A 72089-nucleotide genomic window follows, 5' to 3' on the forward strand; every position below is an offset into this window, starting at 1 on the left:
AAGGTTCCATTATATATTTCCTAGCGCATCAATCATCCACATTTATTGCCGGCGTTATCGCGCTAACAACCTTTTATCGCTGGGTGTGCAAACGGTGATGATCATTGTTCTATGGCATCATGATCGTTCCTCATTCGTTTCGGCCGCAAAGCTTTTCTGAACTGCACCTGCTCTCAGCGAGCAGCCACCGCCGCACAGCGATGACCTTTGCGTTTCTCAAACTCATCAGCAGCGAGCTACTTCCTTGGGTAATGATGCGTTCATCAAACTTCATCAAGCAATAACAAACAAGAAACGCATACAGAAAATCAACAAAGGTCGCATACGACATTGAGTATAAAAAGAAGTTCAAGAGTACTATGACCCTAGTTTGGGGGAACACGTGTTGCACTAGTGCGCCTAAGTATTTAGGTAAAATTGAAAATAAATAATGGGGATTTACGTGTCAGAACCACGAACTGATTATGAGGTACGCCCTAGTGGGGTACTCCGGAAATTGGGATCACGCGGGGTCCCTTAAATTTTACCTAAATCTGAGTACACGGGCTTTTTCGCATTTTGCCGCCATTCAAATGCGGCCGCCTTGGCCGGAAGTCGAAGCCGCGACCTCGTGCTTAGCAGCATACGTATTTAGGTAAATAATCACTGTTTCATACTCAGATTTAGATGGCCTACTGTCTGCTTATAAGTGTGGTGCGACGTCGTGCGTAATTCTTAGTTCAATACGTTGAACGATAATACCGTTCATTGAAATTTTGCATTACGCTGCCACAATTCCAGCAATATAGATCACAATAGTAGGGGCTGAGCAGTTATACAGACCAATACTACCACATTGGTATGGGTCTAATATTTTGTTGGTTTCAAGATAGTGGAGCAAGCATTCATTCACCATCTTTTCAAAGTGTTTGCATTGGCAGCTTGTCAACGCCATCGGCCTATAACTGTTTGCAAAGCAAGGGTCCTTACCCTGTTTCTGAATGGGAATTTTTCCATTGGCCTCTTTCCAGTCAGAGGGAATCTGGCCGGAAGACCATATACCATTGTAAAGAAAAAGAAGGGTGTTTTGTGTTTCAGGTGGCAGGTGCTTTAACATTTCATATATTATGCGGTCAGAGCCTGGGGCAGATTCGTTGCAGCCCTTTGGTGCTGCTTGAAGCTCTGCTATACCAAATGGTCTATTGTATACCTCACATTTTGCACTTTTTCGTACTAATGGCTGCCGCTCAATTCGTGTTTTTTGCCTTTGAAATGTGTCAGAATAGTGCGACGAACTGGATATGCATTCAAAATGTGCGCCTAGATAGTTCGCCTGGTCTTCCATACTATCTCACTGTGTATTCACTAAGCGTAGCGAGTGAGGTTGTCGACCTGTTATTCTGCGCACTCTATTCCAGGCCTTTGTCTCATCCGTGTAAGAGTTAATTCCTGATATATATTTTTGCCAACTCTCTCTTCTAGCTTGTCGGCGCGTTCTCCTTCCCTGAGATTTGACATTCTTTAAAATAACAAGGTTTTCTGCAGTCGGGGAATCGCGGAGCAACCCCCATGCTTTGTTCTGTTTTTTCCGTGCGTTACGACACTCCTCGTTCCACCACGGAACACGGCGCTTGTTAGATGATCCCTTTGTTTCTGGGATACATTTGGTCGCGGCATCAATCAGAAAAAAGGTGAAGTATTAAACCCAGCTTCCAGGCTTACAGCAGAAACGTCAGCCCACGATATGAGAGTAATTTTTCGGAACTGTTCCCAGTCGGCCGAATCAGTTTTCCACTGAAGAAACTGTGGGGGACATTTATTCATCTTCGGTGTAGACAGAACTATCGGGAAATGATCGCTCCAGTATCGTTTTCTAATAACATTCCATTTAAGATTAGGCAAAAGGGTGGGAGATGCAATACTGAGGTCTATAGAGGAATAGGTCTCATGTGCAGTATTATAATATGTAGGTGCCTTACTATTCAAAAGACATGCACCAGATAAAAAGAGAAACTGTTCAATCAGTCGACTTCGCACATCGCAATGAGAGTCGCCCCATAGGTCACTGTGGGCATTTAAATCTCCTAGAACCAAATGGAGTTGGGGTAATTGATCTATTAATATGTGGAATTCATGTTTATGGAGCCGATAATGCGGGGGTATCTATAGAGAGCAGACGGTAATAAGTTTGTTTAGAAGTATGGCTCGAACGGCCACTGCCTCTAGGGGCGTTTGTAGTTGTAGATGTTGACACGCTATACCTTTGTCGATATACCACCCGACGATGCGATTGCATCATCGCGGTCTTTGCGAAAAGTAACATACTGTCGAAGAAAGTTTGTGTGTTTTGGTTTTAAGTGTGTTTCCTGTAAACGCAGCACTTTTGGATTGTGTTTGTGGATGAGTTCTTGAACATCATCAAGGTTTCTAAGGAGACCTCTGACGTTCCATTGAATAATTTGTGTATACATATTTAAAGAAAATTGGTGCTGTGTGTACGGAAACGCGAGTGATGCCATAGATTACAGAGCTCTTTCGAGGCCCTACAGTAGGGGTTTTGCCCTCTCTGAAGCGTTCGAGCGAGCCTCGCCGCTCCTTAGGCGCTTGGCGCGCCTTGAGGATAGGTGTAGTGTCCATTGCCTCCTGTGAGGCGCCGGACACGTGCTCTAGCGAACGAGAGGCTTTCCGAGGGAGTCCTGCCTCGGAAGGCACGACCCTTGCGCTCACCAGCCCGGAGGCCGATCGGGCTCCTTGAGGGATTTGGCTGCGCCGGCTGTTGCCAGCGCTGGAAGGGGCCGGGGAGGTTAGGGCAGCCTCGGCTGCACCCACCTTCGGGGTCGATGGTCCCTTCTGCTGAGTTGACGGAGCAGCGCTAGCTGCAACTGCCGCGGGGGCAAATGGCGTAACTGCCGACTCACTGCTTGTGGGTCGAACAGCCGCGGGAGGCCGTTGTGACGCTGCCCCCTGACGCGCCACTTCGGCAACGCTGGGCATTGGAAGGTATGCTGCGCGCCTGCGTGCCTCTTTGAATGATATGTTTTCCTTTACTTTGATTGTGACTTTCTTTTTCTTTCTTCCAAGACGGGCAAGACCGCGAGTATGCGGCATGCTCGCCATCACATTTCACGCAGTGTGGAACGTTTTAGCATGTTTCAGAGGCATGGTCACGGGACCTACATTTTGCACATGCCTGCCGGCCTCGGCAGTTATGGGCACTGTGGCCGAAACGCTGGCATTTGAAGCAGCGGAGAGGATTGGGATTTGGGATACATAGCCGACCTCCAGTGTCTCAGGCAGGAGAAAGTCAGTACAAGATGCTTGGTTTTTATCTCCTTCCCGTCGCGCCTTAGCATGATTCTTTTAACATTGATCACGTTTTGCTCACTCCAGCCTTCCGACAGTTCGGCTTCTGTTAGCTCCATCAAATCGTCGTCAGAAACAACACCACTGCTGGTGTTCATAGTTCTGTGTGGGCTTACTGTTACTGAGATTTCCCCAAATGACTTAGTTTTAGGAAGATTTTCAAACTGTTTCGGATCGCGGAATTCCAAAAGGAGATCGCCGCTAGCCATTTTTGATGCTTTATAGCCTTTACCTAGAGTTTCAGTGCGATACTTAGACACGAGAAAAGCAGAAATCATACTGATGGTCTTTTCAGGTTTGTTTGAATGAATTACATGGAACCGGGGAAAGTTTGGCGGTTTGTTTCCAAGAAATTGGAAAATATCTTCGGTGCGCCCTCGTTTCTCAGGGCGATTAGGTAGTCGGAGAAAAGAAGTGGCCATTAGAAGTATGGTGTTTTCGGCAGGGATAGCCGCCGCCCACCATGGAGCCCAACCAGGGGACGACACAAGACGGAAATATTGAGTTCTGCGCATGCCAGCGGTACAACCCCGCTATAACCGAATACATATACCCAAGACTGGATATGATGCACAAGGTTAACCCTCGCTGCCTACGAAGCCGGAAGTAACACGAAAATAAAGAGAGGACAGGAAAGATTGAAAGTGAGAGAAAGACGAAGGTTGGATGGAGAAAGAGAAAGGAAAAGGGAACTACCGATTGCCCCCGGGTGGGTCAGTCCGGGGGTGCCGTCTATGTGAAGCAGAGGCCGAAGAGGTGTGTTGCCTCCGCCGGGGGGCCTTAAAGGTCCAAACACCCGGCATCGGCTCAACCCCCAGGATCCCCCTTACACGGCTAAACCGCGCACGGTTAGACGCGGGAGGGTCCAACCCCCATGTGCTCGGGTACGTGGTGTCGCAACACACCAAACGCCTGCTGACGCAGATGCCCCTGCGGGGGAACATCGTCATATTAAAGTCTTCATTACAGCCCCCTCGTCACACCATAGTCATCAAACCATCGTCCTCTCTCCAGTATTGCCATTCTATGGCCGTCATGTAGCCGACCTCACACCATCGTTGCCACTTTTCGCACAGAATTGCGTCGTGAATATCCTTTCAGAAATTCTCCGCATAACATACATAACTATAAAAGACGATGAGCAAAACGTGAACAGCGTGAATGCAGGAGCCAACGTTTCGACAAGTAGACTTGTCTTCTTCAAGGCGACGTACGCTTTCCTCGCCACAGTATATTGACACAACTATATTTGGCAGAACCATAATTCAGCGGGTATGCGCCAGTGGGGACGACGCTGAAGTAGCGCGGGTTTTTAAGTGTAGCGGGGAAAAGGAAGAAGACGTTGTTGTTGTTCCCTTGGACGACTGATAAAGTCCGACTCCCCTTGAACTGGGAGTCGGTAGTTTTAACCACAAGTGAAAAAGCTGACTCCCTAAATGTAATCGCGCAAGGGTTAGAGACCCGCTTCGCTACCTCTCTTCCCTTCTCTCCTTACGCGCAGGGCACTTCAGAAAATTTCGAAGAGTTTTCCATGGCAGAATTGTCCCAAGCCGTTTCCTGTTTACCAGCTGCAGCCCCAGGTCCCGATGGAGTCACTACCAAGATGATTAAACTTCTCTTTGAAGTCGCTCCTAACGGCTTGTTAGAAACCATAAATTACTCAGTACAATATGCATGGTTCTCTCCTGTGTGGAGAATTGCGAAGGTGATTCCTCTGCTGAAAGACCAAACCAAAGGGTATGTCCTAGAAAATATTTGGCCTATTTCTCTAACATCAAATTTCGTAAAATTAATAGAAAGATTATTAAACGCACGTATGGTTCAGTTTGTGACCACAAGAGAATTATTGAGCCCCTGCCAAATTGGATTTAGACCAGGGATGTCCATTTGGTGCGCACATATCGACCTAGAAAGCCGAATTCAGTTCGCTCGTTACCAAAAACAATATGCTGCCCTAGTCACATTAGACATTTCTAAAGCATACGATAGTGTGGAATACCCTTTATTAATAAAGAGGATGCAGGATATTGGATTGCCAGACTACTTCGTGACGTGGACTACAGAGTTTTTGCAGGGCAGGGAGTTTTACTGTGCACAAAGCGGAATTTCATCGGGAAAATTCAGACAAACACGCGGGGTTCCTCAAGGGGCAGTTTTGTCCCCGCTGCTGTTTAACATCCTACTCAGCTCCATTCCTCATCATCAAAATGTAAGCACGTACGTTTACGCTGATGATATAGCGTTTTTTGCATCAGCAAGTGATATTCAGTCACTGTACGAATGCTTACAGGAATACTTATGCGAGCTAGAAGCATGGCTGGACAATATTCGCTTGTCCCTTAATGTGAATAAGAGTGCCGTTCTTGTCTTTCCCCTACAAGACCCAGTTACTATATCCCTTTCATACCGTCACTCCACTATCCCACAAGTGGAAAAAGTCAAGTACCTTGGAATTATTTATGATGGTAATCTTGATTGGCCTGAGCATATTGAACATATAACTTCAAAAGCTTCTCGTGCAATGGGGATATTACGAAGGATAAGTAATTATCGATGGGGCATGCGCAGAGACACACTCATAATGATTTACCGCATGTATATTCGACCTATACTAGAGTTCGGTTGTGTGTTATTCTCCGGCGCCGCGGCTTACAAGCTACGCCCACTAGTTTTGCTGGAACGGGAAGCGCTTCGCTTATGTCTGGGGCTACCAAAGTTTGTAGCCAACGCTGTGCTCTACAAGGAAGCACGATTACCTTCCCTTGAAATGAGATTTAAAATACTTACCGTTCAAACATTTCTAAGGCTCTATGAATCCCCACTAATAAGATCCCAGTCCATCTTCATCAAACAACGAGTCCAATTTTTTGGAGTCAGATGGCCACGGTTTCACACGCCACAAGTCATTGTATCGCAATCGTTATTGAATCCGTTAGACGTAAATATAAATGATATAATCACGGGAAACAGCATCTCAAATTCACTAGTTATAACCTATGATGACCTATACCCAAATAATGCAAAGTAGCTTCCCTCGCATATTCTTAACGGCTTTCCCCAGGATCACTTGAATCAACTCCGCACTAACGTAATTATAGCAACGGATGCTTCGCAGAGTGAAGAAAAGGCAGGAGTTGGAATCTTCTCATCATCATTGGACTGGTCTTTTTCTATTCGGCTTCCCGACTTCACTCCAATATACCTAGCGGAATTCCTAGCTGTTGTCCTAGCTTTACGAAAGCTACAATCTTTCAGGTCAACGGCGGTAATAATCACAGATTCTTTGTCGCCGTGCACCTCACTTACTGCTCCCGGTGAGACACACATATTGAAAACTTTGTACTCACTGGCTCCAAGTCATTTGAGAAGTTTACGAATAATATGGGTACCTGGGCACAAAGGCATATTTATGAATGAGGTGGCAGACAGCTTGGCCAAGGCTTCTATCAGCGGCCCAGTGCTTCCCCTTCTTCCAACGATGGGCTTTATCACGTCCGCCAGGTTCAGAAGATACATTCTTTTAACATCTCAATCGAATCTCAAATCATCCTTGGAACTATGCCACTTACAATTCCCTTGGAGCAGGAAGTTTTGCAAAACAAGACAAACGGAAGTTACATTAACGAGACTACGTTGTCGAGTCCCATCTCTAAATTTTTACATGCACCGATCTGGTCTGGCAATATCCCCATTGTGCCATTTTTGCAATGCATTAGAGACGATTGAGCACTACCTACTGGAATGCCGGCGTTTCTCCTCCATGAGAAAAATGACATTAGAAATTACAGTGCGACAGCTTGGCCTGCCATTGAACACTCCGGTACTACTGTCTTTCGGAGCGTCTGTGCTTGGGCACTCACACAGGAATGTGTGCTTCGCCTTAGAAAAATTTATTATTGAATCAAACCGATTTCATTGATGACCGTATTATTCTATTCATTCCTCCTCTATTGCCTCATTGATATATTATAGATAATTATTTTTTTTCCTCTACGTAGCATGACAATCTACTGAACCATTTCCATTTTCCCTCCCTAAATTCATGTACCAAAATTTTAGATTTTTACCTCCATTTTCTGAACAAATAAGCAAAGTCTGCCCGACTCTTGGCCAATCCCCGCGAGTGGGTAAGCGCCAATCACATCAAGGACATCATCATCATCATCAAGTGCGTTTCTTGGCGGTGCTGCTACGCATACTCGTCGATCCCACGTCGTCACACTGGTGGAGGTGCGGGGTATTCTTCATGCTTGGCACCCCTTCGCGGAGACGACGATCGAGCCCGGAATCACCATCGCGCATCGAAACACCGGTCCACCGGTTCAGTCGTCGCCTGCTAGGCTTAGCGCCCGAGTCCAGTCCCCTGCAAGAAACTTCGAGAAATCGTTTGCCTCCTACAATTAACATGGCCAGCGCAGCTCCATCGCAAGTAACACTACAGAATCCTATGGTCCCGGAGAGCTTTCATGGTGATGCCTTTGAAGACGTCCAAGATTGGCTAGACCAGTTCGAGTGCGTCGCCCAGTATAACCATAAGACCAGCTCGGCGGACAAACTCTCGAGTGTCTATTTCTATTGGAAGGACAATGCTCGTAAGTGGTACGTAAACCGGGAGAGGAGCTTTGCCGCGTGGGACGACTTCCGCGCACAGCTGCTGGATACCTTTTCAAGCATCGACAGGAGGGAAAACGCGCAGCGCCTCCTTGAAATCCGCGTTCAAAAGCCCAATGAGAGTGTTACCATGTTCTTGGAAGACATGGTCCGTCTTTTCCGTAGGGCAGACCCAGACATGCCAGAGCAAAGAAAGCTGCGATATCTCTTGCGAGGAGTGAAGGAGCAACTGTTTGCCGGCCTTGTGAGAAATCCACCCACAACAGTGGCACAGTTCACAAAAGAGGCTCCAGCCATTGAACGGGCCCTGCATCAACGATACCGCCAGCATGACATGAGCAACTCGGCGGCGAACACTTCCGTACTGGCTGCGAGTTACGACATGTCTCTGCGTGAAGTTGTCTGAGAAGTGGTGCGAGAAGAGCTTCGGCAGCTCGGTTTTGTGGTTGCGCCCACGGAACCGACGCCAGCGTTATCTTTTGTTGCTGATGTAGTCCGGGAGGAAGTCCGGCAAGCTTTTTCAGTGCCAGACTGTGGCAACGTTCTGCGGCGCCTCACTTATGCGGAGGCTGTTCGCCGTCCACTCAACTCAACTTCAACGCCGTTGACACCCATAACTACAAGACCAGCTACGCCACAAATAGAGCCGACATCGTCACCCTCGTCGACTCTACCGACCCCGCCGATCATGCCAGCACAAACAACGCCGTATTTTCGACATGCGCACGCCACTCCTTGGCTCCATGGAGAGTTAGCGCCGAACTATCAGCGTCGGAAAACCGATTTGTGGCGCGCCGTCGACCGTCGACCAGTGTGCTACCATTGTGGTGAAGCTGGACACGTCTATAGAACTATCGCGCCGCTCAACACCCAAGCTTTCCTGCCAACTATGCTTATTCTCCGTACGACGGTCGACGGGCTTACAACGACGCTCCTGTAAACAGTCAGCCACAAAATACGACGACGCCCCCACCACGTTCTCCTTCTCCATCTTCGGCGCGCTACAATTCGCCGGCTCGTCGCAGTTTTGCCGACGTCACTAGGGACAGATCGCCTAGCCCTCGACGGGGAAACTAGCCGCAGCGACCTCCGGGGGTGAGGTTGCAAATACTCTAACTGCTCCACATCCCCCGTTATCGGCGAACGACGACGTGAAGACTACATTGACGGAAAAGACGCCCAGCACAACGACGAATACGACGGATAGGAGTACGAAAGACGTAACTGACATCGTCAGCGCCGAGCTCATCGTTTGCATTGACGGCCACGAAATAGCCGCTCTGGTTGACACTGGCTCCCATTTTTCAATCCTTAGCTTACAGGTCGCTGACAAACTGAGGAAGGTGAAGACACCATGGCACGGGCCCAACGTAAGAACCGCCGGAGGTCAGTTGATGACACCTGTCGTGAAATGCACGGCCCGATGTTTAATCGCCGGTTCAACCTTCGTCGTCACCCTCGTCATCCTTACTGAGTGTTGTAAAGAACTTATATTGGGCATGGATTTCCTACGGGAGTACGGCGCCGTGATTAACACCCGTGACAGAAGCGTCACATTTGCCACGAGTTCGAATAATGTCACCCATGAGAAGCCACAACCTCGCTTACGTATTGCCGCGGACGACGTCATACTTTTGCCGCGGAGTTGCTCTCTCGTACAGGTGCGCTGTAACAGCCTGCAAAGTGGGACTGGAGTAGCTGAACACATCAGTGCGCTAGCACTGAATTGTGGTGTGTCCATTGCCAGAGCACTTATCAATGTAATCGACGGAAACGCCGAACTCTTGCTGACAAATTTTAGTAAGGAGCGCCGACACATCGTTAGAGGCACTGCTGTCGCCTATTTCGACGAAGTGACAGAAATACAAGACTGCCGCTTAGCGCAGGAGTCGGCCTCTACAATCCACACAGCTGCACCTATTGTAGACGTTAATCCGACGTTAACGGCCATTGAGCGGAACCGTCTTCTTGAGCTCATCAATCAGTACCAGGGCTGTTTCTCCTCTGCGTCAAGAGTTGGTCAAACGCCACTTACAAAACACCGCATCATTACTGATGTCGACGCCAGACCCATCCGACACAACCCTTATCCTGTGGCCTCAAAGGAACTCGAAGCAATACAAAAACAAGTGAAGACGATGCTGGAAGATGGCGCTATTCGACTATCTAATAGTCCGTGGGCATCACCTGTAGTTTTAGTGAAGAAGAAGGACGGTAGCCTGCGCTTCTGCGTCGACTATCGGAAGCTCAATCAGGTCACAAAGAAGAACGTTTATTCACTGCCACGTATTGATGATTCCTTGGATAGGTTGCGAAACTCGTGCTACCTTTCCTCAATGGACTTGAAAAGCGGTTATTGGCAGATCGAAGTGGATGAGAGAGACCGTGAGAAAACAGCCTTTGTGACGCTTGACGGACTTTATGAATTTCAGGTACTTCCTTTCTGTTTGTGTTCGGCGCCAGCAACATTTCAGCGTCTAATGGACACTGTGCTCTCCAGACTCAAATGGCAAACATGCCTGGTGTACTTGGATGACGTGATTGTCTTTTCCGCAACGTTCGACGAACACTTACAAAGGCTGAAAACTGTTTTTGAAGCGATACGCTCTGCCGGTCTCACTTTGAAGCCTGAGAAGTGCCATGTTGGTTTTCATGAGCTCCAGTTCCTCGGTCACGTCGTCAGTAGCCAAGGAGTCCGTCCTGATCCGGATAAAATTGCCGCCGTCGCTAATTTCCCGATTCCATCAGACAAAAAAGTCGTGCGACGTTTTCTGGGACTCTGTGCATATTACCGGCGATTTATTGCGACTTTCTCGCGCATTGCATTGCCGTTAGGATAGCTCACCAGAGAAGATATGCCTTTTGCTTGGAGCGAAGACCAGCAGCGGGCATTTCACGAGCTCCTGCAATGCATGCAAGCGCCTCCCGTGTTAGCACACTTCGATAAAGACGCCCCGACGATACTGCATACAGACGCTAGCAATGTTGGTCTAGGGGCGGTACTCGTATAATTGGAGGGTGACAGCGAAAACGTGATTGCTTGCACCAGTAGGACACTATCCCGAGCCGAAGCTAACTACTCCACCACTGAAAAAGAATGCCTCGCAATGGTATGGGCAGTTCTGAAATTTCGTCCGTATTTGTATGGTCGGTCTTTCACCGTCGTTAGTGATCACCATTCCCTCTGCTGGCTCATTAATTTGAAAGATCCTTCCAGCCGGCTCGCACGCTGGAGTCTTCGACTCCAAGCGTTCGACTTTGTTGTTACATACAAGTCGGGAAAACGGCACGCAGACGCAGACTGCCTTTCTCGGTCTCCTGTTGAGCCGGCAGCACAAGACGATGACGACACGGTTTTTCTGGGACTCGTGGATATTGCCGATCTTTCACGCCAGCAACGGGATGACATTGAATTGCTGCCGCTTATTGATTACCTCAACGACGAACCAACAGTGTGCCGAGGCTCTTTGCAAGAGGGGTGGCATCATACTGCTTGCGTCGCAACGTCCTCTACAAGAAGAACTTCTCGCCTAGCGGCAGCAACTACTTACTTGTTCTTCCATCACCGCTTCGACGTGAAATCTTACATGCCTGCCACAACGAGCCGACTGCTGGGCACTTGGGCTACACTCGCACATTGGCACGGACTCGGCACAATTACTACTGGCCGGGACTTACTGCGCTCATTAAACGTTACGTTCAGACATGTCTGGATTGCCAACGTCGTAAACCGCCATCACCCTCACACTGGTTCACCCTCACACTGGTTCTTTTAAGCCTGAGTAATTCGCGAGCGACTGTTCCCGAGCTATGGCCCCGAGGTCTAACTGCGCCTTTGCAAGGCCAAATGAAAATGTGTCAAACGTCTCAACGCATTCACTAGCCTGCCAGGAGTGCTGAAAACCCCTCAATAAACATCAAAAGAAGCCCCATTCTTTGAAGATTGCCGGCGTCCTTCATAGCTGCCCTTTCCCTCGACGCTCGGCCCTCTCATTCACCAAACAGCATCGCATGCTCTCGGGCGCTTTTTATCTTCGTTTTTTGCTTGTGCTGCCATCGCGGTGCCAAACATCTCGCGCGACGTAAGCATGTACCATGTTTCGCGACTCCTTGTCGCTTTTGTAGCGTAGTTATGTTTTCGCGATGCCATGTCGCTGTGCATTAGAGTGAAGCACAAGGGAATAGGCCGGCAAGCGAACATTTCGTATTCCATCTCACAAGCAAGACACCGCACAGCCGAAGGTCTCACTTCAAAGAATCAGTAGCACTGGATTCAAACCAACGCAATGGTCCCGGTTCTGTGAGGTGAGTGAGCGATTCTTTGCTCCTCACTAACTTCATATACTGCCACTTGTTGCAAGCGCCTTCGTTAGTTTTTCGCTCTGTTAAGTTCCGCATGCTGACACTGCATTTATTTGCAACTCTCATGCCCGACTTCAAACAGGGCGTCTTCAAGCGCACGTGCTTTTTGTACTCTCCATGGCATTCTCTTTGTTTGACCTGATTGTACGCAACCGACACCTTTAGAGTGTATCCGCGTACATTATGAAGCGGTGATCGTACGTAGGCAAACAGGTGCTCTGATGACGTTTCGACCGTTATATGACATTATCACTCTTTAGCGCCTTATCCATCCGCTTTGAACCGTTATGAATTTTGACCAAACGTCCTCGCGCAATAGCAACGCCGCGTGGACCGTGCTTTAAAGGCACGGTCCACGATGCCGACAAACAGTGCAGACTGCTGATATACCTTCGCGCTTTGTGCTCTCGCCGCTTACTTAACGGTGAAGAGAGACGCGCGGAGAGCGCCTTAGGAGAGCATCTGCTAGTTAAGAACCGCGTAGGGGGAGGTACGTTCGAGAGAAGAGAACGTGAACGCCTGCACACGAGGAAGACAGAGGAGATGGCGCTTGTTAGGATCGTTTAGGGGCTTTAGGAATGCACATCTCAAATCACCACTCAGCAGCATCAATTCAGCATTAGTGCTTTGGCATTTGCAACTAGCAAAAAGTGCAAAATTGTTGTCTGACTTTTACAACGAAGCTGTACACCTCTACCCTCCAAGGAAATTTTTGTGTCGTAAGCAAGAAACTCCCCATACTTGGGCCGGTCCTGTTAATAGCGCAATACCGGTCCGACCCGCGGCGGAGGAGAAGCAGGCGTTAAGCACTCCCCATGTGTGGGCTGATCGCGAACATATTGCAACGCTTGGTGGATCCGTAGTGGAGTTGAAGCAGGCGTTAATCACTCCCAATGCGTGGGCCCATCCCGAAGATTGAGGAATGCCGGGACGACCCGCGGAGGAGGTGCAGTTCATCAATAAGGGGCCCACACACACAGCTTCGCTGGCCATCCTTCATCATGGAGTGTAAGGCAACTGAGTTTTTTTTTACTTTATCTGAATCCACTACTTTCTGCAAGTCAACGACGTGAAAAGTATAAGCTACGATAAATATCATTCGCAGTATATAAGCAAATCGCAAAGCTCATTTGGTCGTTTTCACATTATATGTGCCGTCCGTAATACTCTGCAGTCGTCGATCGGACGATGTCAACATCAAGTACGCGTCACAGGAATTACGACAACCACGTTACCATCAACGTCTTCCGCTTAACGTTCTTTTGACGCACGTGACTACTAAGCCAGATAAAGGTCAATAATATCCAGTCGAGGCACATGTCAAATAGGAAAGTGCTAATGGTGGAGTGATGAATAAGTACTGTATTCCGGTTATTGCCCTCGCACTTGTTAAAGCGATCGTTTTTCAATTTCTCTATGTGTGTAGAAACAAAGAGAGTCAGAAAACATGTCTTCTGCCAATAACCGAAAGGTCAACACTAACTAGTGGGTACAGATGCCGAGAGTGAATGTTTATCGGGTTTTTTATGGCTCGTGAGGTTCAGTACTGAAGTGCCAATAACCGCGTGAGTCAGTGACAAAGTGTCGTGAAGTATGTTCCAGAGAAATTGCTCACAAGAATTTGCCCAATGTCCATTCTTTTTACTAGATCTTTCATGTTGTACCTCATATGAACATATTTTAGCTTAACCCAATACCAGTGTCAATCTCTGCGATAACATATAGGGCAAGGCAGCGTGAATGAAGCAGCACCAATGTTGGGGGGGGGGGAGGGTGACGCAGCAGACGCACAAGAAAGGAGATAGGAAGTGGCGGTTAAGGAAGCGCGGAAAATATTTCTGAAGAAAAAAAAAAAGCCTCAAGAACGTTCTTTAGAACTTGATGCCTTCATATAAAAGCAACATCATTTACGCGCCCGCCGTGAACAACTTAAAGCATTGTCGCACAGGTCAACCGTATTCTTTATTACTTAATCTTGCTTCCTGCCTTGCGCGTGATATAATGCTTTAAAATTTGAAGTTATGCAGGAAAGTATTGGGCATAGAATTTATTAGATAAGTACACTGCAATTTCTTTCAGATTTCGGGAGCCATCGATTAGCTTGACGTCCTTCGTCGCTCGAGTTCGATTTGTGTTTACTACCGGCACCGTATCTCCACTATTTGTAAAGTGCAGCCGAAGGCTAGCTTATCGTTTATGCGGCCTGTTGCATTATAAATGTGCGATTATTCGTAGGCAATGTAATGTTTGGGTGTATACTTGCAGAAATATTATTACACCGCCTTCACAAAGAGGACAACAGCCTAATTTCATTTCTGAGCACATCGCGTACTGCTTCTGCATTCTTGGACAAGTGACAATGAGTTATAATGAGAATAATATGATATTTAATGTAATCAGGAATAGAAAAAAATATATAGCGCTATTACCTAGCGCATACTCAGGCTTCCATAAAGCTTACCTCGCGATAATAAACGAAATCTTTTAAATATCTGGTGCTGTTACGGCGATTTGATTTTTAATGTCGATGTCAAAGTACAGGTCCTAGATAAAGTTTTAGCGCTTCGTGTCACTTTCTTTAATCGCAGGGGAAAGTCTTGGTGGATAAAGCGTTGGCATCGATGATACTCATCGTAAGATATTTTATGCTTGAGAATAATACAGTCTAGAAACTTGGAAAATGCGCATGCTTGTAAAACAGGCCACAAGCTATTTACGTCTTCCTTTCTTCCGACTTGCGCATAGGAGTGAATATGAATGTCTTTCATTCTTTTAAGCTTTTGCATGGGCGTCATAACCATGAGTGGTACTGGCTAACACTTCCCGGGTTCCATCTTGCACTGAAAGATAAGTACCCAAGAACGCCGACGCCGGGATTAGATCCCGCGACCTCATGCTTAGCCGCCCGGCACCATAGCCACTAAGGAACAACGGCGGTTCGGTTTGAAAGGTTTCATGATTGGAATAAATGCTAATGCAACAACAACAGTGCCGCTGCTTAGTGCTGCATATATGACAGTTTGAAAAGGTTGTTGATACAGGTATTTGCCCACTGCGTACTTGGAGTGAGTTCAAAAATCCTTTTCTCTTGAATGTCACGACAAGAATAATATGAGAACGTTAACCTTGAAGCGCAGCTTGAAGTTTAATGACTACTCCACGCTGTAGAATTAAGGAGGCGTGTTCACAATTGGCGTAATTTACATGAGTGGTTCAGCCAATCGGCGACGAGCAAGAGCTGGCTTATTTTCAGGCGGCGCGTATAAAAGAGTGCGCCAAGGAAATCCTTCCCAGTTTATTTCATAGTTCCGAGGATGTTTATTAATTTACTTTGCGCAAAAGCATATTGTTCGCTTGTACTGTTTTAGAGACGAATCAGATCGTCTACCAAAGTCAGGAAGTTGCGACATCGGAAGAAAAGGTAAGTTTCTTTCCTGGCACCAACCACAGAGAAAATTGCAGTGACATGGTTGTACAGACATTTGGTGTAAGTTGTATGAAAACTGAATCATAATCAATATTACTGTCACGTCTAACCGTGTCAAGAGTTGCAACTTGAGATAATTTTTTTGTTCATGGGGATATATCGATCACGAAAGCATGCTAAAGAAATTGTCTGACAGATGTACTAGAAACCGTAAGGATATTACAATTATCGAAGTTAGTAATTCCATAGTTTGCCTACGAACGCATTAAGAAAACGAAAAAAAAAAGATCCTCTGCATTGAAGCGTAGAAACACAGGTCGTTTTTAGCGACTCAGGACTCAGCACCTTTCTTTACGCATGAAGATCACAACTACTTATTTGTGCCCCTCTTAATAACGAAAAAGCCCTCTATGTCTCATCTTTCATTCGAGATTCAAAGTCCTCGAGCGAAAACGCTGCAACGTCATGAGCGGCACAAACACTATCCCCATCATTATTATTGGAACATACGCACGTAAGTATAAATCGCCCGATTGTTCGCCAATCCCCCATAGTGGGCATGAGTTAATCTAGAAGGCAAGCAAGCAAGTGAGATGCATGATAACCATGGCAGATAAAGCGAATTAGGAAGGACTATAAAGCAAATTAAGTGGACGACTCTGGCGAGTTGAAGGATATAGCATTAGAAGATGAGTAAGCGGATTAAGTAGAAGATAGCGGATTAAGCGGGATGGCTCAGGGAAGTGGACTAAGCGAACTCAGGTTATGCGTACGTCAGGTCTCCGGCTTTAATGCACCGGCACTCGGGCTTTGGCCTTCAAGTCGGCCTAGGGATAACATAAGAGACCCCGTCAATTTTTTTTTTCTCTGCTAAGGCGTCGACCTGGGCCTTACGGCTTTGCTTTTCACTGCCGATTTTTAGCGGCATGCTTATGGAATAAAAAAGTAATGTTTCTGCTGGAAGGCACCACTCCCTATTACCGCTCTTGATGCGACCATTTATTTAATTAATGTGAAGTTAGTGCTTCTATTGATGGTCGTTTGATTATCGCGAACACTAGCATTTGCTGGACACAGAAGGCGATGCTGCGTTATAAACAGAAACTTACCTCGTTTGAAACAGAAGGAACCTCGACAACTGCGGTTACGCGTTTCAAGAGTTTATTGGATTAGCCATTATATTTTGTGTGTGTCCTGGATCGAATGGTGCCGCCGTTCTTTTTTTCTTGCAATTATCGAACGTTTCCGGTGGTACATCGCGGGTATACCAATCTAATTGCTTTGCAACCGTTTTTTAAATTTTGTCAATTTTTTGATGCTTTTTAGTAATGCCTATCTAAAGAAGTTTCCATTATATATTTCCTAGCACATCAATCATCCACATTTATTGCCGGTGTAATGGCGCTAACAACCTTTTATCGCTGGGTGTGCAATTGGTGATAATCATTGTTCTATGGCATCATGATCGTTCCTCATCCGTTTCGGCGGCAAAGCTTTTATGAACTACATCTGCTCTCAGCGAGCAGCCACCTCCGCACAGCGATGACCTTTGCGTTTCTCAAGCTCATCAGCAGCGAGCTGCGTCCTCGCGTAATGATGCCTTCATCAAACTTCATGAAGCAATAACAAACAAGAAATGCATACAGAAAATTGACAAAGGTCGCATATGACATTGAGTATAAAAAGAAGTTCAAGAGTACTTATGACCCTAGTTTGGGGGAACAAGTGTTGCAACGGTAAGTGCCTAAGTATTTAGGTAAAATTGAAACTAAATTATCGGGATTTACGTGTCAGAACCACGAGCTGATTATGAGGTACGGCCTAGTGGGGTACTCCGAAAATTCGAATCACGCGGGGTTCCTTAAATTTTACCTAAATCTGAGTACACGGGCTTTATCGCATTTTGCCCCCATCCAAATGCGGCCGCCGTCGCCGGAATTCTAAGCCGCGACCTCGTGCTTAGCAGCACACGTATTTAGGTAAATAATCACGGTTTCGTACTCATTTTTCGGTGGCCTACTGTCTGCTTATAAGTGTGGTGCGACGTCGTACGTAATTGCTATTTCAACACGTTGAACGATATTACCGTTCATTGAAATTTTGCATTAGGCTGCCACAATTCCAGCAATATGGATCACAATAGTAGTGACTGAGCAGTTATACAGACCAATACTGCCTCTTTTTTACTAGTGACGAAAACAATTATTAGTTTCACTAGCCTCCGGATAGTACCAAACTATCATTAAGGCAGTAAAATTCTAACTAAGATCCCAAAGGAACTCATTAACTTAATATTTACGAACTTTAGTTTTACGAGTGTATGCCCTATCCGTCACATGGCCTGGCCAGCTGACGTTTTAAATTCGAAGCATTTTGTCTTATCGGAGCCAAGGTCAGAGCAAGGTCAGGCACAAGGACGTATCAATTTTTCCTCCAAAAAATATGGGCTGACTTCACAGATAATCCAGCCGCCACAAAAAGTGCAAACGAACACAAGATATAGTACAATTTAGGGTGGCCCGATTGCCTCATACCGGAAACAGGGCTAACACACGGCAACATGGTTACGATGGTGGTGAGCAACCACAGTAGAAGAACGAAAGCTACAAAACTATTTATTGGGCGAACATGTGTCGAAGACAGCAAGTGACGCTCACCACTATGATATCGGTGATTCCATTTCTCGATTTCAATTTTTGATCCGCAGAACAGACGTTTCAGTCATATATATATATATATATATGACACAATAAACGTTCGAGTGTAACCGCTGTCTTTTTTGGTTTACTGCGAATGCTTGCCCCTTAGGGAATATACCAAGGATGTTAAAAGTACACGAACCGATTCAACTCGTGCAAAAAATCTAGAAGTGAACGATGATGTGATCCATGAATCCAACATTCAAGTTCGGGTGGGCGGCCAGGCCCAAGGCCTGTTGGCCGGAGGTGGTGGAGACGGCTTAGATGAAGTCCTGGGCACGTCCATAGTAGTTTTGTCACTGTCACATTTTCGATTTCAGTGTTACAAAATGGGTACGATGAGCCGTAAGGACAATGATACTGTTGTTGCCAGAGAGCGGTCACAGACGGGGTGAGCGCGACCCCGACACGTAGCCTCCTTAACGTAACCTCATCTCGGCGGGTTAACCCACCAGGGAGGTCTGACCTACATGGAGGTATAAGAGCTCGTGTAGTACGTCGGAGGTTTTCTTTTTCCCTGATCAGTCGTCCACAGGCGTCTTCAGGAAAATGTAGAACTGGGTATGTTGTATTCTGTGGGTGCGTTGCCATATCAGCTTGAAGGATGCCCGGCAGGGCTGCTCGAGGCACCCACTTCACGCGTATGGGCATATTGGTATTGGCAGCAAGACGGTGAATGCTATCTGATAATAGAGTGGTCTGAGGTACGCAACGTATATCGTAGATGGCTTGACTAGGGTAGTTGCGAATTATGAGTTCAGAGTATCGAGCAGCTTGAACAGTTGGTAGCAACGCAGCCAATCCGTCTCGTAAGGCCGGGCCAGATAGGCTGGTGGTGCACGATCGGCAACATACGAGCGCATCTGGCCTGCCTCTGGTATCAATGGACACACGAGAGCTGTGTGAATGGTGGTGCCAATAACACTGGGACCAGTTTATGCTGCAAGAGTCGCATCGTCTTGATTATCATCGGCGCGATGAAGGCGGGAAACTTGGACATTCGTCTGGCGAGGAACCGAGCTATACAGGGGCTTATTGTCACTTAATTGCACCCTGTTCCACGGAGCTCCATCGGGTCTCGTAGATGCTGGGTTGTCTATTTCGTGTCCCATGTACCGGGCCAGTGAAGCAGCCGAGCAGAAATTTGATGGCTTGAGTGCACACGCATCGACGTTGGTGCACGAGTTCGTCGATAGTGTTGAGTTGGGACTCGGCCTGTAGGTTTGGCAACGGAGTGAGACGTTGTAGTCCCTTTATGGTCTGCATGACTTCGATATTAATGGCGTGAAGGCGAATCCATTGTGCCTTCGCGAGATTATGAGACTGGGCTCTGTAGAAGAGTTGTGGTTGCAATACAGAACGGACAAGGAAGGGAGCCATGTTGGTGCTCGCTCCACCAAATTTCTTTGCAATCCGACGTATCAACTGTATCGTTTCTGTGGCCTGTTGCTCTGCATTCTTGACATATGGTCCCCCAAATCCGGAGGAATCTATTTCAAGGCCGAGTACACGGAGAGTTGAAGCCTCGTGTAGTGGTTGGTGATCCAGAGGTAACTGAAGAGGCCGGAGTGCCATTAGACGGCGCCCATACTTCTTCGCTGCTGACATGTACGTCGTCTTGTCCTTGGAAATGTCAAGCCCTATCTGAGCACAGCAGTTGTGCATCCCGTTTAGGGCCTCTTGGATCGCTTGTTCTTGGTGGCAGATTTCAGGATCAACTGGCGAGACAGTGATGTCATCTGCGTACATTATGTACTGTGTGTTATCACACAGTACATTATCGCTAGCTTCCAAGCTAGTGGAAGGAGAGCAATATTGAAAAGGACTGGTGCCAGCACAGATTCTTGTGGGACACCCTGATGTGCGAGGAACATACCTGCTGCTTGGCCAGCCAGGCGAAGGGAAGAGGTGCGGCGCGCAGGGAGGCTTCGACGATTGTGCAGACACGGCTAGGGAACTGAAGCCAATGGAGAATTCCGACACTTGCTCCGTGACTCACATGGTCATACGCTCTACGAATATCCATTGCCACAATGGTGCGAATTCTTCAGGAGCAGCCTCCGATGAGAACCACAGAAGCTTGAAGCTTGATTAGGCACGTACGACCACTGCCTACGTAGTGAGCAGCCACGGCCTTGTGTGTGGGACGCAATAGTTCCTGCAGGAGCCTCTCGGGTTCTTTGTGAAATTCAACGCCATTAACCATGTAACGTCTGAAACCGGCACCACTGGTGAGGCACGCCTAGACTGGAAGGACACATTCTTTCCACACTTGTATTTGTTGCAGTTCTTCGAGTTTATAAACTCGTGCCATAGCAGACACCCATACTGAGACCCTATTGGTAGGTTTGTGTAGAGCGAAACCTTGAAATCGAGAAGTCTCGAGGCAGGCGTCCAGGGCCGCTTGAATGATACGGTAGTGCAGAGTGGACATGTCATATATAAAACGGGGTTTGATAACCAATTTGTACCACGATGTCATTGGCGACACCTGAGACGTACGGGTCGGTCACGCGGGCAGGCCTTGTGATGAGCGAGATCGTTTCGGGGCCGCTGGAGCTAAATTTTCATCCGATGGAAGGCCAGTTGCTTCCTTCGTTCTCTTGGCAGAGGTATGCGCCATGACAGCAGGGCTGCTCTGCTCCATGTTGGTGGTATCCATCCACAGGGTACCACCTTCGCACGTTGAACTTGTCCCCACGAAGGCGGCGCTCCTGACTTGGATGGCAGTTGCATCAGTAATCTTCCACTCCCTCGACGCAGCGGACAGTAGCTTAGATTCTCCGCGCCGACACGGCGAGTGCGCGGCTTCGCGAGTGGACCTCGCGAAGTGGCGCAAGAACTCGAACTGCACGACGCAGCAGGATGGTGTAGATACCGACGGGCCTTGTAGATATGCGCCAGTAGTAATTAGGACCCACAAAGCGGTCCATAAGCAACGGTGTTCCTGTAGCGTGCAAAAACCAGCAAACGGAACGAAAATCCGCAGCTACGGAAAAACACGTCCTGTGTAATTGCTGCATGCTCGAGTAAATTCTAGTACGTCCAAAGCTGTCATCTTCACGCGCGCAATTTCATTACACAAGGGTAGTCCCCAACGTAAAGAAGATGTAGAATCAGCGATAAAATTTGAGAGACTTGCGATAATAGAAGGGCATCTTGTGCTGGCCGATAACGTAGAACAGTTGCTAGACGGTGAATAACGGCCACCATGAAAGGTAAAAAGTACGCATGTCAATATCGCGTGAATTAGGGCACCCCTTGGCATGTGATACACGTGAGTGGACATGAGCTCCAGCAGTAGCATACCATCGCTGTCATGCTATCTTCTTTATTCCATCGTGGTGATTTTATTGCCTTCTCTATGTCGTAATCATTCTTTGGTTTTCATATCATCGGCATCTTTCGCTATTTTTAGCCCGTTGCTGCATTTCCTCTTCAGCAGTTTGCATAAGAGACGATTACAGTATTGGTGGAAGAAAAGCAGAAAAGATGTTCATATAGGCTGAGTCACTGCGATTTTAGGTAAATATACCTGTAGTGATAGAGGCTTTAAATGTGAAAGTTATGATTGATATTAGACTGCCAAGCTTTTGATAGCCATAGATGTACGAAAACCTGAATAAATCAAGCAGACTAGGTTAGGTGACCATGTGTCCTTGTCGCACAATTAAAGGGGTACTAATATACGTCGTCATCACCATTATCACAGTATTTATCATCGCCTCGCGCCCGTGCCGGCTAACGTAGAAGACAGACCACAGGAGATCTGAACGTGTGAATGTGTTACTGAGGATTTTCAGAGGATATAAGTTGGGCAATTTTTCAGCTCTGGCTGAAATATGTTTTTTCATGTCAACGATATGGTCCTCTCGTGCTTTTCTTTTCTCCTGCACATCTCTATACTCTTAACAATCAATTTAATATTATCTATAGTACCTAATTAAGGTATATTCATTCATTTACTATTCCAAAGAAATCCTCTGGTGGTTACCCCACTATCTATTGGCTGTTCACTGGTAGCTTATCGCCGATGGTAGAGCTATTTTTTTTTGCTCCCTGCTTGTTCTTTTGAAATTTGGGTTGTTATTACTTATCAATTTATACGGCAATTTTCGCGTTTGTATGCATACTTAGTAGTGCCATGATGTTCATGCAATCTCATAATCAGCAGCAGCAGCTGCCGCAGCAGCAGCAGCAGCCCATTTTATGTACACGGCAGGGCGAAGGCCTCTCCTTGCGATCTCCAATTACCCCTGTCCTGCGTCAACCGATTTCCACAAGCACCCGCCCGCGAATTTCCTCGCTTCCTCGTTCCACCTAGTTTGCTTCCGTCCTCGCCTGCGCTTCCCTTCTCTTGGTACCCATTCTGTAACCCTAATGGTAAGACGGTTATCTAACCTGTGCATTGCATGACCTGCCGATCTCCATTTTTGTCTCTTAATGACAATTAGAATATCGGTTATACCCTTTCGCTCTCTGATCCAAACCCCTATATTTCTGTCTCTTAACGTTATGCCTAGCAATCTCCGTTCCATCGCTCTTTGCGCAGTCCTTAACCGGTTCTCAAGCTTCTTTGTCAGTCTCAAAATCTCTGCCCCATATCTCAGCACTGGTAAAATGCACTGATGGCGCACCTTCCTTTTCAATGATAATGCTAAGCTTCCAGTCAGGAGCTGACAGTGTCTGCCGTATGCGATCCAACCTATTTTTATTCTTCTCTGAATTTTCTTCTCATGGTCAGGGTTCCCTGTGATTAATTGACCAAGGTAAACGTACCCCTTCGCAGATTCTAGAGGATGACTGGCAATTGTGAACTCTGATTCCCTTGCCCGGTTATTCATCATTATCTTTGTCTTCAGCATAATATTCTTCAATCCTAGTCTCCTGAATAATTTTTCATACCTCGCCTGCAGTACTGACGAATAGAACAATGTCATCGGCAAACCTAAGGTTGCTGAGGTATTCACCGTCGATCCCTACTTCAAAGCGTTGAGAGTTTAATAGCTGGAATATTTATTCCCAGCATGCAGTGAAAAGCATTGCCGAGATTGTGTCTCCTTGTCTGACCCCTTTCTTTATAGGTATCATCCTGCTTACGCAGACTTAAGGTAACTGTGGAATCTCTGTAAATATTTTCCAGGATATTTACGTAGGCAGTCTGTACTCCTTCATTACGTAATGCCTCTATGATGTGTGTTTGCGTGCTGGAGTTTTTACTGAATAAAATGCATTTTCGTAATTTATGCAAGCCAAATAGAGAGGCTGATTGTACTCTGTGATTTTCTCGATTACCTAATTGATGACATGCATGTTATCCATTGTAGGGTATCCCTTTCCATTATGGGTATACCATTGTAGGGTAACTCCATTATTACATTTGATAATTTCTAAAAACGATGTGTTGTGACGGGGCTGCTCTATCTGCATCCTGCCATTCAACAATTTTATTTATGTTTGGCAATCAAAGCCAACGCCTTTCTTACCAAATTCGCCGCCAGTTTTTCGTATCAGGAATGTTTCAAACCACTTTACTGGGCCGAATATAGAGTTAGTGCACTGCCACGCTAGTAAAATTACGTCAGAATCAGTTTAGCTTTGTTATTGTTTGCACAATTATTATGTAGGTCTCAGAAGGTTTAAGATGAAAGACCTGCGCTGTCGCCGTGTTGTTTCATTACACTTTCTTGTGGTCAGTCATTCTCAAAATTATGTGGAAAGAGTTTATCGCGAATATACTACCTCGTATGAGCAACCTCAGTGATCGAATGCTGCGGCAATATAACGCGCATTTATCGCATGTCAGATGGCATGGCACGGCATATAGGATACATATACCTAATTATATACGGAACCCAAAGACGACAGCGACCGCAAAAATTTGCTTGGGGTGTCCGTGTATTTGCTATCGAAGGAGAAGCTAATATAAAAATTCACGACGCAAGTAGATATGGATAAAATCAACTAGTATTTTGCTGCTCGATATAATAAAAGAGCTCAACACTACTGTTTTTGGTATGGTAATGTCTACTTCTGTGAGAATGGCATATTTATGCTAATAGACTAGTAAACTATAACATAACTTATCATTTCTTGCTTGATGCGCAATTTCATGCACTGACCAACTTGAGAATTTGAGATTCTCCACACACACAACACACACACACACAACACACTCACACAACACACACACACAACACACACAACACACATACACAACACACACAACACACACACACAACACACACACAACACACACACACACACACACACACACACACACACACACACACACACACACACACACACACACACACACACGCGCGCTCTAACGTTCATAGAGCGTCTTTTATGTCCTGGTGTAGCAGAAAGCCTACCATTACAAGTATCCAAATGTGCGTCAACTTCACCATCGCTCTCCCTCTTGAAAGCCAGCGCGGGTCCCGAGTTTGCGCCCCAGGTTGCTGCTGCGGCGGGCTCGGGCAACATGTACCACGATCGCCTGCCGCCCTTGGTGGGAGCTGTTTCGTCCTCGATCTCTCGACGCGCAAGATGTCCGTGGCACGTAGCGTTAGCACGTAGGCTACTGTTGCTTGCTGACTCTGGTAGACCTCACTGCCATGGTTCATTACTCACAGCGCAGAACCCGAAGGACGACTATGCGGCATCCAAGTGGACAATAATGCTTTCCCTCTGGCAGCTAATGGGATGTGCTTAGGTGTACTCCAATTTTTTCTAGGCTTAAAATGGAAACTTATCGGTCAGTGCCGCGGCAATTGTTTTTATATTTATTAACAGGATTAATAGAATTTAAGCGCATATGCGTAATGTCAGAAATCAAGCACGTCCGAACCATTAAAGCTATATTGAGGTATTGAACAATTGAAAAAAGACTAACAACCTTTGAGTTTCAGATAACTTGAAAGAAACCTCAGATATCGACACCACCAGCTACGACAAACAAGGGAGGCGGTCACATTGGCAATACCAACTGGGGCTCATCTTGTCATTTAAAATGTGTATTTGGGTGCATAGCTAAAGAGGGGAATTACTTGGGTTACTGAGCCACCACACAGTTGGCACGTGTGGTTTGGTGCAAACTCAAGAACGAATTCGAAACCAGACCACATACGAGACCTGCCCATCAGAGAATGGTTTGTCGGTCGCTTCGCTTCCTGCGTCGGCTTCGAACTTTTACTACTTCGCTAAATAAGAATGATTGCCGTTTACTCAAAAAGCAAGAAAGCGTCAACAACACCAAACGGGGATATTAAGCAGCATTGGAATGAAGAAAGGAACTCATAAAGTAACAAAAACGACCTGTGCAATCGAGATCGTATGAGTGCAACCATGAGATATGTTTTAATTGAAATTCGCACTTCCTCGTTCCTATGTCACCCTATTCAAAGGCCCCTAGCAATGCCATAATTTTGTATAGTAACAAAAACAAGCATCAAATAAAGAGATGAGTTGAGAATCATTAAACAATATATCTTTTTCCATCAGGAATTGCTAAAAACAAAATGCCCACATCAAGGAAACTGGTAGCGTATCTCATCATTTCTGTCCTGTGCGCAATGAGGTATGTATACAATCCGTGTATCCCATATTTCTATTCAAAGCATGCATGTGTGATAGAAGGTATCGTTTGATAGCGTGTAATTCTGCGTAAAATGTCGCGCAAGCATAGCATTTAAAAAAAATTGTCAAACTTTCCCCTCCCCAAAAATCGGGGTAAGTGATGCTTGTCCTGCGTGCACATGTCATGTGGCACCGTTACCTGTATGTTAAGTAACACACAAGTAAAAGTGCTGCATTGCTTAGGCCTCCTGCTCTCTTAGCTCGAGATGGTCATCTCGTTGCTGTTGGATAGCCTGGGTTCGGGCGGTTTCAACGGCTGGATCGCCGCGCCGATGGCAAGGCCTTTCACGGGCGAGTTCTCGCCGCTGCTCGTCAAACGCTGCCTGTTTCCCCGGGGAACGCACAACGCGGGGCCGTCCCTTCTGTTTTGCGAGACTGAACTGAACAGAAACGAAACCAGCGCAGGACGCGCGAATACCCATGCCGCTCTTTCTCTCCCCGGCGGATGCGAAACGGCTCTGATTGGTTGCGCGCATGACGCGAGCGCACGCCTATGCAGCTGCAATTCCTGCTAATGACACACGCTCCAGCGCCGGCGCAGCTGTAAACTCATCAAACCGCCCTTTCCCTCAGCTGCTCTGCGCTTATTATTGCGTCACAAGACGACCACCCAAATATTGTGAGCCAATACAAGCTTCGCTTGAAAAATACATACTCTAGTTACCACCGAGGCTCAATTTACTTCGACCAAGTTATCACAGACACCGGTGTAGGAATGTGCTTTTGTGCATATGCGATATGAAGACGTTGCTTATAGGGTGGATTGCGAAAAACTCCGTGAAAACCGTTCTTGCTACGCACGTCGGTGTGAGTGTCCGCATGGCGTAATGCCTGCGGAGAAACGCGTATGCAGCGGGGATCCTCTCTCGTGCTTGCTACTGCACCAACTGCGCCATCATTAGGACAACGCGGGGGGAAGCTTAGGTTCCAACGAGCGTTAAATAAGCTTAACGGATCATTCATCAAAGAGGTTCAGTTAGGAGAAGCACAGACAGAGTGTCACATACCCAGTGGTCAAAATCGGCCTCAAAGTTGTTCATGGAGGAGCGGCACATACCCAATGCGACATATCCAGTGACGCACGCACAGTTACCCATGACGGCGTAAAATAGGTTTGTTGACGAGCAGCACGTAAGTGCAGTGCCACATGCAGGTGGCCTAGGGATGTCCGATGCTTGGTTTCAATAACGTGCCCACAACATGTGAACACCACGGGTTTCCCATTCAACCCTGAACTACCCGTGATCCAGGTTCGCAGAAAAGTGTTAGACCAATAGAGAAATCTACAGTCAACCTACGAAAAGTTCATAAAGTACCCAAAGAATGCTAATTGCATCAGTAGTGCATTTTATTGTCATTAGCTTTATTAGGGCACTTCGCGCACTTTTAGGGGACTTTCCGGTGATCGGCATGGCCATCCACCATTTTCTTACAAAAAAATGTATTGCTTTCTAATATATAGTTTATGGTCAAATGGATAGAGCATGGAGCTGCTTCGACGAGAGATTTCGGTTTATAACCGACCGTGTGACAAACTTGCGTCACTCGGTGGGTGCCACAGATTAGACACCGTTTTCAGTGAACCTCGCGGACGGCACTTTCTCTTGCCGGGTATGTTTACGGAGTATGCATCTCTCTTTAACGAAAATCTGTGACGCCAAATTAGCTCGCATGGCCATGTAAAACCCTCGTCACACATATTCAGATACTGTCGTCCGAATATATGTTACACGGGCCCCATGCGCTGACATCATGGCGGTGGCATTACCTCGCTCAACGCGTTAAGAGGGGAAGTGTGACAGAGAATCCAGGCTGCATAAACACTGTATATAGGACGTCTTTTTGCGTTGGAAATATGTTCTGCAGCCACATTGCTTCAGTGCTCATAACATTAATGTCAACTTCACTGTGAGATAGGAGCTACCGGTATTTTCTTATTGCGCAACAATTTTAGGGTATTTCACGCTCTTTCCGCGGGATACGTATGTTAGTATGCTTGTATCTCCGCCTATCTGAGTCACTGAGTCGCGCATGGTAAAATAGATACCGCATCGGGCTGCTGTCCTGAGGGAACACGCTTCGGAACCAAGAGCCAGACCAACTTGGATAATTCAGTACTTGGCCACATGTAGATATGGGCCAATCTTCAACAAACCTTTTTAAAGCTGACATGAGCCACTGCATATCGAAGACTCGGTAGGTGCCGCTGTTTGGAAAAACTCTGACGCTGACTTGGAGCACTGAGAAGGTGCCAATCGGTCTGTGCTAGTCTTTATTGAGCCTCTCTGATGCCATCTTGGGTCGCTTCATATGAGAGAGCAGCTGCGAGGCGCTATTCAATGAACGTATTTGAGGCTGAGTTGCGTAACTAGGTATGTGCCATTGGGAATTAGCCGCCCTACAATGATAAAAAAGATCATTTAAATGTATCTGATGCAGAGCAGAATCTAATCCACCTGACAAGGGTTCCTTAGGGACTGTAACCTGATGATTTATCTGGCTGCACCAGGAATGCCCTGCGTGTAGACCGCTCTTCAACGAAGCTAGCTGTCCCATACTTGGGTCACTGAGCATGAGGAGCAGGTGAGCCCGTCTGCTCCGCTAGCGCAGCCTTGCCGCAGCCTTGCATTACACGTTGCTGAGCGCGTACCCGCCTCCACCATATTTAAGTGGTAATCTAAGACCGGGGAGAAGAATGCACGAGCAGAGGCAGCTGGTGTCTGCAGTCGCGCGTTTTCTCCCCTGCACCTAGGGCTGGATGTCAGGTAATTTTAAGTATCGGAGAAGCATCAAAGTGAGACGCAGCAGAAGCGTATCCTCCCGTCTCTTTGCGCTTGTCCTAACGCCAGCGCTTTCACAGGGAGTGTTCGCCACCATCGAGTAAGATGTACTGTGCTCTCGTGAGAGGAGCTTTTTAATTTAGTTATGAAATGAAAGAGTAACTGAATAGTTGTTGAACAAGAGGCAAGGTGCTGAAATGTCAAAATGTTGGTATTGAAAGCGGCGCATTGTGAAAAAGGGAGCGAACAGAATTGGACCAGATCCTGCATTCAACGAGGAGGAGTGAGCTGTCGAAAAGTGAATAAGGTATTGGCAACAGAAAGTCCAGGAACACCGCTGGGCACAGGTGATGAATTTAGCAATACGTTGTTGTGCTACATTCTTTCTACGCTAATCGCGTTGAAGTGAATATTCTTGGTGAGATAAGTTCTGCCGCTTCTTTTTTCGACCACATCACTGTGAAACGGTATATCCGTTTAACGGAAAGCGCAATATGACCGTATCAAGGGACGTTCTGTCCTCAGGAAACCTCAGATTTGCGCGACTGTGTCACGAGGTGCGAGGGTGTGAAGAGAAAATAACGGCCTAGGTTGCGGCACATGTGTTCTCTAATCTCAGCGTCTTACAACCGTATATTGGGGCTAGATGACACCGTGGGTCGACCGAGGCTCCTGGAAAGTAATTCACCACCCCTCCACATTTGATGCAAAAATGCCGGTGCGCTCAGTAGAACGGTAGCGTGCCTCGATAGCAGTGACGCTGTTTAGAGAGTATTGCAACTTCACGGACGCAAAGTTTCTTTTCCTTACCTGTTCAGTATCGCCAGTCTATCGAACGGCTACTGGTACAGCACGGTATAGGTGCTTTTGAGCATCTTCATTCCTTTGACACGTCTATATCTATGTACGCAAATTGTGTGCACCAATCAGTTCTCGTAGTCAGAATTAATTATCTGTGGTATTTCTTGTCCCATTTTTCTTGCACTGTTTTTCGCCATGAACCACATCAACAAACTCAAGAACAGACATTTTTAAAGAATAGGAAGTTGTTTAGTGATGGACGTCATCTGTTACTTTTAGTAGGCGGATTGGAAAAGGTGGAGCATGTAGAGGGAAATAGTTGTATGCTGTCTGTAACCTCAAGGCTGCCCAGTAAGTACCTGTGAGTCCCTGTGTGCAAGTTTTCACGACAAAAGTTGAGTGGCAATATTCAAGGAAGCTCATCTCCGAGGCCCTAATATGAAAGGCAGCATATGTTAGTGACAATATTTCTCCACAAAAGCAGACGGCCACGCATACGTATTAGTTTCCTCCGAATTATAATCTGTGTATCAAGGAAAGGGGCCAACGTAAAGAAAGTAGCAATAATGTTAGTTCCGAAATTGTTCGCAATTTCTCTGGAATATCAATCACTTCAGCGAGCTCACAAGGTCCGCAGCCGTCATCAGCTGTTTGTGAACGACGCTTCTAAGGAGTGTTCCCTCGCCATGATTTTAGCCATGTAGTTGTCAGAAAAGAATATCACGAGATATGCCACGCTTTTCATTATGCAGGGGGCTCACGCAAGATAATAAACGAAAAAATAAATTACTAAATATTTTTTGGAACCTTGTTTGTAATTCGCGTTGTGGATGGTGACGAATTATGAATAAAACCTCTGGTAGGAATGAAAATACAGGGAGGTGACTGAAACAAGGGCACTAATGAAGCCTGCGAAGCCTGCGCTTATTGCGACGATATTAAGGTTTGTATGACAGCGTTTGCAGGAACGTGAAAGCTTGTGTGTTATGCAAGTGTTGCTGGATCCATCATGCAAAAGGTTAGATGGCGGTTGCATACGGGTTCCTCAGAAAGAACACTTCGCTTTTTATCTATGGGAGCAGGTATTGCTCGTAAGAATTGAAATATGGAAATGCCTCTTATAGCCATTGCGGCAAATTACCAACCCAGATGAGAAATAGCAGTTTTACAGCACAGCTGTATATAGTTACCCTATGGCAGTGGTCGTAGTCGGTGCGTCTTAGCTTCGCGTAGACACACACACACACACCCATAAAAAACAAATATTTTCCAGTCTCTCGCGAATGCTTTGTAGCTCTCAGTCTAATGCAGTTATATTGTAAAAATCGCACTCAAATAGGCTTCTGAGACGACTCTATTATTATGCCCAGTTTCCTTTACTTGTCATAATTAGTTCAAAGTAAAGTTGTAAACGTTACATAATTTCCCTCTGCTGTCAATACATGCCATATTGCGGAGGGAGTATGCTTACAGCAAAGGCTTTTGTTCTATTAAAACTATTCCGGAACAAAATAAATGAGAGCTACCCGATTTGCTGGCCCAAGCTTTAGGCCGAGTCTAATCTGCTTTTCGCAAATACATAGTCCGCAGGGAAGTTGTAAATATTGTAGAATTCCCCGTCTGCCATGCGGGTGTACTTGTAGACGTCCCTACTTCATAAAAGAAACAAAAGAAATCACCCCACAATTGAAAGATGTATTCGTTGTCTCAGCCCTTGAATAACAATATTAGTGACACAGACAAAATAGTATTTATAACAATAACAACACGCATATGTACATATATGCCTCGATTGATGGAAAACGTTATGTAATATGTTGAAAAATTCAGCAGTCATTTTGCTCGGTGAAGAAGGACGATGAGCGAAGCCGGGGTGGCTTCGCTCATCGTCCTTCTTCACCGAGCAAAATGACTGATGAATTTTTCAACATATTACATAACGTTGGCTTCGCAAGCAAACAGCTAAATCTCATGCGACTACGGAGGTTGTGCTCCTGGGTCATCTATGTTCAAATACCGAAGTAAATCATTTCTGAAAGGATTGAAACATGCATAAAATAAAAGAAGTGCAAGTGCAAGTGGTGCAAGTGGTGGAGTGTGCTTTTTGGTCCTCCGTCCTCTGACTCCCCGCTCAACCTCCTGGAGCTTCGATCTGGTCGCCGATTGTGCCAGCTGTCCGCCAGCATGTCGCAGGACGAGCCAACAGGCACTTCTACTTCCACCATCTCGGCCTCGGCTACCCAGAACCTCCACCACTTGTGACGTAGCAGTTGTCACTACGTTTATTCCGAGTCGAAGATGCGGTAAACCGATCACGCCCACAGCACGGATCACACTCGAGAGCCAGTCCACAAGCGATGATGAAGAAGAACCCCATATGAACCCCACATGATGATGATCATGTACAGATGACAAAGAATAGCTTATAAATGGCCACACTATATTGTTACCAGCCATTTCCGTAAATTCGAGAAAGTGCAAGCAAGCGGATTAAGACGAAGATCGAAGGAGAGCTGGTGTGGTGGTTGGTCCGCCCTCTCGGCGTCTCTCTGCATATATTACCTTGATCGATTTTCTCTTTTGCTTTGCCTAGTCTTATCTCCGTCACAAAAATAAGGGAAGCTTCCTCCAAATAAGCCCGCATGCCGTAAGCGACAAGAAATCTGCCATAGGAATGTATCGTGGGAAATAAGCGGCTCGATTGGGTTTACGCATGTTCTTCAAGTTGTAGCTTCGCAGAAACCTTTGGCGGCTGCTAACTCTGACATTTTCTGTTGTCTCTGCCTGCTACAAAGTCCAGCTGTGGATGCATCTTCGGGAGCACGATGGTATAGGAGTGACTGCTGGAGATATGTAAGTACACGAAGTATGTGTTCAATGCCATAAATTTCCTTGGGGCAGCGCATTTACTTTCGGAAACCTTTCGCACAAATATTTTCTTTAGACAGCAAAATAGTACATCGCCTTATTTGCAGTTTTAGCACTGCTTTGTATGTTTTCCCTGAATAAGACTTTAGCACTATGAACCATCCTCATATGCAATAATTGTTAGACGCAAGAAAAATAAGCAGCGTGAGTGTTAGTTGTACCAACAGGCAACCAAGAATCGCAGAGAAATGAAAGAAGGTGCAAACTATGTAATGTACATGACAGCTTTATGGAGCGAAATAAGAACCGATTGCTAATAAACACGCGGCTAGCCCCATAAAAAGAACAAAAATATTTAAACAGGTCCTCAACCAGTCTTCCTTTAGGCTAAGAAAAAAACACATTCCGAGGATTGCATATGCTGCCATTGAACATCTCACCTTATTTTGCACTGTGGCACACAAACGGAGCGCGAAGTCACATTTTTCGGAAACGCTCCGTTTCTTAATATCAGGATATGTTTTCCGGGCTTTCATATTTCGTCACATATTTAGGCTCCCGTACACGGCTGCTATTTGTCAATAGCTGACATCAGTCAAGTAGCTTGAGCCGATTATCATCTGCTCACCTTGAGCCTCGCGCACCAACATTGGAACTACGCGAAAATCTCTGATCACACGTACGCTATGCCTGCAGCGCCTCGTGATTAAAAGCGGTTAGCATCTAAAAAGGACGCGCGCCAGTACGCGTTCAGTCCCAGTCACTCCTCTATCAACGGCAAGTTATTCGTTTTGAGCTGCGTATTCAGCACTACATAGTGACATAGTGCGCAATATGGATCTGCCTACTATCCGTTTAGAACAAAGCCTGTCCGCGTAGCACGGCAAGGATAGAGCACGCGAGCGCGCACTCCGGCCCTGATGCACAGTTACAGTCCCGCGCAGTCACACGTGGCTGCATCCTTTGCATGGCGTAAATACTGCGGCCGGCGTGGTGTGCGGCGTCAAGCCCGCTTGCGGTAGTGTCCCTCTATTTCCTCCCAAACAAGCTTCTCAGACGGCCCCCACAAAAAAATTGACGAAAGATCTCAAATTCTAGCCGAAAAATGTTTTCGTCAGCAAAAAGTAGCCAAAAACAGCCACAACGTGTGATGATCTACAGTTGTCTTATAAGCGGTGTAAATGGTGTCGAAGTATCAGTGCGTATTTTCGGCTTCAAAATTATTTCCGCCTCATGCAACCAGCACAGCACTGGCCTCCAGACCTGCATAAAGTATTCTATTGAGAGCTACCACTCAGATGTGGGTTTGGACGCCACCTATTTTTACCACTACAACACTAAGAAAATTATCTGCGAAACTACGGAGTAATTCACCAAAAGAATCTTGGCAGATGTCAGTTTGGGTCTCCACTTGTGCTGCAGAGCGTTTCACAGGGGTCGGGGCAACAATAGTCGCCTCCACCAAACGGAACAAAGCTCCGGGTATAAATATGGTGCAGAAACAGGCCAATATACGAAAAAATGGAGGCATTTAGGTAACTTGCTATGCAGTGAGTTGTCAAACTAAAAAAAGCACCTAGAGGTACAGGCTCCCAGCTAACGAGCGTGCCCGTCTTTATACCTTCTCATTAAGGTGCTCAGCTAAGCAGAGTGTGCGAACAGCCGAAGCAAAACAGTTCTTACGTTCACGCTTTCGCTTGCCTCGTTCTCGCAGGAGCGCCAGAGGAATGGGGTCACCGTTCACTCCACTATCGAGTTTCTTTTGGTGCTCGTTTCAGACTGCTTTCCTCACACTCAGCGCGCGTCTGTAAGTGTGAATGTTAGCACTGGCGCAGCAACACCGTCGCGCACTGACACGATGAATCATGCTTGCCTTTGGGAATGTCAGGCCTTCGTCATCTTGAAGCGTCACATTTTTATCAGCGTTAGGTGAATGCGTTTGAACCTAGATCAATCTCATCTTTTCGAACTTCACCAGCTTACGTGCAACACCAAGAACTCACACACGCAAATGACACTTGCCCATTGTCCATTGCGCAATTGCATATATATGTAGGTTTTGTGGGTGTTGGTATTGGTGGAATAGCTTTCCTTAAGTTTCATTTACTGTAGAGCGTAAGGGTTGAATGGAGGCCCAATTGCTTCGGCTCGGTTACCTGAATTCCCCCAAAAATCATGGAGCCCTTTTTTTTAAGGCAACATTCAAGCATTCTTGATATCCAGGTGCCTATGAAAAACGTTCACGGTCTAGTACAGATCATTTAGTGATCCTATTGTGATCATAGGCGTCAAAGGCTTCAAAAGCGTCAATCATAGGCGTCATAGGCGTCATAGGCTTCAAAAGGCGTGTCAATCAGCGGCATCCGTCCTAAAGGCACTTTGCCCAATTTGCCTTCATGTAAAGTCCTTTGACAGGCATCACAGGCGTCGCACTTTGGTATGCGTCACAGGATGTGACGTGTCTACATCCTTTTCTTTTGAACCAGGCCACTAGAATATCGCAAGGACATGATCCGTCGTCCTATTGATACCCTGGTGTCCAGACATTAGATTCTCACGAGCCAAATACAACGCCTGGCAACACATGGACTTTGGCACTACTGCTTGTTGAAAAGTTTTGCTAGGAGGTAGAAAGAAGGGACGTTATAGAATCCCTTTCTTGGTGAAAAAATCAAAAGTTAGTTTTCAATAGCAAACAAACTCCTTGCCCAATCTGGCTCTATGTACGTCGAGCGTCCCGTCTTTCTCTTCATCTTTTCAGAAATTCTGGCAAGACATCTGCCAAGAAAATTTAGTTGACGACAACCTTTGTAAGAGCTACGATCTCTCCGATGCTATTCACAGCGTGTTTACAGGAGGTATTCAGAGACCTGGATTGGGAAGAATTGGGGATAAGAGTTAATGGAGAATACCTTAGTAACTTGCGATTCGCTGATGATATTGCCTTGCTTAGTAACTCAGGGGACCAACTGCAATGCATGCTCACTGACCTGGAGAAGCAAAGCCGAAGGGTGGGTCTAAAAATTAATCTGCAGAAAACTAAAGTAATGTTTAACAGTCTCGGAAGGGAACAACAGTTTACAATAGGTAGTGAGGCACTGGAAGTGGTAAGGGAATACATCTACTTAGGGCAGGTAGTGACTGCGGATCCGGATCAGGAGACTGAAATAATCAGAAGAATAAGAATGGGCTGGGGAGCGTTTGGCAGGCATTCTCAGATCATGAACAGCAGGTTGCCATTATCCCTCAAGAGGAAAATTTATAACAGCTGTGTCTTACCAGTACTCACGTACGGAGCAGAAACCTGGAGGCTTACGAGAAGGGTTCTACTTAAATTGAGGACGACGCAACGAGCTATGGAAAGAAGAATGATAGGTGTAACGTTAAGGGATAAGAAAAGAGCAGATTGGGTGAGGGAACAAACGCGAGTTAATGATATCTTAGTTGAAATCAAGAAAAAGAAATGGGCATGGGCAGGACACGTAATGAGGCGGGAAGATAACCGATGGTCATTAAGAATTACGGAATGGATTCCAAGGGAAGGAAAGCGTAGCAGAGGACGGCAGAAAGTTAGGTGGGCGGATGAGATTAAGAAGTTTGCAGGGACAACGTGGCCACAATTAGTACATGACCGGGGTTGTTGGAGAAGTATGGGAGAGGCCTTTGCCCTGCAGTGGGCGTAACCAGGCTGATGATGATGATGATGATGATGAACGTTTGTAAGTTTTCGGGGCCGTTTATACCAACGACATGATAATTTGGCCGGTTACCTTCGTCCTCATACCGAACCTTCTTCTAATTAGATTCATCTCGAGAAGATAATTTCCAGTTGTCCGGGTCACTGGCTCCTCGCGACCAGGGTACAGATTCCACTATGACATCGCATAGCGGCGATCTCATAACCTTGACAATCGCTGTCCCAGGAAAGTTGGGAAACCTAATTTTCACCAAGTGCTCAAGGACCTCAATGCTATTTTCATCAGCCAACCACAAAGTATCCGTAGAGCCAATGAGGGCTTTATTAGGCAAGAGTGATCGGCGAACCATCAAAACATTGCATCGGGTGTCCCTCATGACGCGAACCCTCCGTGTGATTATTTCGCCTATCAAAACCGGCGCTTAACGTGTCTTACATAGCGGTTGCGTCTTCAGCGCACCAGTGATGTTTCCCTGTTGCTTCAAGGCGTCTCAATAATCTGTACTTTGTTGCGGACAACTCTCCTTGGATAACAGCAGATAAAAGGTGGTGTGGCTTTTATGCGCTGTTCTTATTGGTACAACTCTTGGGTCCATGTCCAGTTTTGCGACAGTATGGGCAAGATAGTTGCTTTAGCTAATTTCAGCGAGCAGTAGTCTTGTGTCTGGTCGAACGACAAACGAAGCATTCGATATCAGCTTTTGGACCGGTCTCATCTCCTTCTACGTTCATACCTGTGTTTTTTCTCTTATTCCGAACTATTAGTATGTTCCGTAGTATTTTTTCCTGCATGAAAATATCAGCCGCTTCTGCCATGGTTACAAGAGTTTTACAGTTGTTCTGCTCTAAGACGAGCGCCAGCAGACTGTGACAGTCGACCACGAATTGCTCGGCCACAATTAGGTCATGGACAGGATCAAAGTACCGTTTTGTCGGGGACATTTCCATCCAACGGTCGAAAAAACGCAGCAGCCTTGTGGCATGCTGCCTTCCAGTTTCGTCGTCTTGTGGCTTACCCTGTCAGAATATGTCCCTATATACTCCAGCCGTGAAACAAAAATGCTGGCGAGATGACAACTTAACCTTTTCGTACTCTAGAGACTGATCAGGTCACAATCGTCCAAATACTTTCAGAGCTTCGCGGTTTAGTCACAAAGAGCTGTCGCTCATCTTTCCCCATACCAATCATGGCCTGTCCCCACGCTCTCGAATCTCTTCAGATGCGATTCAATGTTGCCTCGGCCCCCATTGAAAACTGATAGAATATTGTGCGGATTCACCACTGAAGACAAACTTCTTTGGAGCCCAGGGTCAACGACCGTTGGCTCCACTACGCCACTCTCCGCTACTCTCAGGTGCAGTTCAAGCGCCTGCTCTTCCATGGTTTGCCTCTTCGCTATGACCCCGCATTTCTGCGACTTCAAGGCGCAACTGTAAATTCTGGCCCTCCCGTTCCAGCTGGTTCTTCGCCTCTCTCTCCGCAGCACATTCTTCGCGTGCTCGCGTATCTCGCTTAGCGAACCATGTTTGAAGTTGCGCTCCTTCCAACCTCTTGCGTTGTGCCAGTGCCACCAGGTCTCGCGTGCTCATTTTTATGTATTATTGCGTTAGCAATTATAGGGACACTTCAACCTCATTCCTGCCATTGGCGTCGCCATCGGCGTCGCTGTCGCCCTGACGTTCCGCCTGAGTGAAAGCTAGTGAACGTTGAACCGGCGAACGTGGTTCAATCTCGAGTGCGCGAGCGAGGAACGCGGCCAGGATGCGTGCCCTCTCCTCTGGTGCACGAGACAGGGCAGTCAGGCGAGGGAGGAGGGGCGTTATTCTCTGGCGGCTGCTACAGTGCCTTGATGTAATCCTCGCCCGCCGCTCCGTACAGAGTGAAGATCACCGCGGCGTCTAGTACGGCGTTGCCCACGCGAATCACGGGCGCCTTAGTCGACGCATTGGAGGGCGTCGCAGGGAGGCGGTGTCGGCGCTCGTGTGTCATGATATGCGACGTGGCCAAAGCGCGAGCCCGCTCGGGCCTGATCCTGAAAGCGATCTGTGATGTTCGCGCAGTGCGCGCAATGCCGGTAGCTTCGTATGCGCTGTGCTTTCTAGGTTTTGTACGCATTGAAGCGACAGATGCACGGAGGTCAATTGGCTCGCGGCTGCTGCCGCGATTCCTAACTGCCTTGTTTCCACAGACTGCTCCCGCTGTGATCGCGCAATGTTTATTCGTTTGGACGTTTGCGCGCATGACACCGTGCTGATTAATTTAGATAAAACATGCTGATGGGCTAATTGGTTTGAATCCATGATATAATGTGTAAGAACGCCTGAACAAGGACGTAGAAAGAAGAAGACCCACAAGGACAGCGCTTTCTACGTGTGTCTGTTCCTTTCTACGTCCTCGTTGAGTCATGCTTACACACTCTATCATTGTTAATTTAGTTAGTAACCGAACATTTACAATTTTCTACGGCCGATAAAGGTACTATCCGTGTTTAGTACAGCTTTGTACTAATTTGCTATTGCAATCGGTGCTTCGCCCTTCCGGCGTAACTGTGAATTTTTTTCTTCTTTTGAAAAACAACTGCGCATCAAACGCGCACTTCCTGTCACAGACGCCAATTGTCAAGGTTTGAGTAATGATAGCGACTTGAAATAATATCTATATCCATGTTTCCTTTGCAGAGGTAGGTTAAGAGCATTTGATTTCCGTAGTGAAGGAAGAATGTATACTTGCACAAATAACGCAGAACGCAGACGTACACACAAGGTTTTAAAAATTAAGCTTTATAGTTTTTCTGCAATTAGACACTGGGAGGCACGCAAAAAGCACCAGTGCAAATGGGTTCTGTAGCGCCGGGGACACAAAGTGAGGTGATCATTATCGCTGTTAGCAGCCCAACTAACTAAAATTGAATAAACAAACTTTTTGTTGACTGCAGTAAGTGGTTATGTTCGTACTGAAAATTTAGAGGCAGTTGTCTTTTCACATAGCATCAGCTGGAAAAAATTCAAGCGTGTCGGTGCTCTGAGATATCCAACTCCAAATTTTAATAGTCCTGCGCATGTTTACGTATTCAAGAGGGTTAGAATCGGTACAAAGCTCGTCCCTGATGTGACGCGGCTGTTGCGTACGGTGTTTAGTCTGAAAACGGGGCGTAGGCATTGACAAAGATAACTGTCACGCTTCCCCTCTAGGCTCGCAAAAAAAAAAAATTGAAGGACCCGGAACCATGTCACAACACGCGACGGCGAAGCCTCTAAGGGTGGAGGTAGCTGCCATGCCGAGATAATGGCGCCAGTGGAGAATCTGGAGGGCAGAAGGCGCGCGTAACGGAGGCTAGACTATAAAACTACCTCATGTTTAATTGAAATCAAGAGCAACAATTGCACGGCACATGGCGCTGTCATATCTTGATTTCGCCGCAGTTAAGGCGAACAGTTACCATCACTGCCTATGCCTCCGCCCAGTTGTCAGAGTAAGCGCCGCATGCAACAACCGCTTCACATCAGGAAGGAGCTCGGCGCCGAACCAAACTCTCTTTCATCCGCAGTCATGCGAACAACAATTACAATTTGAAGTGGGATATCTCGGAGCACAGACACGCTAGGAGATTTCTTCGAAGTGAGATAGTGTAGAAACACGACTGCTTCTAGCTTCTGAATACCAACTTACACACTTATTGCAATCAATAAAAAGTTAATTATTCCATTTTATTTAATTCGGCTGCCGATAGCGATAATTATCATCTCACTTTGTGTGCGCATGGCCACATAACTTCGTTGCACAGGTGGTCTTCACGTGCCTCTGCTTGACTAAGATTAAGAAAACCATAAAATTAAATTTTGAACACCCCTCTTAACAGACGGGAAAAGAACACTCTAAACACCGTGCAATAAACACAGTTCACATTAATAAAACAAGACGTCGAGTAACAAGGTAAATGGTCATTACACTTCAAACCCTATGGTGCTGAGTGCGTCCGGCTGCACAAGCACTGCGAGCGGGTGCGGCTGATCAACATTTGAGGCGCAGGGTCGCGCAACTGAACAACGCAGACAGGTCGTCGATGGAAGGTACTGGTCACTGCTTGAGCGAACGCAACGTTATCACGCGGCGGAACCTCGTACTGGCTTGTCCAGGTTGTGCCGATAGGAGTCTGGAAACTCGGGCCCACGGCCCGACGGCTCACTCCCGCTCCTGGCGCACGCTGATTTCTCCGGCGTTCATTGCGTTCGAGCACCACCGCGCCATTCAAGAGTCTCTGTCACCTGTTCTCCATTTCTTTTCTCCTTCGCCAACCATCGTGTACCGTCGGTAATGGTCGCTTCATTTGTGTTTTTTTTTCTCGACTGCGCGTGAAATTTTGCGCGAGTGGCTTTGCCGTCGTCTTCTTGCGCTCCTCCATTCGTTCTGGATGTTGGCTTCGCCGCACCGCCTTCTTTAGGTACAGCTCTGGCTTCGCGCAGTGTCATTCCCTGGTCACTTAACACACAGCAAGCCCTAAGCTTTAGCACGCTAGGTTATGCTTCGCGCGGGCTCGAAGGGAGTAATTTTCCTTGTCACGCATATCGCAGTTGCCAGGGGGTGTTTACAGCAAAAATGGTGCGCCCAGTCAAGAGGGACGCAATAAGTTGGAGCGCGGCTGCAATCTACGCTTCCTACATGATACGTTTCGATTGTAGCGATGCGGTGTGTCATCGCATGCTACTATGTTATTTGCAATGACGTGGATATGGCTCATGAAATGAGTCCTTGCGGAATATATTTTATTTTAGCCATATTTTTCTTGTGTATCTTAAAGGGCATACTATCGTGATATGTAGTGGTGAAAATAAAAATGATGACGATCATGATGATGGTGCCTTTAAGCAGCATTGGAAAATTTGACGCTAGGTTACTTACAGAAGCGAGTCAGTATAAAGTACTATCAGTCCGTCATGGTGGTTTTTCAGTGCCTATATATTGTTACGTGTAGAAAGACACAGACAAAAGAGGCTATTTACAGACTATTTACACTAGAATGGAGCCATAGCGCCAGGCCGACATTCACTCGCGCCAAGGGCACCGACCCACTTCGTCGTCGTTCTCACGGCGGCTCGTCTCTCGGGTATTTACCGATCATATCGTAATACTACCCCCCGGCGGCAAAAGCGCCGTCACGGTGCAGTTAAATATCCAAGGCACGTGGAGAGTTGTAGGGCTTGAGTCGGGCGACGTGGACAATGTCACTGGTTGTCACAGCAGAGGACGTAGTGGGCGTGGCGAGAACGATTTCGTAGGTGACATCTGTCACTTGGCGAAGCACGCGATATGGGCCCGTTGTTTTTCACAAAGGCCAACTTTACGCGATGGTGACCAAAGCAACACGAGGGTGCCGGGGACAAAAGTGACATCACGGTGACGGAGGTCGTAGCGCTGCTTTTGTTTGTCTTGAGACTTGTAGACGAGCGCGCGCAAGTTGGCGAGCATGGTCAGCATGGGCGATGGCATCACGGGCATAAGCGCTAGTTGATGCTGGGGTGGACGGAAGCACAGTGTCCAGTGGTAGCGTCGGTTCACGGCCATACAATAGGTAAAAAGGAGAAAAGCCAGCAGTGTCGAGACGGGAAGAGTTATACGCAAAGGTGATGTAAGGTAGAGCCTGGTCCCAGTCACGGTGGTCGTCTGAAACGTATTTGGATAGCATGTCTGTAAGGGTGCGGTTCAAACGCTCAGTGAGGCCGTTCGTTTGAGGGTGGTAGGAGGTGGTAGACTTATGCTGTATTGCACAGGCACGCATGATGTCGTCAATTACTTTGGCTAAGAATGTACGACCACGGTCTGTTAGCAATTGACGCGGAGCACCACGAATCAAAATGATATCATTCAGGAGGAAGTCCGCAACATCAGGTGCGCAACTGGTCGGAAGAGCGCGGGTTACGGCATAGCGTGTCGCGTAGTCCGCCGCGACTGCAACCCACTTGTTTCCTGATGTAGATTCCGGAAATGGGCCGAGAAGGTCTAAGCCGACACGATGGAAGGGCTCGGCAGGGATTTCGATCGGCTGCAGGTAACCAGCGGGGAGCTGGGAAGGCTTCTTGCGTCGTTGGCAAAGTGCACAGGCGGCGACGTAACGTCGCACGGAACGGGCAAGGCCCGGCCAGAAAAAAACGGCGACGTACACGGTCCTAGGTTCGAGATACGCCGAGGTGTCCTGCCGTTGGTGCGTCGTGAAGGTCTTCTAAAACGGTTGAGCGGAGGTGTTTAGGCACGACAAGTAGGAACTCAGAGCCGTCCGGATGAAGGTTACGACGGTACAGAGTACCATCGCGGAGGACGAAGAGGCGTAGTGTGGCGTCGGCCGGAGTGTGTTCAAAACGGTCGATGAGTGCTCTGATGTAGGCGTCACGACGTTGCTCGTCGGCGAAATGAAGCAGCTGCGACACAGAGAATATGCAAGCAGCACTGGTAATATTGGAGGAGTCAGGGTCGTCAACAGGGTAACGCGACAAGCTGTCAGCGTCTTGGTGCAGGCGGCCAGAATTGTACACCACGGAATACGAAAATTCTTCTAGCCTCAAAGCCCATCGACAAAGCCGGCCTGTAGGATCTCTGAGCGATGAGAGCCAGCAGAGAGCATGATGGTCAGTGACTACGGAAAAAGGGCGACCGTAAAGGTGAGGACGGAACTTCGCTACACTACAGCAAGGCATTCTCGTTCCGTAATGGAATAGTTGCGCTCCGGTGGTGTGAGGAGGCGGCTCGCATAAGCAATAACGCGATCCTGGCCACGCTGACGCTGAGCTAAGACGGCACCTACCTCATGACCGCTGGCATCTGTACGCAATTCTGTAGGGGCATCAGGGTCGAAGTGGGCTAGGATGGGTGGTGAGGAGAGAAGAGTAACGAGACGAGAGAAGGCGGCGGCTTCTGCAGTACCCCACGAGAACTGTACGCCTTTCTTCAAAATATTAGTGAGGGGTCTAGCAATTGCCGCAAAATCTTGAATAAAACGACGAAAGTACGAGCATAGGCCTACAAAACTTCGAACGTCGGCGGCTGTCTTCGGAACCGGATAGTCTCGGACAGCGCGAGTTTTGTCAGGATCAGGCTGTACTCCGGAAGCGTCAACGAGGTGGCCCAGAACGGTAATTTGGCGGCGGCCGACACGACATTTGGACGAGTTAAGTTGCAGCTTCGCCTTTCGAAATACATCAAGTATAGCTGTGAGACGCTCAAGGTGAGTGTCGAACGTGGGTGAGAAGACGATGACGTCGTCGAGGTAGCAGAGACATGTGGACCATCTGAAACCTCGGAGCAAGGAGTCCATCATACACTCAAAGGTGGCAGGGGCGTTGCATAATCGAAACGGCATTACTTTAAATTGGTATAGGCCATCAGGTGTGATGAACGCGGTTTTTTCTCTGTCCATATCGTCAACAGCAATCTGCCAGTATCCGACGAGGAGGGCCGGTGGAGAACTGGGGAACGCTGGGTTGAGATGTTGAACACACGGAGTTCAGACCCATGTTCTCAAATTCTTGTCGGATTACGGCCTGAATCATGGCAATCGTGGTTGCTGGCGGATCGGGAGGCGTCGTGGAGAAAGCTGGCGAACAGGCGGCCTCAAGCTCGCGGCGAACAATACGGGTGACGTCGTCACAGGTGGTGGCCTGACGCGATCGACCCTCACATGTCGACGTAGCAGCGGTGTTGGGTAGCCGCGTGATGTGGTGTGTGATACGACGGCTCTTGGCTTGTTCAAGGCGACGGCATTCTTTAATGATGTCGTCGATTGTCGAGACATTGCCGAAAACAAGCAAATTGAAAGCGTCGTCGGCGATGCCTTTTAGGACATGTGACACTTTATCTGATTCAGACATAGCATCGTCAGCTTTGCGGCATAGAGCCAAGACGTCGAAGATAGGAAACGTACGGCTCTGTAGATGTCTGAACGCGGGACGCAAGAGCCTTTCTCGCGGCAACCTTGCGGCCAATGGGGTCGCCGAACAGTTCCCGTAACTTTTCTTTGAAAGAGTCCCAACTGCAGATCTCTTCGTCATGCGTCTGGTACCACACGCGTGGCGTGCCGCCAAGATAAAAGATGACATTGGCGAGCATAATGGTTGGGTCCCACCTGTTATTAGCGCTGGCATGTTGATATAGCTTGAGCCATTCGTCAACGTCCTGTCCCTCCAGGCCAGAGAACACACCAGGGTCGCGATGTTTGGCAACCGTGACGACGGGAGCAGTCGGACCAGCCGAAGCCGTTGCAGAGGCGGGCTCGTCACCGGGAGGCATGATGACAAGCTCGACGTACCGACCACTCCGGAGTTCCGTGGCGAGGACGGGGATCGCTGACCTCCACCAGAATGTTACGTGTAGAAAGACACAAACAAAAGAGGCTATTTACAGACTATTTACACTAGAATGGAGCCAGAGCGCCAGGCCGACATTCACTCGCGCCAAGGGCACCGACCCACTTCGTCGTCGTTCTCACGGCGGCTCGTCTCTCGGGTATTTACCGATCATATCGTAATAATATATATATATATATATATCAGCAAAAACAGAAAAAGCACATGAGCAAATGAACTCAACATTTGCAGATTACGTAACCGACATCCGCTATGGCAGTTTATTGGCTGTGGCGTTGTGCTGCTGAACTCCAGCTCGTTGCTTCAAGTTCCGCCATGGCAGACACATTCCGACAGGAGTGGAATGCAAAAACGCTCTTGCCCCTTGCATTAGGCTAGAAATAACGAAGTCGGGTTGGGCAAAACTATTCGGAAACCGACATGTGGAGAAGTGTGGTGAACACGAGTGGAAGTAGAAACGAAAATGTGGGTTGGGTATCAAAAGCAATTTTCAAAATTGGAGCAGCGAGCCCGCAATGTCTCTGAGCAGGACCGGTGTTACCTAAGGACGTTCGGGTTGCCCAATCGTGAATGTCACCTATTTGGTTGGATTGACCTGAGGCATGAATTCCCGGAGCCGAGTACAACGATAATTGAATAATTGTCTGCGCATCTGCTTAACAATGTGCTTATGAACTTAGGAGAGGTTGAAACCCTTGTCGTGAAATTTCGTCTGGAAGGGGAAGTGGTCCAAGACAGAGAAGCACTTTACGGTGAGGTTGACAATTTTTGCTAATAAATGGCGCACTGGCTTAGCGGCTTTGGTGTTGCCCTGCTAAGCACGAGGTCACGATATCGAATCCCGTGCACGGCGGCCGCATTTCAATGGGGGCGAAACGAAAGAATGCCCGTATCGTGTGCAATGGGTGCACTTAAAATCCCCAGGCGGTCAAAATTGGTAGAGAGGCCCCCACTACCGCGTGCCTTATAATGAAATCGTGGTTTTAGCCCGCGGAACTCCACAATTCATTCATTTGAGAATTACGCTGGCGTGCATAAGCAGCTAATATCCTAGTTGAATTCTCAGTTAAAATGAAGGGAAATAAAAGCGTTCAGAGGAGAGTGAAAAAAATGAAAATAAACAAATATGATATCGAGTGAACCAAATAAACATAGCCTTAATAACTATATATTAGGCAATTTCTGTATTCCAGCTTTTCTCTCTTTTTTTATCGGGGGAGGGGGAACCTCTTTTACAGCCTATCGAGCAGGCCACTTTCTGAGAGATATCAAAGCAAGTGATCTAAGGCCCACCGCTGTTTTGGAGAGCAGACCATAAGACCTAATATGCCCCGTTACGTATCGGTAGCATGATAATCCATGTTCACTTGTCATTCAAAGCAGAATCTGTCGACACCGTACTACCGTCATAATGCTGGCAGTTTATACAGAGACAGTTGAAAACGTATTGAAACGATGGATGTTGTTGTTAGCTTTTCTTTTTTGGAAAAGGAGATTGCGAGTGGGAGGCCAAATCTGTCTAGCGCCCATGTTGATCGGTTCAAACTCGATAACCTCGGGTTCTTGCGCCCCGAAAACAATTTAACAAAATACTGACTCGCTATTTCGGCGCTGCGAAAGTGGTTGTCCTACAATGGTGTCGCAAAACGATGACTGCAACTGCTGTGGGGGGGGGGGGGGGGGGGGTATGCAATGCTTTATCGATGATTCGGATGCTTGTCTTGACGAGGGTTGTGATATCGTTTTGTTTAACGCTTGTCTTCGTCTTCGTTTTCCTATTGTCCGTGTTTTGCTGCGCCGTGCAGACAGCATTCCATACTTGTTTCTAGGTTGTTATTTATTCAATTTTATGCCGTTCTATGTGTTGGATGAGAGATTTTATTTAATGTATGCACTATTCGCTCCACTTTGCTTAGCGCTTGTAGCGTCTGCCTTACGGGCGTAAGAGCCATTGCATTTATTGCTTGCTTAGGGAGGTGTGAGCCATTGCTGATGATGATTGTCTTGTTCACAGAAGGACACAAAAATGTCGACCACCGAAAGGTTAGCAGCTTCGCTGTAGCATGGTTTGACGGCAATTTCTCACGAAGTGTGCTTTTTTAAGGGATGGTGATAAATAGTTACAAAACTAATCAGCGGTCCGTTCGGTATATGGACAACTGTTCAGGAAATATATTTTTAAAATATCAATTTATTTATTATATGTGAATATGGTATACGCCGCATTTTTGGTTAAAATGTGAATGAAAGCTTTCATGAGTGAAAAGGAGAATGAATACTTTTTTAACTTGGTGCATGACGCCAACACGAGACAATTTTTTTCGTTAGGCTGCGGTTTTATTTGTCCGTAACGTCTACACGTTTCAGTTAGCTGTAGTTATCTGGCGCGAACTAAATGAGCATTGACTTTTTCTGCACGACTTTTCTAATCTACAGCAAAACATTGCGTCTCGTAACAGACGATGTAAAGAAATATGGAAAGTGATAACCCCGAGAAGAAGGTATTCCAAACAAATTATCCTGTGCAGTGCCAACATCCCTTAATAGATACGTGAAAGCTGGCATAGATTCTCTGCAGTGTACACCGACCGGATTGCGAAAGCTGGATGCGTTAGGTTTCGACAGCGACGCTGGATGTGGCTAGGTTTCCCGGATTCTTTCGCGTCTGTCGACTAAAAGCTCTCGCCATCAATGGCTCATACACCCGTATGCACAAAGCAATTATCACCCGGTAAGCAAGAAAAAAATGTAATGGCTCGTAGCCCCCTAAAACACAGGCTAGAGACACTCAGCAAAATGAAGCGAACATACATTCTTTGGAATTACGCATACAACGTACAAAATAGCAGAATTTTAATGAAGAAAAAGGTCAAAACAAGCATCCAAACCATATAATTGTTGATAAGGCGCCCTTGATAACAATGCGAAGCACGTGGCGCTCACGCATACGACTACAATCATAACACACACACACACATTATATATATATATATATATATATATATATATATATATATATATATATATATATATATATATATATATATATATGTGTGTGTGTGTGTGTGTCCCCTCGCAGAGCAAAGAGTAAACAAGCATTACACCACAGACAATGCATTGGTTGCCATTTAAAAATCATGGTGGCCCTCCATATGACATGTTTATCTTTTGGAAGTCTTTGGCAAAGTCCAATTTGTGACTCTGATATAAAAGCTACCAACACAAGGAAATTCTTTGAAATTGAAACTCTGTGCTGTGTGCGTGGTGAATAAAGGAGCAAGATAATCAACATATACGGATTTCATTTTTGAATCATCTGTTTGTCTCCATGAATATTAGGTGCGTGTTTGCATAGTGCTTTACTTGCCTTTGCGTCCACTTTCGCCGCGTTGAAGAAACAAATGCGATGCAAAATCATAAGTAGATCATCGCGCTACTACTACAAGATACCTTAATTGCCCTCAAGTAATCGGGTTTAGAAGAATGCTATAGAGCCATAGCTTCTGTGACCCCCTTTCCCATACAACCACACTGTAACGTAGAACAATAAGAAAAGAAAGGTGGAAAAAGAATAAAAAAAGGGAGTTTACTTTTAAAATGCATACGCGACTTTTTCTACTTTTTATGTATAGACTGTCCAAATAGATAAATAACTTCCTGCAACCACCCTGTAACCTGTTTTTCAGGACTGCCAAGGAGGGAGCGAGTGTCCTGAAAATTGCAATTGCCCTGGATTCGTTCAACGCTTATTTGGACGCTACACTTGTTATTGATGGAGATCCCAAGCGTAGCTTATAAGGGAACAAATAAACGATGTTGCGAAAATTCTTGTACTGTTCTGGAAAGCCTGTGATCACAGCCATATCAATGGCTAGGAAAATGAGTAAACGAACCAAATTGGCCACGGACGACGTTCAAAAGGTGAGTTGTATATGGTGGTTTAAGACTATAAATACCAAGCCAGGAAAACTGCCAGCTGAATGTATTCTATGTACAATCGTCACATTTTCTTAAAATCACATTGTATTTCTTCTTTTCTATCTTATTTTGAACGGCCTGGTTCTTGGTCAACATTGAAAGGGAGTATTTGCCGCTGACACCTAGACTATGTATAAATGTACATCTATGCAAGAAGCGTAGCCTCAACGTACTGCAAACGAAGTACTTCATCAATTAAGAAAATAAATCATTGAGAAGCGCTGATGTTTTTAGGCCTGGTGGTCGGCTACCTATGGGAGTTCTCAGTTCGAAGGGCATCGTATAAATATTTCGAGGTCTCTGGTCACCGTTTGCCCAATTAAAGGGTAGCTCACGGAGCAACGGTGGATGGCTGATTCCCTGCCAATTACCCGGTGTAGGAGGCGGCTGTGCAAGGTACAATAAGATTGCCACTGTGTTACATACTTTGTGAGACAGGGCTAAGCGCACTCCTTTATCCTGTGGAAACGACACCTAAACATTTGGAAAACGTTCCCATCACATGGCTTTTCGCGCTCAATAGGTGGTGCTGCGCGGACGACAGCTGATGAACTATGCGCTGCGTTTCATCGTTATTGGAAGTTTTTGATGGATTGATCACTTCAGCATATTTCGCAAAACGTTTTCCTACTGATGCTTCCCTGAAGGAGTTGAAAAGAATGGCGGAGAAGAGTGCGTGTCCTTCTTATAAACAGGCAGACGTCAAATGTTGTGAATTAAAACACACCTACGAAAGCAAAATATATGGTTTATATTGTGATAGGGGTTTGTACTATTTGAATGTCGCGGCCGAATGCGCGTGACTGCTGTGCGGCGGCGACGGACGAAGAGGAAGAGAAGAGCCGGTGTCTGAGCGGAGACGGCAGCCATGCGAACTGCCTGAGCTGCCTGGACTGTCCTTCCGAACGAGCTGAGCAGTTCGTCTACCCAAGGCCGGTGTTCCTGGGTGTGCTGGCAGAACAGGCCGAGCTGTCCTTGGGCTTCAACCGGCCTGCTCCAGTGCTGGGCGAGCATCCGACGCCGACATGTACCGGTGCAGCTAAGCCTTCCGAACGGTCTACCCTGCGGCGGGCAGACGTCCGGACCCAGCAGTCGCGCGAGTGGCTCGTCGTGTGCCGGGCATCCGCCCCGGCCTCCAGCTCCTGCGCCACTCGCTGCTCCAGACTCATCTTTGCGCCTCTTCGTGCCCTGAGTGCGCGATACCGACGCACTATCGGACGCCTTCCTATATTGACGCTGAGCTTGACTATACCTAAGCGACAGACACTCATGAAGGGAACTGTGTGTGTGTTATCGTGTACGTTATCCTAGTCCCGTCCCCGTGTCATTAAAGCCGCTGTGTGTTCATTGTGCCATCCCTGTAAGTTTGAGGCCTGGGCCCTCATCTTCCTATCACAAATTTTGGCGAGCCTGCCACGAATTTGAAACGCACAGGAGGAGCGATGGAGATTGAGATGTTGTACGTCATAGGGAAGTAGCTAGTAATGACAGGAGCGGAGTTAAAACTTGATTGATAAATTGATTGATTGATACTTGATTAAAACTTGATGGATAAAAAATTGATACAGAAATCGTGAGGGAACGCGACGAGCGCACCCAACATCGGGAAGAAGTGAAAGCGCAGGCAGAACAAGAGCGTCCACGATTAGAAGCAGAAGAACAAGTGCTAAAGCTCAAGATCGAGCTCCAGGAAAAGACTGCTGGCGCACAAAGCGCACAGAGCGACATAACTACGGAACAATCGGTTACCAGGGCGGCTCCTGAGCTATTCAGTCCTCATAAGTTGATTCCCCCATTTAACGAAGCCCGTGATGATTTAGACGCCTACTTGCAACGTTTTGAGCGAGTGGCAACAAGTGAGGAATGGCCCCGCGCAAAATGGGCACTCTCCCTCAGCCTCTGCCTGACAGGAGAGGCGTTGAGGGTCATAGGACGGCTTGATTCGAATGCAGCCCTAGACTACGACCAGCTGACGGCTACTCTCCTTCAGCGATTTCGGTGCACCGCCGAGGGACACCGAGAAAAATTTCGAAACGCAAGGCCCGAAGACAATGAGACTGGCCTGCAAAATGCAGGTAGAATATCGGGCTACTTTGACCACTGGCTTGAAATGTCCCCATATTGAGAGGACCTTCGACTCCCTCAGGGACACCATGATTGCTGAACAGTTTTTGAGAAGATGTTCTGTGTCGCTACGAATATTCCTGAAAGAAAGGAATTGTGAGACCCTCGCTACGTTGTCGAAGAATGCCGATTGTTTTATAAAGGCACAAAACGTGACCAATCTAGGTAGAGAAAAGTTATCCAAGGAGGTCGTGTTAGACTCTGCTCGCAAGACTGAACCTCCAACAGCGATGCCGCGTGCAGCTAATCGGTGCTTGCTTTGTGATAAAGCAGGACATCGAGCTTCGGAGTGCTGGTCCCGGACTAAACAGAACTCTACAGGTCGCGGATGGTCCTGCAGAAAGGGACAAGGAGGTGAAGCCTCAAGAAGGGAAAATCAAGGACAAGCTTCGTGTATTGTGGCTCCGCCGCAAGCCGAAAAGCCCACAGAGGAGGGTGGGGGATACGTAGCGCTTCAAAGTGGCTAAACGTTTCCAATAGTCAACATGACGTTAATGCAGCAAGGCCCCAAATGTGACAGTGGAAACCGGCCAGTGGAAAGAGGCTTCCTCGAATCACAACCGCTGTCTGTCTTACGATACACGGGCTGCAATACCGTAGTCGTGCGTCTCTCTTTGGTACCTGAGGACAAAATGATAGGAACAAAAAGTCCAGTAATGTTGCTGGACCGCGCAATTCACTACTTACCGGAAGCGATAGTATACTTAGACAGTCCATTCTTTACAGGCGTCGCGTGAGGTAAATGTATGCGAGACCCCCTGTATGATGTGGTATTGGGAAACATTGAAGGTGCCCGTGCACCTGATGACCCGGCCAATTCATGGTCTACGCTGAAACATAACAGCGACAAGGCGAGTTATCTTGCCAACAGGATGTCATCCACCGCTCATGCAGAGCTACCAGAGGTAGAGGGCCAAACGTTGTCCACAGCTAAAAACGCAGCCGCCTCCTCGAGACATACAGAAGACTACGAATCTGGTACCGAGATCGTTTCTGTGACAAAGGAAACGAAGATACGGTCTCTGCCTACACGGCCTGTCCCGCAATACGCAGTCACTGGAATAGAGCAAGGCAAATTAAAAGCTTTACAGAGGGACGATGGGTCTCTGAGGAGATGCTTCGAAAAGGTCGGCAAGATGATGGTCGCGGATGGCCGCGCAAGCGAATATTACTTACAGGATGACATTTTATACAGGAAGCACACAGTGTCAGGTGGGAAAATACAAGATCAGCTAGTGGTGCCAAAAGACCTCATGGGGATGGTGATGAAGTTAGCTCAACCAAGTTCAGAACACAAGCGTCATTTTCTCGAATTAAACTATGGATTGGATCCGAACGGGCCATTCCGCAGTCGCCGGTTGAATCCAATCCACCAGACGCGCCATGCGAAGCCGGTCTCGTAACGAGCAGATGATCACTCCAAACTTCCCAACTACCGTCGGGTTCAGCGCTTAGCAGATGAAGTGCTTGGTTGCACAACGATTGACCGGAGTAATCGTCATTTTGGCGTCACTAAAAAGGTGGCCGCGCCCCGCGGCTGGCAGCGTCGGCGTGGAGTAGGCCAATCGCGCGCGCCGGTAACCGAACGAACGCGCCGAACAACGATCTCCGATCGCACCCCAGATTACACAAGGTTTGGTGACCGACAGCCAATGGAACCATCGATAATATTCCACAAGCTTCCGATACATGCAGGCGCATTCTGCACTGTGCCATAACATTTGTTAGGCGGTGACAAGCGGTCACCTGGAAAAGATAAACAAGTACACGCATCAATACCCCCCTCGTAAAAAGCATCGACCCAATGCTGCAAACAAAAGAAAGTAATAAACAAAAACACCCGTAGCAAAGAAACAACAAACTAAGGAAGTTCGTCAGCGTGTGTAAGAGGGCTTAAGACGCACCAAGTCGACCACTTCATAACGTGCGCGGCGCAGCTGTGAATGCGAAATGCCGTCTGGCAGGTCCTCATAGTCCAGTTCGCGAACACATCGGATGATCTTGTAGGGTCCGAAATAGCGTCACAATAGTTCCTCACTGAGTCTTCTTCAATGTATCGGGGCCCACACCCAAACACTGTCGCCGGGTAATCGACGCAGCGTCGTCGGAGGTTGTTGTGTCGGCTGCCGGTACGCTGCTTGTTCTTGATCCGTAGACGGTTGAGCTTTCGGGCTTCTTCGGTGCGCTGGAGATAGGTGGCTTCGGCGCGCTGGGATATCATGGCTTCTAGAGTCGTCACCAGGTTCCTGCCGTAAACCAGCTCGAACGACTTGATCTGTGTTGTTTCTTGCACCGCCATGTTGTAGGCAAAGGCTACGTATGACAGGATCGCGTCCCACGTCTTGTGCTCGACGTCGACGTACATTGCTAGCATGTCATCGAGGGTCTTCTTCAGGCGTTCTGTGAGACCATTCGTCTTCGGGTGGTAGGCAGTTGTCTTCCTGTGGCTTGTCTGGCTGTAATGCAGAATGGCTTGGGTGAGCTCTGCTGTAAAGTCCGTTCCTCTGTCGGTGATGAGTACTTCTGCAGCACCATGTCTCAGGAGGATGTTCTCGACGAAACATTTCGCCACTTCAGCTGCACTGCTTTTAGATAGAGCTTTAGTTTCAGTGAAGCGGGTGAGATAGTCCATCGCCACGACGATCCACTTATTTGTGTATGTTGACGTCGGAAACGGTCCCAACAAAACCATCCCGATCAGCTGAAATGGTCGGCAAGGAGGTTTGATCGACTTTAGTTATCCTGCTGGCCTTGTCAGTGGTATCTTGCGTCGCTGACAGTCTCCACGTGTCGTGACGTAACGGGCGACGTCGGCGGTCAGATGCGGCCAGCAATACCTTTCCTGTATACTCGACAGCGCCAAGCGATTGGATCGTCATGTAGTGCGTGCCTTCGGGACGCAGCGCTGAGGGAACAACAAGAAGGTAGCTAGCGTGGACTAGTGAGAAGTTCTTCTTCACGAGCAGGTTGTTTTGTGGCGTGAACGAAGACAATCCGCGCTGAAATGCTCTAGGGACAACGTCGGTTTTCCCTTCCAAATACTCGACGAGGTCATTTAGCTCCGGGTCTGCTTGTTGCTGTTAAGTGAAGTGTTACGCGCTTATTATTCCAAGGAAGGCATCATCGTTCTCGTGTTTCAATCGCCTGCCACATAGGTAAAGGCGGAATTTTTCTGTAGTCCAAATGATAGCGAGGCATTCTTTTTCAGTCGTAGAATAATTGCCTTCCGCTGTTGACAGCGACCGGCTAGCATAAGATATCACCCGTTGAAGTCAATATTTCCTCTGGACTGGGACGGCACCGAGGCGTAGGCTCCTGACGTCAGTGTGTATTTCGGTATGGGCGTCTTCGTCAATGTGTGCAAGTATCGGCGGCGACGGCATGCGTCGTTTGATTTCTTCAAATGCGTCGGCCTGCGGCGTTTCCCACTTGAACTCGAATTCACATTTGGGTAGATGTGTTAGCGGCTCAGCGATGCATGAACATTTCTTGACAAAGCGCCTGTAGAAGGCACACAAGCCAACGAATCTACGCACTACCTTCTTGGCGAAGGGCTGCGGCAACTTTGCGATGGGAGCTGTCTTCTGCGGGTCAGGCCGTACCCCAGATTTGCTGATGACGTGGCCTAGGAACCGAAGCTCATCGTAAGCAAAGCGGCACCTTTCTGGCTTCAGACTGAGCTCTCTGATACTGTCGCATGCCACCTAAGGTAATCGTCGAAATTTCTGGCGACGACAACGACGTCATTCAAGTAAACAAGACACGTCTGCACTTTAATCCTGTTAACACCGTGTCCATGACGCGCTGAAACGTTGCAGGCGCCTAACACAGTCCGAATGGCATTAACTTGAGCTCGTAGAGGCCGTCTGGCGTGATGAAGGCGGTCTTTTCGCGATCGCTCTCGTCGAGTTCTATTTGCCAGTAGCCAGACTTGAGGTCCATCGACGAGAAGTATTCAGCGTTGCCGAGCGGATCCAATGTGTCGTCTAATCGTGGTAGGGGGTATACGTCCTTCTTCGTGATCTTGTTCAGTCGACGATAATCGACGCAGAAACGTACGGTTCCGTCTTTTTCTTCACCAGGACTACACGAGTTGCCCACGGGCTTTTTGACGGCAGAATGATGTCGTCGCGCAGCATTTCGTCGACTTGTTTTCTAATGGCTTCACGTTTTCGCGTCGAAACTCGGTAAGGGCTCTGACGGAGTGGTCGACCGCACTCTTCGGTTAAATATGCAATGCTTTGCAACTGGTGCTTGTCGAATCCTCGATGAAGTCGAAAAGCAGTGTTTATATCGGCGGAGAAGAATTCTGAGCTGTTGCTGCTCACTCATTGGGAGATTTGGATTTACGTCGAAGTTTGGTTGGGAACTTCTGTCGTCGGGGTAGATGCAGCAGAATCCAAGAGGACAAAGGCATTGCTGGTCTCTACAATTTCCTGGATGTACGCGATTATCGTGCCCTTGCTTATATGTTTGAATACTTGGTTGAAGTTGGCAAACATCACTTCCGCTTTCCCTCCGTAGAGTCGAGCGATCCCTCTTGCGACGCAAATTTCACAGTCGAGGAGTAGATGTTGGTCGCCCTCGATGACGCCTTCTACGTCTGCGGGTCTTTCGGTGCCGACGAAAATAATAATGCTGGAGCGCGGCGGGATGCTGACTTGATCTTCGAGCACACTTAAGGCGTGGTGACTAGGAGCAATCTCTGGCGGTATCACTTGATCTTCCGACAGCGTTATTGATTTTGACATCAGGTCGATGATTGCGCCGTGTTGGTTCGGGAAGTCTATGCCGAGAATGACATCTCGTGAACCTTGTTGGAGGGTAACAAAGGTGGCAGGGTAACTCCGGTCATGAATGGCCATTCTTGCCGTGCAGATTCCAGTCGGCGCAATGAGGTGTCTTCCAGCGGTCCAAATTTGAGGGCCTTCCCATGCAGTTTTCGGTTTCTTCCACTCATTGGCAATGTGTCCACTCATTACGGAATAATCAGCTCCTTTGTCCACTAAGGCGGTGACTGCCTGGCCGTCGAGGTCGGTGGTTCTTTTCTTGCGTGACAGTTAGGTCTTGGCGTTGGATCGGGGCTACATCGCGTTCACCTTTGGCTGGTATGTGACGTAGTCAGGTTGTCTTTCGTCGGCGTATTATTTACCTCCAGACTTCGTCGGGACGGTGGCGTCTCGTTCTTATGTCATCAAGATGATCTCTTCAGCTTCTTCGTCGGCTGCGGAGAATCTTCGTCAGTGCGACGAACAGCAACCGCACCTCCACCGGCTGCTGCTTTTAGGACCTCCACCAACTGCTGCTCTACAGGATGCTGCTTTTAACCGGCCCCAGGCTGGACCGGTGTGTGGTCGGCGCTGCGGCGACAGGTAGCGGCCTAGTGACGGCGAACGGGACGGTCGTCAAGGGCTCCAATGAGTGGTGGCAAAGTAGTTGGCGATATCGGGACGTAGTTTGCCAATCTGTGGTCGCGGCGCGTTAACGGGGAACCCTTGCAGTCCCCTCCCATGGTATGGGCATCGGCGGTAGAAGTGACTCGCTTCTCCGTATGGTAACAGAGCAGGCGGCGGTCAGGGGCGCGCCAGACGTCTGTCTTCCTTGGGTACCTTCGCTGGACGACGGTTGCTCGAGATGGCGACGGCAGCGGACGGCGACACTCCGTCGTTACAGGCCTCTGACGCGAGCGCGTAGTGTTACTTAGACGGCAGGCGACGGCGGCGTAGGTCATCGCTTCAGGCTGGGACTGTGGCGATTACGGCTGGCCTTCGGTAAGTTGCAGTGACCGCTGGATTTCTTCTCTCACGGCGTCCGCGATCGACGCAGCCTGAGGCTGGGATCTTGGGAACATCTTCGGAAGTTCCTCTGGCACAACCACTCTGATGGCCTCGAGTAGGTCGTCGGTGGCCAATGATAGAACTTTGGCCTAGTTTGCTGGGCTTGCGCGGTGGTTGAATTGCCAGTTTCCCATTTCCCTCTTGAAGAAATTCTTCGACGGTTTTCTGTGGATTTCGTATCATTCCGGCAATACTTCTTGCTTGAGGCCACGCATGAGTAGGCGAAGCATTTTCTCGTACATTTCGGGGTCGGCGTGGCGGAATAGGCGCGTCATCTCCTCAATGAAGATAGCCATGTTTTCGTTGGGTAGTTGTACTCAGGCTTCTAGCATAGCTTCGGCCCTTTCCTTACGCACGACGCTCCTAAATGTGCGCAAGAAGGCGCTGCGGAACGGGTCCGACGTTGTCAGGGTCGACTCCCGGCTCTCAGACCAGATCCTGGCGGAGTCTTCTACGGCGAAGTATACATGTCGCAGCTTGTCCTCGGAATCCCAGTTGTTGAATGCCGCGATTCTTTCATGCCTCGAGCCAGGTTTCTGGTTCTTCAGACGATGATCCATGAAAGGTTGGTGGGTCCCGAGGTCGTTGCAGCAGAATGGGGGATGCTGGGGCAGCCATTCGGGTTTCTCACTTGGGCTTCATCCTTCTGGTCTTCTCGGGAAGAGGTACGTATTCCGGTCGCAATACTTTCTGCCTGCGGGTTGCTCGCTGGCCCTTGGCGTTGTTGGTGTTGTCTTAGGGTTTCGGATGTGGATCGCGGCTTTTTGGGGGCGTTCGGTACATTAACGCACTAGCACCTCCACTAGATGTCACGTAGTAGTGACAATGAAAAAAGCAGGAAAACTGTGATTAACGAAACTTGCTTTTTATTGGGCGAACTTGTGCCCTCAAAAGCAGGCTACACTCAAAGAGCAACGATAGCGGCGAACACACTTGGCGATCGTCGAAAATCTGATCAGCCGGTCAAGCGCACCGGCTTTTATACATAAGTCGTCCAATGTTTAATGAGTAATCGCTGGGACCAGCGTGGTCTTCTACAAAGTTCTACACTATTCGCGTCGCGCATACATGGAATCAGATTACACAAGGTTTGGTGACAGGCAGCAGATGGAACCATCGATAACATTCCAGAAACTTTTGATACATGCAGGCGCGTCCTGCGCTGTGCGATAACGCTTGTTAGGGGGGGACAAGCGGCCACCTGGAGAAGATAAACAAGTACACGTGTCAATACCACCTGTAGCAAGGCCCTTAAAGACTAGGTTACTCGCATCGTCTTGCTTCTCAAGAAAGTAAACTTCTAACATCTAAAAACCTCATTCTCCAGATCTGCAAATGTGACTACGTCGTAGGGAATCCATACAGAGACTGTAACGTCAAAATAAAGAACGCAATCAGAGCAGGCGCAAAAAAAAGAAAAGCAAGAAAAGGCAGCGCGTTTTGTTCTTAGGTTATATGGCAAGGACATTTCGCCGTTTGACTCTCTTCCCCTGCATGGTCTCACTGCTCTTGCAGAGCGTCGCAAAGTTGAATGCCTCAAAAACCATCCGATATTAATGAGTTCTCCTCATCTCTCATCTCTAGATAACTATTTGACGTTTTACAAACCCTCATGTACGAGCAGTCAACACGCTTTAAATATCAAAACCTTTTTTGCCCGCACTGATTCCTTTGTACACAACTTTTTTTAAATAAAAATTGAAGTCTGGAATTCATTACTGGGCATCATCTGTTAACTACCACTAAAATATTTCACGCAAGATTGTTTATAAATGTTTGTCTGTGTGTTCATCCCACTCCTGCAATAGTCTCACTGAGGCTGCAGTATAAATAAATAAAAAGAAGTAAATAGTGCAATACCCTACCGACCAGTGGTGGTGGTGAAGCCGGTGTTAAGCACTCCCCATACGTGCGCCGATAGCAAAGATTGTGCAATCTGGGGCCGATTCGCGGCGGAAGTGCAGGTCGCCATTAAGGGGCCCACATACACATTTTCGCTGCTCATGCTTCACAGAGTGGAATGGCACCAAGCTTTTTGCGATTGTGTTACTTTGCACTTTGTTTCTTTGTTGTTTTGTTGCTTTTGTTTAATAAGTGTCCTTTTGTTTGTCGTTCTCCTGTTTACGCGCCGTGGCTGCTAAGTGGCTGTGGTGTCCGGCTGCTCAACACGAGGTTGCAGGTTCAAATCCCGGCCACGGCGGCAACAATTTGGCGGAGGCGAAATGCGAAACCACCATTGTACATATATTTAGCTGCACGTTAAATTAATCCAGATGGTCCAAATTTCCGGATTTCCCGCACTACAGCGTGCCTCATAATCAGGTCGTGGTTTTGGCACATGAAACCACATAATTTTATTTTCGCTGCGCTGTGTGCAACATCGCGACGATTCTGCTTTAAAGGGAGACGTTGATACTTGTACTTGTTTATCTGTTTAAGGTGACCGCTTTTCACCGTCTTACCAATGTGACAGCTCAGCGCGGGACGAGCCCCCATGTTTCGAAAGTTTCTCGAATGTTATCGATGGCTATATCTGCGTTCTATTACCGAAGCTTCTCTAATCTGATAGCATGCGTGATGTGAATTGTGCAGAACTTTCTGGAAGACACGCGGGCACCAGCGATTACTCTGAAGCCTTCGATGATTCACATATAAAAGGCGACGCGCTTGATCGGCAGATGAGATTCTCCACGATGACCGACTGTGTTCGCTGCTATCGTTATTCTTTGAGTGTAACCTATTTCTCGGGCGCAGGTCCGGCCAATAAGAATGCTACTTTTGTCATTCGTAATTTTTCTGCTATCTTCACCGTCACTTCTGCGGGACCGTATTTGCGTGAGTAAATGCGAAGACTGAAAGAAGAATGAAAGTCAGTGCCGGTGAGTGGACATGGCTACGAACGTGTGCTGTACGCTTGTTGGTGATCGATGACCCGTTCTTTGCAGGAAGCTCGAGTGAGGTGGTGCAGTTATTTAGAACGAATGGTGACAAGGGCGTTTCAGTCTGTTCTTTTCACGTGAATGAGTTATTTTACTCCATGCTCCAAAGTCCCCTGGTGAAATGTATTGAAGAATGCATTGATCGCTTTGGAGTATTCTAGTTTTAAACCCAGGTAGCCATTTCAGTGAGAGGATGCTTAGAACGTCATACGTTATATTTTAATTCATCCTTCGTGGAATGCGCTGGTCACGTTTATATTCAAAAGAGAGGTTTGCATTGGGGCGAGTCTGGCTTTCATACTCAGTGATATTTCCTTAGTCCATTATGACAAAGTCACAGAAGTTAGTATTTCTGAGGTGACGATCACCAAAATCTTTAGATATTCAGATGATTACCTAGTTCTGTTTGATTCGGCACAATCTGCAAACAATATAGTTAACATTTCTTCTCGATGGCTTGAGAGTGTGGTGATAACATACAAACTACGGGTCAAGAATTCTCACCAGTTTTCAAGAACTTTTGGTCCAAGAATCAAACTTGAAGGAAATAGCTTCCTGACAACAGGGCATTGCTTCAGCACAATTAATTTCTTTCTAAGGTAGTGAAAAGAGCAGTCGCTAACCTGCGTCTTGACAGTGCACTCCGGAAATTATGCCCGCATAAAATGTCTAGAAGCATTGACGTTTAAAAAGACCTTCTGGACGCAGGCTGTCTTTACGGTGTACTTGTTTAAGTAGCAGAGAGTGCGTCAAAATGAAAAGAAACAGAATGCACGCACATGCGTAGTTTTGACAATATGAAAAAGTCGTTGAGCCCAATTTGCACGACGTATCACTCGCACTAAAGAAATTTGAACGACAGGTTAAAGTGTATGCAGTACTTTCAGCTCCGCAGAAATTACTTAGCTTATGCAGTACCAGAGTTCCGTTTTCTAAAAACGCGTAGGTTCTACAAATAATCATCGTCCCCCTCTTTTGTCATACGTAAAAAAAAATGCGCATTGCCTTCGACTCTTGCGCGAGAAGGTTTGCTTGGGAAGCGCGGAAGGTTCCTGAACGACAGGTTAAAAGAACATAACCAAGAATTGAACCGATACCGGGATGGCCATGTGTCTGCATTGCGGTGACTGCGGGTGCAGAGAGAAAAAAAGCTAAAAGACAGGAAAGGCTGGATGGTTAACCTGATGCATGTCTGGTTTGCTATCCTGCACTAGGATAAATGGTATAGGTACGAAAAGAGAGTCTCTGGTTGTGAACTCTTCTGTAAGAAGTGCTCTGTTATTTATAGAAATGAAGAAAACGTTACGCGAGACGGTGTTGAAATGCTTTGATTGCGAGTGCTGCTGATAACTGCATCAGTTCCGTTTGAGTTGCTCTAACTACAAACGAATTTGCGTTCCGGCAAGCGGCTTGTTTTCTTGTGCACGCTGATTGGGCCTTTCCGGTGTGGGGGCCAACAAATACAGTGGTTTTCTTAAAATGAACACTTAGTTGAACGTTCGCGTTTGTACTGTTGTCTCGCTCCTGCCCGTGTCTACCAGCGCTATGACCTCCATTGCTGCGAGTATGTAGGCGAGCGAATAAGAAGACTGAAAGCAGAAAGTGAGTGCCGATGAAAGACCGGCAGTGAGAGCGGGAGAGTTTGAGTGGATGTTTATATGAACATTAATGAATTCGATGACTCAAAGAAATAACGTTCATTGACTATGAGTGTTCACTCATACTGCCACCGTATTGCAAAGTATTTGCGCATCATTCACCTCTTGTTTGAGATTATGAAATAACAAACTGCCCTTCATCGACATCGCTTTGAAAAAGTCAGGCCGGATCTTTTTATACCTAGTGTTAATGGCTGGATTATGTAACCCCGCGCCCATCATTGGTATAATGCTTGTTCCTGGTTTTTTCTTTTGTTCTTTGACTTCGCGTGACTTGATTATGCAAAAAACATCATTTGCGTTTAAATAAACCTCTGTGTTGCGAGTACAGTGGCTGTCGCCTTGTTTCGTTCGTTCTTCTAAGTGCAAATTTTGGACAGTGTTGCCTAAGATGAAGTTGAGTATCGACTTTTACAGCTTTGCCATATATGTTCGCATTCCTTCTGCCGTTTGGATGCCCCCTACTGCGGCCATCATCTGTCGCGCGAATTGCGAAGTCTTTGCGAATACATTTTATAGAAAAATCAAGATATAAAACAATATATGCACAGCCAAGGCTATCCTCAACCAAATAACATTTGCAGAGTATCTTGTTGATTGATTCGAATTCAGTAAGCCCAAGCTAAGCAAATATAACTGTCATACACGCGTCATCGTTCTGGTGAGTAATGTACGCCTCTTGCAGCTAGCCTGTGACAGCGTTACTACTCTGTCCGGGCAGCCATTTACAAAAAATCAAGGGCTTATACCAACAAACATTCAAGTGCGAAGGAACCACAACGAAGGCACTTTTCTTGCGCATATATCATTTTCTCGCGCCAATTCTGTTCATCGCTACTTCCGATGGAGTTTGCGTTGCTGCTCTGCGTACCATACAGGTGAAATAGCATTCTTCTCACGGATTTTATATATTGTGACGAGAATAAATCTCAGTAAAAGAAAATGGAAAATGCATTTAGGTATTATATACAGAGAGAAGCCGAGATGGCGAAAGAACAACCAAACGAATGCTTCTTCGATGCTCGCGTTCATCGCCTTGCTTGCGCTTTCTCCAATGTTGGGTAATGGCTTGCAACATACGACCCCCGGTGGTGCCACTGCCCTCTCAGCGCTTAGGGAAGGGTTGTTGTCGGAGAAGTAGCGCTTCAAACTGGTGACGTGCATGATATCACTAGGTGGTACGTGCAATGAAGAGCTGATATCTGTAGCTAGTTGTTGATGGTAATCACGGTATTCTGACTGTTTTTCTGGTACGATACTCTCATTGGTGCAGCAGATATATAACAACTATCTTGAAAAAATCTCTCCCAACCGACGCCATTCCTGCCTCATGGAAAGTTGCTTCAAATTTAATGTTTAACAGTCATCTATATATAGGCCGAAGTGCTCAAGAGCCTCATTCATGTAAATTACTCGAACACAGTATCTTTACACATATTACGGATTTGTTTGAAACTGACAAAATTGTACGTAAGTTCCAACATGGTTTTATACGTGGCCTTAGCACTATCACGCAACTCACAGAATTAGTTCACAATATCAACAGCTTTTTAGACATAGGTGGCTAGCTGGTGCTCTTTCTATAGATTTCGCAAATGTCTTCGAAACTGTCTTACACCCTAAAAATATGCACAAGCTGTTCGCTATACTAAACAATGCATCCCTGGTTGGCTGGATATTGGACTTCATTTCCCAGTGCTCTAAATATGTACGTTTCAACTGTACTAACTCAACCTTGATGCCTTTCTCATCAGGCGTTCCCCAAGCCTCCGCACTTGTTCCTCGTTTATTCCTGCTTCATAATAATTATCTCCCCTAGACACATCCGGTAAAAGATGGCTTTTTGCAGACGATTGTGATTTATATTATACGAATAAATCTCCAACTGATCATGGTGTCCTGAACAATTCTTCCCCTCGCTGCTGTAACTGGTCCAGAACATGGCAAATGAATATTAACTTTTCCAAAACTATTTTCATGTCCTTTACACGACGCTCATACCCTACGTTTTTAGCCTAAGGCTTAATAATATTACTTTAAAGAGAGTGTGTGACTTCAAATATTTAGGTCTCCCACTAACATACTATTTGTCATGGTCGAAACTCATTGATGTCACCTGTAACAAGGCCCTTAAAAGACTAAGATACTTGCCTCGTTCGTTGCTTCTGGCTTCTCAAGAAAATAAACTTCTGACATAAAACCTTCATTCGCCCCATCCTCCCATATGGCTGCGTTGTATGGAATCCATGCAAACCATGTGATGTCACAAAACAAGCAGAATCAGTGCAAAAAGGGATAGCGCGTTTTGTTTGTAGGGGGTATGACAAGGACATTTCGCCATTTAACTCTCTTCCCAAACTTGGCCTCAATCCTATTGCAGAGTCTCCCAAACTTGAATGCATAAAATTTCGTCACATGTTAACCAGTTCTCCTCGTCTCCGTAGAAAACTATTTCCCTTCACAAAACCCTCATCTACGCGGTGTCACCCCGCTCTAAATATCTTATCCTTTTTTGCCCGAACCGATTCCTTTAAATACAGCTTGTTTGCATAAATGATTGAGGTCTGGATTTCATTACTGGACGACATCCGTTCACTACCACTAAAATAATTCACGCAAGCTTGTTTATAAATGTTTGTATGCATGTCTGTTCATCCCACTCCTGCAATAGCCTCACTAAGGCTGCAATATAAATTCCGGACCGACCCGCGGCGAAGGTGAAGCAGGCGATAAGCCCTCCCCATATGTGCGCCGATACAAGAGATAGTGAAATGTCAGGCCCACCCACATCGGAGGTGCAGGTCGCCATTAAACGGACCAGACACACAGTTTTGCCGGTCATCCTTCACAGAGTATTTTTGGGACTCTGTTAATTTGGACTGTTTGTTTGTTGTTTGTTGCTTTTCTTTATTAAGTGTCCCCTGGTTTTTCGCTCTCATGTTTACCCGCCGTGGTTGCTTAGTGACTGTGGTGTTGGGCTGCTAAGCACGAGATCACGGGATCGAATCCGGGCAACGCCGGCCGCATTTTGATGGAGGCGAAATTCGAAATCACCCGTGCACCTAGATTTAGGTGCACGTTAAAGAAACCAAGCCGGTCCTATTTTCCTGAATCTGCCCCCTAGAGCGTGCCACCTAATCAGATCGGGGTGTTGGCATGTGAAACCCCAACATTTATGTATTTTTCTCTCTTCTGTTTGCAGCATCGGTATGATTCCTTTCGTAGGGAGACATTTAAACGTGTGCTTGCTAATCTTTTTTGGGTTACCGTTTTTCAATGTCTAAAAATTGTGATCATTCAGCGCGGGACATGTGCGCATGTATGGGAAGTTTGTCGAATGTTATCGATGGTACTATCCGCTGTATGTTATTACTGAAGCTTACGTAATCTCATAGCATGGACGACACGTATTGCTTAGAACTATCTGGAAAACGCACAAGCACCAGCGATTCCTCTGGAACCCTCGATGACTCATGTTTAAAAGCCGACACCCGTGATCAGCCGATGAGATTTTCGACGATCGCAGACTGTGTTCGCCGCTATTGTTCTTTGGGTGTAGCCTGTTTTTGGGGCACAGGTCTGGCTAATTAAAATGCTGTTTCCGTCATTCACATGCTTTCTGATTTGTTCACCGTCACTACTACGTGAAAGTAAGAGCGTGAGTATATATATAAGAAGACCGAAAGAAGTAAGATGGTAATTGAGTGCCGGTGAGTGGACATGCCTACGAACGGGTGTGTAGTATGCTTGTTACAGATCGATGACCTGTTTGTTGCAAGACGCTCAAGGTAGGCGGTGCAGTTATTTGGAACGTAAGGTGACAAGGACATTTCAGCATGTTCTTATGACGTGAAGGATTTATGTTACTCCATGCCCAAAAGTCCCCTAGTTACAAGTGTTGAAAAATTCATTGATCGCTTTGAAGTAATTAGGCTTTAGACTCGGACAGGCATTTCAGTAAGTAGGTGCTTAGAACCTCTTGCGTTATATTTTATCCTACGTGGAATGCGATCCACACATCTTTCTTCATTGGGCCGTGTCTGGCATCTGTAGTTAGTGATATTTTCTTCGCCTCTTATGAAAAAGTAACAGGACATCTTGTGTCTGAGGTGAGGATAACCAAAATCTTGAGGTACTCAGATAAATACCTAGTCCTCTTCAAATCCACTCCATCTGGAAACAATATACTTAAAATATCTTCTCCATGTCCTGACGGTGTGGTCATAATACAGGAACTGCGTGTGAATCCCGTAGGCCAGTTCAAAGGGCAGTCAAGGGCAGTCCGCGCTGTATCAAGTGCCACTTATTTAGAACACACCGCGCCTCTTTTTGAAAAACGAAAAATATCTTCATGTTCGAGATTTGTACACTTACACTCTACTGTGTTCCTATAAGAAAGCAGTTCAGGGCAGATTAGATCCTTTTCTCCATATTGCACGACTTGAGCACAACCCGACAACATATCCTTTTCGGTATCAACCACCATGGCACGTTCGTTTCTCGCGCACACATTTCGGCCGACTGAGAATTCGGCCTACATTGCCAACGACACTAAATCACTATGAGACACTAAATATTGACATCACAACGCTCGCGAAGAAAGACATAAGAAGTTTATTCATGCAATAAAAAGGCATTGTATTGTAAACACAAAGAAGCCATCTAGCCATTGTATTATGTATGCATAATGTGAGTACTTAGCCTTTCTGTTTCATTCTTACCTCCTACATGTCCTCAGAGAGGCGTGTTTGATTGTAATGTAATTTTGGATAATATGTATGTCGGCACAGTGCTTTTTATGAAGGTTTAGTAATGCTAAATATATTTCGTCTCCATGGCTGATGGGTGGCTGCAGCCCAGTCAAGATGCAGTGTAGCAGCTTTTACTTCGGCCACCTATTTCGCCTTGTAACGTTCAAATGAACTTGCTTTGATTGATAATTCCAACCAAAACGAATTCTTCTTGGGCAAGTTGGCCCTCAGATTTCTTGGGTATACTTTATGGCGCAAAATACATTTCGTGAAAAGGGACCGAAGAAAGGAAGACAGTGAAGCGCCAGCTTCCATACTTGTACATGTATGAATCACATTCGATGGAAATATCCTCATGACAATAAGACATTGCTGCCGCACGATTAATCTATTTCTAAGGTACTGAAAAGAGCAGTCCCTAACCTGTTTCTTGGAGATGCACTCCGTAAATTATGCCCTAATAGAATGTCAAGAAGATAAAAGAAGAGCTTTTGGACGCAGGTTATCATCGCGATGTACTTTTTTAAGTAGCAGAGAGTGCGTCAAAACTTAGAGAAACAGAATGGCTCGCACATGCGCAGTTGTGCCAATATGAAAAAGGTCGTTGAGCCGTAATTGCACAGCGTATCACACGCACTAAAGAAACATGGACGAAAGGTTAATGTATATGCTGTATTTTCCGCTCCTCAGAAATTAATCAGCTTATGTTGTAGCATAGTTCCGTTTGCAAAAAACGTGTAGGCTCTAAAAAGAATCATCACCTCCCTCTTGAGTCACACTTAAAGAATGTTGTGTATCGCCTTGCATTATTGTGCGAGAAGGTTTATTTGTGAAACATGGTAGGTTCCTTAACGGCAGTTTAAGAGAACATAACCAAAAATTGAACCAATGCCGGGATGGTCATGTGTCTGTGCATTGCGGGCACTGTGAGCGTAGAGAAAGAGAGAGAAAGAGAAGAGAGGTAAGGCAGGAAGGTTAACAAGATGGACGTCCGGTTTGCTACCCTGCAATGGGGGAAAAAGTATCGGTAAAAAGAGAGTCGCTGGGTGTAAACCCTCATTCAAAACGTGCTCTGTTATTTGTAGAAATTAGTTGTGGGATCGAATGCCGGCCATGGCGGCCGCACTTCGATGCAGGTGAAACGCGAAAACAAACCTGTAATTATATTTACGTGCGCCAGGTAGTCAATATTTCCGGAGAACTCCAGTATGGCGTGCCTCATAATCTGAAAGTGGTTTTGGCACGCAAAACACCATGAAAACGTATGGAAATGAAGATAAAGTTACGCGAGAAAGTGGATGAAATGCTTTGATAGCGAGGACCGCTGATAACTGTATCAGTTCTCTTTGATGTCACCTGACTACAAATGAATTTGCGTCCCTGCAAGCGGCTGGTATTCATGTGCTCTGATTGGGCTTTTTCTGTGTGCGTGCCCACAAATACGGTAGTTTTCTGAATATAACGCTTAGTTTAGCGTTCGAGCTCTTACAGTTGTCTCGCTCCTCCCTGTTTCTACAAGCGCTATGACCTCCAATGCTGCGAGTATGAAGGCGAGTGAATAAGAAGATTGATAGAAGAAATAAATTGAATGTCGATGACTGGACGTGGCAACGACCGGGAATAAGCGCCGGTGAGTTTGAGCAGACGTTACTAACATGAGTGAATATGATGACGGAACGAAATAATGTTCAGTGACCATGTTTGTTCACTCATACTGCCAACGTATTGAAAAATATTTGCGCATCAGTCACCTTTTGTTGAGATTATGAAATAACGAAGTGCAATTTCTCGACATCGCTTTGAAGGAATAGGGTGATCGTTTCATTCCTAGTCTTGATATCCGAATTGTGTGAGCGCGCGACCAGAAACGGTATCATGCTTGTTCATGTTTTTGTGTCCTGTTGCTTGACTGCGCACGACTTGATTCTGTATGAAGCATCGCTTGCCTTTGAAGAAACCTCTGTGTTGCGAGTCCAGTGCCAGTGGCCTTGTTCCTTTCAATGTTCTATGTGTAAATCTCTCACTGTTACCCAAGGCGAAGTTGAGTATTGACTTTCACAGCTGTGCCATACATGTTCGTATTCCTTCCGCCGATTAGATGCCCGATACATTTTAAAGAAATCAAGGTACAAAAAATGTATGCACAGCTAAGGCTACCCTCAACCGTATACCATATGCAGGTAATCTCGTTGATTCATTTGATTGCAGTTACCCAAAGCTCAGCATATGTAGCTCTCTTACACGCGTCATAATGCGGGCGAGTAGTGTAGGCCTCTCGAAGCTAGCTTGCGACAGCGTTACTACTCGGTGTGGGCAGTGTAATACAACCAAACAAGTGTTCATGCTGACAACCATCTAAGTGATAGCGAAGGCATGTGAAGGAGCGTATTATTTCTTACGCCTATACAGTCCTCACATTTTCTAGAAATTATCTTATGCTTCTTTTTTTCTATCTGATTTTGAACGGCCTGGTTCTTGGTCAACTTCCAAAGGGCGTATGTTCCAATAACACCTAGACTATGTATAAATGTACATCTATGCGAGAAGCGTAGCCTCAACGTACCACAAATACATACTTCTTCAATTAAGAAAATAAAAGGTTGAGAAGCGCAGATCTTTTTTGGCCTGGTGGTCGGCTACCTATGGAGGTTCTCAGTTCGAAGGAGATGTTAGAAATATTTCGAGGTCTCTGGCCACCCTATGCAATATTGGAGGATCGCTCACGGGGCAGCGGTGGACGGCTGATTCCTTGGCTTATACAAGATCTAGGAGGCGGCTGTGCTAGGTAAAATAGGATTGTCACTGTGTTATATATTTGTCAAACTGGGGTAAGCGCACTCATTTATCCTGTCAAAACCGCCCCTAAACATTTGGAAAACGTTCCCATCAAATGGCTTTTTCCGATCAATGGGTGGTGCTGCCCGGACAACAGCTGATGAACTATATGCTACCTTTCTTTGTTATTGGAAGTTTTTGATAGATTGATAACTTGAGCTTTCTTTCAAAACTTTTTCTAGTGATGCTTTCCTGAAGGAGTTGAAAAGAATGGCGGAGAAGTGTGCGTGTCCTTCTTATAAACATAGAGACGTCAAATGGTGTGGATCAAAACACACCTATGAAAGCGAAATATATGGTTTAAATCATCCCCAGCAGATTAGGTAACCAGCGGCGCAATTCACAAAACACGAAAAGAATCATCCTTAGGCGAACCTTGTCATCGGCCTGCTGCATTCCCTAATATTATGTCCCAAGATTCGATTTGCCAAAATATTCTATTAAAAATATTTGTACCACAAGAAATTTCTGGAAATACAGGCCTAGGGGAGGAACTAAGAAAATCAACTAATAAACACATGTCCGAGCAAGAAAATCTAACGAAACACGTACATTCACCAAAATGTAGAAATATCCGTAACACGAAGTGTACGATGCGCGTCGTTATAAAAAGAAGCATTTAATTTACTGCAGATGTGCAAGTAATGGTAGCATAGATTATGATGATGCTGATGCTGATTATTATGCATATTCTTTAGTGGCACGAGGGATAGGCATGGACAAAGAGCACCAAGAAATGGTACTGAGTAATCTATGGCTGAATGGCCTTAATATCTATCGTGTCTGTATTCAGGCCTAAAACGGATTGTTGTGTAAGTCCCTAACACTTTCGTTACGACCCATATTCACATCGATCACCGGTTACTGATGCTTTAGATCATCGATTTCTACATGTTTTCAGCGTTTCTCCTCCCTTTAAGTGCATCCAGTTGTTTGTACAGGTACTCGCTCTGAGAATCAGTTTATATTTCCCCGCTCTGGTGCCATTCTGATTTTTCATGAACCTTTTTGTGAAATAATGTGCGTAGGTTGTAGAGAAAAGGGGCGTGGCTGTCATTCTCTGCTGCGCTCGAGAAAAAGGCACGCCACTCACAATTATGCTGCGCTAGCATCAAAATTTTATACTCAAATGACTCCCAGCAAGTCAAGAATTAAACCGTATCGCCGACATTGCCATCCGACATTGCTCAGTGGTGATAATAACCAAAAAATGACGCCAGCTCTTCACTAGTGTGCTTTGGTTAGGAGTCCGATCTTATGCAGCCAAAGTGTATTTCTGAATGTCCACCGCATATCGAACATGTGGACTTGGCATGTTCGACCAGTGTCCAAGAGTTTCGATTTCGCTTCTGTCGTAAAATCCAGGCAAGGGGCGCGGCCGGAGTCAATGTGCACTTATCGAAAGTCGCTCTGATGGAGTTGTTCCGCGCGGCTGCCTCGAGAGAAAAGCATTGCGCTCGAAACTATGCTGTACCCAAACTAGAATTTGGTGATCTGGACTCGGGTTATGATTCCGAAGATGACAGCAAAGCAGATCCAAGGTTTCACAGAGACAATGTTTTGAGTCAGTCTGGACATCCGCAGCTGTTCTCTGGCAAGTTTCCTTTAAAGCCGTGAGCGGTCTCTTTCCTTGTCCGTGCTTATGTGCCGATCTTTTTGCACGACCAGATAGCTATACTTGTTATCTTCAGGGTCTCTGTATCGCTCGGTCATGATGTGCTGCTCTCGGCAGCAAACTTCCGTTCCCGCCGAGGACGCCATCCGTAGCATATCTCGGCCCAGCACTACGGAGCAGCGCGAGACTGTTTTTACTTTCTACTACTTCCTACTTGTCTTTCTACTTTTCTTCTCAGCAGAGGTGAGAAAGATAGTGTGCGAAAACACAAGCAGATATTCTTGCATGCATAATTCTGCACTTGCTCAACTACACTGAGAGCGATCGGTCCCGGAAAGAGGTGCATGACTCCAGACAAACTATTGAGGTACGTTCCTTGCACTTCTCATCGGACCATATCCAGAAGATGTCGAAAAGGCGGAACTGCAAAATGTGCTACAAGCATAGCAGAACTGATAAAAAAACAGAAGTTCTGAGCGAGAATTGCGGAGTGCACCTATGCTTTGCAAAATCAAGCAACTGCTTCGCCGTATGCCATGAGCGTATTAGTGTCTTTTTTGCATCCGAAAAACAGCGGTGTACTGACCATTTATTTTTCAAACACTATTACTGCTTTTTTCATCTCTTAAATCTAAAATATGGATTTCCGTTGATAATAATGTTATTGCAGACAAAATATTTTTATCATTTTTTAGCAACTAGCAGCAAAAATAGCATTTCCTAGAATTTTTTTGTTTGATGTAATAAATATTTTGTTTGGCAACATATATTTTGTAAATATCACTTCATTATGTACAATACGCTGTGCTGCAGTGTGTGCTGGAGTAATATTTGTAGCGGTGAATAATTTTTTCCCGAGACCTATAAACTATTTTCTCGCTGTAAGGAAAGAGTTAAATCATATTCCTTGAATAAAACAATGGGATTGGCTCCAAGGACGTGCGTTACGTGCATAGATGACAAATAAACTTAAGTATTCCATTATCATGATTTTCGAGCGGCACAATCGCCTCAAAAGGACCCTCGAACGCGAGGGCCTGGAGGCGGGTGCTATGATACTACTGCCACAGCATAGGCCTCTAATGACACGCCGTACTATGAATCGCACTGGTGTGTAACAATTAGCGTACCAAGATCATATAAAAAAATCTAACACTTACATTGTGTCAAAGAGTGGCTCTTTGCCATGAAACAATGCCGGGTGTAATGGTATACGTTGTCTGTATGCTAAAGGAAAATGCTTTTTTTTTCACTCTCCTTCGCGACATTCAAACAAGTGTAGAGCCCTGTTAGCGTCTCGCCACATTTAGCACAGAGAGGAGCATCACTGTTAACAGATAAGAGTGTGTGCCATACTTGTGGCCTGTTGAAAGGAAGCAGAAAGTGCCCTCTGGTCCTCGTGTTTTGGATGTTGGTGGCAAACTTCGTAAATGTGCATTTCTTAAATGAAGCTTGCTTGTGTGTTATGTGTCCCACAAGCGTTGCCACAAGCACATCAGTTTTCTGAGAAGTAACGTTTTCAGATCTATACCAGGAAACGCGATGGACGAGTGTCTAGTGTTTCATCCTACAAATGACCAGTTTTTTGGCAAGCATATTGCCTTCAATGCCTCTGTGCCCAGGAAACCACCTTATTATATGTTTCAAAGCCTAAGCTTTGCATAGGGCCTAGTAAAGCTCGCTAATTAGAAGAATATTTTCTTCATGCAGCAACAATAGAGCTTTACCAGCGCTCAAAATGTCGTTATATAATTGATTTTCGAATCTGG

The 72089-nt window shown here is 46.6% G+C and overlaps 1 long non-coding RNA gene across 1 annotated transcript; it reads left to right on the forward strand.

The window, feature by feature from the left end:
- Positions 1-15596: 15596 nt before the first annotated feature.
- On the forward strand, positions 15597-48410 carry LOC129388289 (uncharacterized). Its single transcript, XR_011890329.1, has 4 exons — positions 15597-15736; positions 25948-26023; positions 32459-32516; positions 48270-48410. It is a non-coding gene; the product is annotated as an uncharacterized lncRNA (long non-coding RNA).
- The last annotated feature ends 23679 nt before the right edge of the window (positions 48411-72089 follow it).

This window comes from Dermacentor andersoni, chromosome 10 (genome assembly GCF_023375885.2).
Source record: "Dermacentor andersoni chromosome 10, qqDerAnde1_hic_scaffold, whole genome shotgun sequence".
Classification (NCBI taxonomy): Eukaryota; Metazoa; Arthropoda; class Arachnida; order Ixodida; family Ixodidae; genus Dermacentor; species Dermacentor andersoni.